Source organism: Nicotiana sylvestris, chromosome 3 (genome assembly GCF_000393655.2).
Source record: "Nicotiana sylvestris chromosome 3, ASM39365v2, whole genome shotgun sequence".
Classification (NCBI taxonomy): Eukaryota; Viridiplantae; Streptophyta; class Magnoliopsida; order Solanales; family Solanaceae; genus Nicotiana; species Nicotiana sylvestris.
This window is the reverse complement of record NC_091059.1, coordinates 139,077,408-139,149,496: the sequence shown is the minus strand read 5'-3', so window position 1 is coordinate 139,149,496 and position 72,089 is coordinate 139,077,408. Positions and strand designations below refer to the sequence as shown.

The following is a 72,089-nucleotide window of genomic DNA, read 5'->3' as shown; positions in this document are numbered from 1 at the left end:
AACTGGGCTAGCTAAACGTGCTTCGTAAGCTAAATGGATAGGAAGGTGTTCCATAGGATCCCAGAAGCTCGGAGGAAAAATACGCTCAAGCTTACACGAGGTGTGAGGAATATCTTTTTCTAACTGTGCCATGTGTTCCTCTGTTAATGCAGTAGCGGTGAGATCTTTAAAGAAAAGACTCAACTCCGTCAATGGTTGCCATACATTTCGTGGAAGTAGTTCTCGAAATGCAATGGATATTAGGAGTTGCATAAACACATGGCAATCATGACTCTTCATACCAAAGAGTTTAAGCTTGTTCATGTCTACACATCTACCCATGTTAGACACATAACCATTGGGAAATCTCAACTCTTGCAACCACTTACAAAGCACTTCTTTTGCATTCTTTTCTAACATATAACAAGCTTTAGGATACTTTTTGCTACTTTCATCTTGATGCAACTCTGGACGATGACAAAATATTTTCAAATCTGCTATAGATTTGGCATTGTCTTTTGTTTTCCCTTTGACATTCATCACCGTGTTAAAAATATTATCAAACACGTTTTTCTCGATGTACATCACATCAAGGTTATGCCTAATAAGATTTGTTTTCCAGTAAGTCAAGTCCCAAAATATACTTCTTTTCTTCCAACCACATAAACTATTCTTTGCGATTCTTGCATTTATCGCTTCAGAACCAAGTTCTGTGACTTTCTTGAGCCCCAAATCCTCAATCTCCCTAAATATTTGTAAACCCGATTGTTCAGTACATACAACCTTATGTACTGCTTGACCCTTCTTGAATCACCTTTTGTTCCTTCACCACGGATGACCTGATGGTAAGAATTTTCTGTGATTGTCAAACCACGAGGTCTTTCCACCATTGGATAGTGTAAAAGCATATGAGTCTGTCATGCAATAAGGACAAGCTAATTTTCCCGTTGTACTCCATCCCGACAACATTGAATGCGCTGGAAAATCACTTATTGTCCACATCAATGCAACTTGCATTTTAAAATTATTCTTACTTGAAATATCATATGTTTGTGCCCCCTCCTCCCAAAAAATTTTTAACTCTTCAATGAGGGGTTGTAAGAAGACATCAATTTTCTGTTTTGGATTTTTTGGACCAGGTATAATCACAGATAAGAATATGTATTCATCCTTCATGAACATCCAAGGTGGCAAATTATATGGCGTGACTATGACAGGCTAAGAAGAATATTGTTGGCCTGATTGACCAAATGGATTAAACCCATCAGTGGACAATCCCAATCTGACATTTCTCACTTCAGATGCAAAACTTGGATGTGTTTGGTCAAAATGCTTCCAAGCAGGAGAGTCTGAGGGATGACGCATGACACCATCTGTTTCAACCTTTGTAGACGCGGAGTTAAAGGAAAATAATACATCTTCTTATAAGAAATATTAGTTTTCTCCTTGGATTGTTGATATTTTGATCTCTTGAACCGAGGGTGGGCACAAAACTTGCAATTGACAAGTTCGCTATCTTCACGCCAATAAATCATACAACCATTTTTGCAACAGTCGATCTTCTCTACTGGTAAGCCCAACCCTCGCATTAGCTTTTTGGTACTATAAAAGCTATCTGGCATTATGTTATCACTTGGAATTAGTTCTGATATAAATTGACATAACTCATCATACAACTTTTCAGAAAAATGATGTTCTGCCTTTAGATTCAAAAGCCGAGCAACGACAGACAACTGCGAATGTCCGTGTGGGTTTCCCGGCCAAATTTCCTGTTCTGATGCTTTGAGCATATTATAAAGATTTTGCATGGTTGGATTTGGTTCCTCTTCTATATTACCATCAAAAAAAGGCCCACCAACATCAAAAACCATAGACTGAAATACATTATGAGATTGAGAGTTTATAGTTGATGATCATTAAGTACAGTTGGATGTGGCATATAACTTTCTCCATGGTGATACCAACGATAATAATTCGGTTTAAAGCCGTACGTTCCAAGATGTGTCATAATTGTAAACTCATCCAATATATTTTTATTTCGACACTTACGATGATTACAAGGACATCTTAGCTTTTCACCATCCATGCATTCTGGATGTCTTTTAGCAAATGCAACAAACTCCTCAACCCCTATAATAAATCTAGGATTTATGAATCCATCTTCCAATACTCTAGCATACATCCACTCACGATTAGAATTATTCATATTGTACACTTTAACACAAAGAATAAACATGTGTTAGAACTTACATGATGACAAACACGATTATTTGTTGTAATTAAAGTTGTCTATTATCTAGCTGTTTTTTAAAAAGTAAATTTAATCTATTAGAACATATTTGTACTAAAGCAGACATGTCAAGCTTGCATTCTACTATAGAATCCAACAGAAAATGGCACTAATTTAACAAGATTCAATGATAACTAGAAAAGTCACAACTTTCCTACCTAACTGTATCAACATCAATAAAAGTCCCAAGGAAAAAACATATGTAATGCCAAATATTGAAATAGAAATTACCATTCACTAGATAAATCAGAAAAATATCTAGAACTGCGTACTTCTTGGAACTGTTAATTTCTTTTTTAATCTTTCTGTTAGGGAGGTGCTTGACTCCTTGCCTATATGTTGAAGAAACTGATCCAAAAAAGAGAATGAAACAGAAAATATAAATGACTATAGTTTAAGACATTTAGACAAGATAAATAAGATAATTAATATTGTTTAAGAGCACTTAGTTTACTTTATGAGATTCCAGCAATAAAAGGATATAAATCAATTTAGAGTCAGGAAGCAACATATATAGCAGGTATATAACCAAAAACAACCAAAAGAAGGTATAATAACACAAGTTATAGCAAATTAAAAATCACCACCACTCCTAAAGAATTTTTGAAACACTCAAATGCACTCAATATGAGGCTTATCCTACGCACCCGGCCCCTTTCGACAACTAAGAGTAATTTTGAGTTCCTAACCATTGCGACAGTAACTCTACCATGAATGTTATATCCTATGAGGAGGTTGATGAATTGTCTATGAACTATAATGATGAATTAGCTCAAATAGGGGTGAGTCTTGTTTTAACAACAAGGACCATATTCATCTTAGTAACCAGAAAATTATTACCTAAAAAATATCAGAAATTTATTAAGCATATATAGAAAAACTTTTCAAAAGCTGAAAAACAAAAGCCTGCACATTCTTCATTTTTTACTTTTTTCCAAGACAACAAAGTTGATCTGCAATAAGCACAATTGTTTCCTTTAGCAAAAATAAAGCTTTTCCTTTGCTCAAAATTAAGACCAAATCATAAACAAGAAACTAAAATCTCACCTATCTCAGAAGTATTTCAAACCCACTTCAAGTGAATGACCCAATATCAAAGCTTAATAAAGACCCTTTAAAAATTGTACCTAAAATAGTTGCATGCAAAAGCTTTTTAGCTAAATCGGAGTTTTCTAAGCTTAGATAGAAGAACCCAACAGCAATACCCAAATGTTATTCACTTTGGAAAATAACATTCAAGAAAAACATAGACAAATCTGAACAAAAATTGAAAGATCCAAAAGCTATTGATTGTGGATGAAGAGACTGGAGCAAAACCAAACCTGCAAGTGTTGCTGTGGTACTGAGTCTAGAAGGGTACAAGAATCGCCATTTGTGTTTTGTGTTGAAAGAGAGAGAGAAGCAAGGAGGAGTGGAATGAGAAAATGGGTCTAAGTCTTAAGGGTTTTGTGGAATGAGAGGTTTGGCAGAGGAAAACTAAAAGGTGGGCCAAATATTTGGCGGGGGAAACTAAGAAGTGGGCCAAATATTTTGGAAAATAATTTGTAAGTTGTTCAAATATTTGTAAAATTGTGACTGAATGTTCCGTCAAAAATTATTGTCACGAAAAATAAATCTGTCACAAAATTATTTTTATTAGATAATTTCTCTTTTATAATATTGTGACGGAAAATATAATCTGTCACAAATTTTGTGACGGATTTTTGACAAAGTATTGCCATTTCTTCTCTTCTGCCATAATTTTGTGACAAAAATATGTTCGTCACAACGACTAAATTTCATATTTGTCACAAATTTATCACAAATCCATTACTCTTAGAATTTTTTTAGGAAAAAATAAAATCTTTTGATAATTTCGTCCATGTAAGGTTGATTTGTCATAAATGCGTCACAAATCCGTCACAATTTGTGACAGGATGTTTCGTCCCAAATATTCCGTCACAATTTTACAATTTTCCTGTAGTTAATCCACCTCGTAATCCAAGATCACAAAGTCAGTTGACAAGATAAATTTGTCCACCCGGACAAGCACATCATCAATAATACCCAATGGTCTCTTCATCGTTCTATCCACCATTTGTAATCTCATGGAAGTCGGCCTCGGTTGCCCAATACCCAAAGTCTTGAATACTGAGTAGGGCATCAAATTGATACTAGTCCCCAAATCACATAGAGCCTTAACAAAATCCGCACTCCCAATGGTGTAAGGAATGGTAAAAGCACCGGGATCTTCAAACTTCGGGGCCATTAAATGCACTATTGCACTAACTTGGTGAGTCATCTTTATAGTTTCACAATCCATAGATCGCTTCTCTATCACCAAGTCCTTCATGAATTTAGCATAGCCCAACATTTGTTCAAGAGCCTCCACTAAAGGCACATTAATGGATAAGCTCTTCATCATGTCAATGAATTTTTTAAACTGATTCTCATTTTCCTGTTTCGCGAGCCTTTGAGGATAAGGTGGAGGTGGCCTTGGAAAAGGAGCCTTGGCTTTAGGCACAACTGACTCCTGCATGTCTATTATGTGTTCCCTAGACGGGTTCACATCATTTTGAGTTTCCACCTCAGTATCTTGAATATCAATCCTCATTTCTTCATTCACATTCTCATCAATCACCTTTTCAACCACCAAAGGAACTTCATCTTCTTGCAACTCAACATCATCAATTAAGATTTGCTTTTGTTTGGAGGCATTCACATCACCGCCTCGTCCACTCTTTGTAGTTACCGCCATAACATGATTGTTCCCACCTTTCGGGTTCGCAACTGTATCACTTGGTAGAGCACCCTTTGGGCGAGTTTTCAAGGACTGTGAGATTTGGCCCAACTGAACCTCCAAATTCTGAATTGAGGTATTGTGGGAAGACAACTGAGCATCAGAATCCGCACTCTTTTTCATCATCTGTTCGAACATCATTTCAATTCTCCCCATATCATTTCTAGAAGAACTGGGACCTTGAGATGGAAATAGGGGTGGATTGTTCGATTGTTGGTACATTGGGGGCATTTGAAAGTCTTGCCCCCGATTTCCTAGGTTTTCATTATTCCATCCACCTTAATTGTTGTTGCCACCCCAATTGTTATTACCATTCCAATTTCCTTGATTGTTTTGATTGTTGTTCTGATTGCCCCAGTTGGAGTTTTGGTTGTTGTTCTCCCAATTACCATTGCCTTGTTGTTGTTGATTGCCCCAATTGCCTTGGGGTCTCCATTGTTTTTGGTTGGAAGAATTGTCTCTTTGGCCTTGATAATTATTCATGTATTGCACCTCTTCACTCTATCCATCAAAACCATCATCTTGAAATCCACCACAATCATTGTCAAATTGCTCCAAATTCCCTTGGTTCTGTTGACCTCTTTGTCTTCTTTTGTTGACAAGCATGTTAACACCCTCCATGGCATTCACTTGGCGAGGATTTTAAACTTGTTGTAACCGTGCATTTGCTAGTTGGTTCATAGTAGTTGTCAACTCGGCTATAGCATGCCCATGATCATGTAACTCCTTGTGCAAATGAGTGACCGTGGGGTCACCCTGGGGCACGTTGGCTCTACTTTGCCGCGCAGAAGAAGTGTCAGCCATCTCGTCAAGAATGTCACAAGCCTCATCATAAGACAGTTTCATAAAGTTGCCCCCAGCAAGTTGGTTCACTATGCATTGGTTTGTTGTATAATTGCCCCGGTAAAAGGTTTGTTAGATCATCGTCTCGGCCATATCATTGTTGGGGCATTCCTTCACCATTATTCTATAACTCTCCCACATCTCATGCAAAGGTTCCGTGGGTTCTTGCTTGAACGTCAAGATCTCATCTCTCAATGCAACCATATGCCTCGGTGAGAAAAATTTTGCAATGAACTTATCCGCCAACTCATCCAAAGTAGTGATGGAATGGTTGAGAAGTCGCTCAAGCCAATCAAGTTCTTTCCTTCTAAGTGAAAATGGGAAGAGTCTCAACCGCAATGCATCCTTGGACACATTAGTTTGCTTGCTCCCCCAACATGTATTCACAAGCCCCTTGAGATATTTGTAAGCATTTTGATTTGCAGCGCCCGTGAAATACTCATGTTGCTCCAGCAATGTCAGCATCACATTGGTTATTTGAAAATTGCCCGCCCGGATCCGGTGTGGGACAATTGCACTTGTATAGCCTTGGTTTGGAAGCACTCTAGGATCCACTCTTGGAGGTGGCGGAGGAGGGTCTGGAATAATATCATTGGCCCGGCGGCCTCTCCTTTGTTCGTAAGGCACAACAGGGACCTCATCTTCAAAATTGTCATCTACTTCCTCCCCCGGTGAAAGATCTCCAAGAGGTGCATTGTTTAAGTTCGCTGCCATTTTGTACCTGAAGTTGTGACACAAACAAATTAGTAACACATAAGGAAAGAAGAACAATACACAAAACTATCAAGTTCTTTGATCAAATTATGATGGTTTTCAAGCCCGCACGCACAACCATAAACATGTATAACTTAACACACCGAAGGAACTAATCATTGCCACAATCATGCTGATTTAAACCATTACTAACTTACCCCCCACTTCTTCCAATTTACTCTTTACTTGCCTTAGAAATAATAGTAGCTCAATTTAAAACATAGCGAAACCCAACAACTCTCATCTCGAGTGACCTAATTCACGAGACCACATTGTCTCAATGCCCATGAACCATCTCATACCCTCCTTATGTGCACAATAGAATCCCCAAATGGTACACCCATTCTAAAAGATCCTCTACGAATTCGAAGTTGTTTTCTTCTATCTCTCTAATATCGCACCGCAAACCCCCGGTGCTAACATAGAAACACTCCAAGTCCCTTTCATAATCCACTAGAAAAACTCGATCCTTAACCACACAATGGACCCAAAATCCTTAGACACTGCACTTAAATTCTCAAACCTACTAGAACCATTGTTGAGGGTCACCACTCTGACATGGTCCCGAATATAATCCAACTCCAACGCTCTGTTAGCTCATAAACACTCCCAAAGAAGCAACCGGATGAATTCTTTTCCTTGTACATCATTTCCACAAGAAGTTTAAACTCTGAGTCTTCACATAACCTGCACATGAATCTATAAGGCGAAATATAACAAACATTCATCAAGTTCTTTGCTCGAGTTACCCTTGGTGTTCCATTTTCTTAGTCATAAATAATCCATTAATGCACCGAAAACCAGAAATCGCACAAGTAGACAACCATGCAATCCATTCATAGATGGTGGGCTACTCCACTTAGCTTTAAGCTGCCATCATAGAATGTAGAACCCACAAAGATTCCTCCTTCTCAATTACCATGATCTCGCACCGTCAACCTTCCAAACTTCTTGTAATCTCTTGTTAAACTTTTCATGAGAATTCTGAATTATCAGCCACAATTGCATATTCGACCTTCTGTCGGGTAGTAAGTTGAACTCTTCATAGAAACTTCATCAAAATCACGCGATTCCTAACCTGCTCACAGGAGATAACCCACCTGTGGAATCCAATACCGACATCTCCTAACGACATTTCCCTGGTTACAACTACCACAAAAGCAGTAAACCCTCCGGAGCCCACACTAGTCCACTAACTGTAAAAGTCGATTCATTCCCTATAGACATCAACAGAAGTTCGACAATACCTTCCCAAATCGAAATCACGTTTCACACCTCTTCATTTCTAGAAAACTCCTCTCTGCCGTTATCAATCCTCCTCAGTACAGTAGTCACCATCCCAAAATAAAATCCATAGACCTAGTTACCGTCTACCATGATTCCCGAATCGCTCTAAACTTTCTTAAAGTATGTGGCTATCCTGCCACAAAATCTGTGCACTACTCTGCCACCCCCCTCCCCCTCCGCTAAACTCATCCCCTTTAAGCAACTTCTCAGCCTCTGTTGTTCATACTTGACCGGCTAGTAACTCAATAAGCACGAGACACCTCCCACTATGTCCTTCCTCACCCTTCGCTGCCCAACTACTACCTCCAATCAAAATCCATACATGTAGCACCTGAACTAATAAATTGCTACCTGTAAGCACGTGATTTTTGACCCTCCCCGAGATTTTTCACATTTTTTGCGTGAATATGTGAAATTGGGTCTAATATAGCCATTTTAACTATTTTTACTTTATTTCGTTGCAAAAAGAAAAAATCACAAAAAATACATATATAAATTTTAGTTTATGCATTTCTCATAAACGTGGAAAAAATACAAAAAAATTGTACTTTATTTTGGTACTTTATATAAATTCGAAAATTACAAAAAAAAATATAGTTCTATTAATGTTTGCAGTCATTATAATTTTGAAAAATACAAAAATGGTACTTTATTTTGGTACTTTATATAAATTCGAAAATTACAAAAAAAAATATAGTTCTATTAATGTTTGCAGTCATTATAATTTCGAAAAATACAAAAATATTACTTCATATTTTTGTCTTTATTAAAGAACGAAAATTACAAAAAAATATAGTTTTATTAATATTCTATAGTCATTTTAACTTTGAAAAAATACAAAAAAAAACATTACTTCATATTTTATCTTAATATTTAAAAAACGAAAATTACAAAAATAGTTTTATTAATATTTTGTAGCTATTTTAAATCTTGAAAAAATATTTAAAAAATATATAGTTTTGTTTGAATACTAGTCTTATTTTTGGTAGTTATTTTGCTTACATAGGACTAGTTAAGCAACGTTTTCCTATTTCTCGGGTCCGGGCAAAAGAATAATATTCGGGTTCAAACTACCCGGTTTTAGGCCTAATTTCGGACCTAGCCCATAATAAACCGTGTCCAGGACACATGGGGAACCCCACCGCGCGTGGGGAACATAAGCCTCGAACCCCACCACGCGTGGGGCTCATTTTTCTGGGCAAAGACTGTACAAATACACGGACAAACTTTGAAGTCAAGGGGATTTGGAAAATTTTGTTTTGGAAAAGCACTGTTCCTCCGTCTTCCTCCTTTGAAAAAACGAAAAAACCTACTGTAAAAGAAAAAAAAAACCCTTCAACCACCGGACCCCCCCCCACGCTTGAACCCCTCCGTCACGACCTCTCCGGTAAACCACCCTCCTTCCACGTCCAAGGACCACCCTCACCCAAACCACCAAACGACCACCCGTCCCCTCCCTTCACAAACGCCATAACCACCGAGCAACCAGCCCCCCCCACCGTCGTCAGTTCCAGACGACCACCAAACAACCACACCACCCAGAAGCCTCCATCGACACCGCCCAAACGACCCCTCGAGCCCCAGAAATGAACCAAAACCAGTGACTCCCCCGGTCGAAACCCCTACTCCCTCACGACCACAACGCCACACCAAGCGTCCGTCAACTACTAACTCCCTCCACCTCCGTCACTGTCCAAACACCACCACCAAACGACCACTCCTCCATTACTACCAACAAACAGTCCCCTCCCGTAAAACCACCATCAAACCCTATAAAAACTTAGCAGACCCGTCAGCCACCCCCTCGTCGGAACTCCAGCTCCACCAGTCCGTCGACCACCAAGCCTCCCCAACAGCCTCTGCTGCTCGTCGTTCAGCTCCATCGACCACTGTCCAAACGACCTTCCGCAGCCTGCTTCTTCCTCGTACTTGAACGACCCCTCCTGTTGCATTCTCTCGAGCCAACATGCTGCGTTGAGAAAATCCAGCAGCTAACATCTCTTGCGTTGATTGTTTTTGCCGAGCTTTCCGCCTCCATTGAGGTCGTCGTTGTTCATCGAGGTCCGGTACGTCGAGTTTGTCCCGAGGTTTTGTCGTTGTTCCTCGTGCAGTGAGGTTCGGCTTGAGTCCCGTCGGGAGCGTGTTTGTCGCCCTGAGTTTGCCGAGGTACAAAGGTTAGTAAACCTCAAGTATTAGATAAGAAAATGTTACGTCAAATGTTCGAAAATGCAATATAGAAATTGGTATGATAATTTTCTGCTTATGTTTTCATTGTATGCATTTTGCGTTATATGATTCTTATTTATTTGATGTCATTTAATTAAGTTTGACTGGTTGTTCTATGACACAAGTTGACGTTAATTTGTTCGGGGTCCTTTGCTTAGTTCATTCGGACAAAATTATTAGTACATGTTATTACTACTCCCGAAATACTCATTCGCTAAAACTCTTCTTATTAAACTTCTAACAAGTTATGAGATTTTAGTTGTAAAGAGACTGTAAGGTTTAGTATGGTTAAAGGCGTAAAAATGGCATCCCTTTAAAATATATAAAAAAAAATATAATAACAGATAAAAAAAAATGTGACGAGCCTCGCCAAATAAAAGGGACAAATTGCGGGGCCCTCACAAAATATATGTATTAAATACTTAGATTCCGGGATGGGTCGTTTAGCAAATCTCACGGCCCTACCCAAAATAATAATGCGCTAGTTGCTTTAGGCGCGCCTTTAATAATGTTATCTCCCTAAACTCGGGTGCACATTTATGTGACCCAAATCCAAATCTCAACGGAGTCGAAATATGTCTCTAGTCACGGGCACATTGATTGTGACGTGGCCCGAGATGCATGTCCATGACGTTGCAAATTCCTTTTAAAAAATAAGAATGAGATGAGCCTCGCCGAATAAAAACACAAATTGCGGGGCCCTCAGTAAATACTTGTTTTAAAATTACTTAGAATTCAGGAGGTCCGTTTAGCAAATTTCACGGCCTTCCCAAAATAACAACACGCTAGTCTCTTTAGGCGCGCGTTTAATAATCTACTTTCTTAAACTCGGGTGTGTATTTCATGCGACCCAAGTCCAAATCCTAAAACATCAAATAAAATATGTTTCGGATTGTGGGTGCATTTCATGTGACACAGTCCAAAGATATGTTTTAAGCGATGTTCACATTCCTAAAAAATAATGATAATAAAGCGGTAAAAGATAAAATTTGCACATGGTTCATAATTGTATTAAAAATCAGATAAATAAGCCGAATATAACAGTTGAGCGACCGTGCTAGAACCACGGAACTCGGGAATGCCTAACACCTTCTCCCGGGTTAACAGAATTCCTTATCCGGATTTCTGGTACGCAGACTATAATATAGAGTCATTATTTTCCTCGATTCGGGATTAAAATTGGTGACTTGGGACACCCTAAATCTCCCAAGTGGCGACTCTGAAATAATTAAACCAATCCCGTTTCGATTGTCCTTTAATTGGAAAAAACTCCCCTTGCGCCCCTCGGGTACGGAATAAGGAGGTGTGACAGCTCTGGAGACTCTGCTGGGGACTTTAGACCCAGAACCACTGGTTCAGGGTTAAGAATTCGAGCTTAGAATAATTGTTATTATTTGGCTTTATCTATTATCTGATTTTTACATGTTTGAGACTAATGTGTTAGATGCTGCTTTTACCGCTTTGATATTATGTGAACTGTATATAAACTGTGCCGAAACCCATATCCTTTATGAGTCTTCTAAATCATGAAGAAGGGTGTACTTCGTACGACTTCTTTTCTGTATAGTGTCAAATCCCAATTTAGAACGAGGTTCGGATAAGTTGCTAAGCCGGTGAAGCTTCTGTATTCCCGGTACGCTGCCCCCCCTCGGCTCGAGCTGTCCGCTCGGGTAAGCCAGGTCTAGAACAAACACCCAGGTTCTGAACCTAGTATAACAAAGCCACATGCCGGATCCCTAGTAGGAACGTTTATTTGCATCATGTGCATTTGACTTAGGGGACTCAACACAGGGGTTGGGTCCGTCTAGGACAAGCAACCTGAAAATAATAGACCATCTTATGGCATCCTATGTGCTACATGTTGTATTCAGTCAAGGGCGAATGGGTCATTTGGTCATTTCCAGCATGATGTTATTTTAATCAAAGCATGGGGAACATTTGTGGAATCCAAGAAGCCTTGGAATTCCCTATGTCCCCCACGCTTGCTTTTTGGGAAAGCACATGGGGAACATTTGTGGAATCCAAGAAGTCTTGGAATTCCCATATGTCCCCCACGCTTCATATGTTGGGAAAAGCGCATGGGGAGCATTTGCGGAATCCAAGAAGTCTTGGAAAATCCTTATGTTCCCCATGCCACATTTTGAAAATAACAATAAATATAAAAAATAAAAATACATATAAAAACAAGGCATGAAAATTCAAAAGATTTTGTATGTTGTCATCATTTTCCACAAATTAGAAAATCGTGAAAAGATGAGGAAATGACAGTGTAGAGATATAACTACTTATTTTTAGAAAGAAAAAAAAACAAATGTCCAAGTAGTGTCGAAACTCTGCCGAAATTTTGAGAATATAAAATAAAAAATATATGTCTTATTAGTTTGTTTTATTAAAAAAAAAAGCATTAATAGAAAAGAAAATTGTTTGTCTTGCCATAAAAATGAAAAAAAAGAGTCTTGTTTTCAAAATATGTTTATGAAAATGACAAAATTAAAATAATCCCAAAATATTTTTTCCATTATTGACTTCTTTAGAAAGTCTTTCTAATTGTTTAAAAAAAAAATATATATTATATATATATATATATATATATATATTAAAAAAAATCCGAAAACATTTTGATTCTTCTTTAAAATCCAAAAAAAATATATTTTTTAAGCGAGCTAAAAATTCCAAAAAAAAATTCTTTAAGAAAAACAAAGGAAAAAGAAGGAATGTTTTATGTTTTTTGTTAACTTGTTTGTTTGTTATGAATGAAAAATAATAGTCTATTTGATTGTTGTGGAAAAGAATATAATAAAAAATAGAAAATGGAAAAGGGTCTTCCCCAAAATAGTTTATTTGTCCGAACTACGCGGGTTTGATTCTCACCGGATGTGAGATACGTAGGCAACCCTCATCGGGTCCAACCCCACCTTTTGCTAAAAAAGCCAAAAAAAAAAAATAATAATAATAAAAAAAATATATACATGTCAAATTTTAGTTCTTGTCATAAATAGATCGGGTGACGCTGTTTTATCAAGACATAGCCGAACGTTCCCGAAAGGGACGCCGGAAGACTGACTTTGCGTAAACAGCCACCTTTTGGGTCGTGTCTGGGAGTTTGGTCCAGTTGACCCACACAGCCTTAAAAAGCTTCGTCCCCGAGACGTCGAAAGGTCGTGTTTGCAACACAAGGGTTTTGTCGTAATTTGAAAAAACAAAAACAAAGAGTAAACGGTCAGGTGAATGCCGTTTGGATGTTTAGTCAAAAAAAAAATGAAAGAATAAAATAAGCCGAGCCAGCTTCGGCCGCGTCTTAAACCGTTCTTGCCGAAATAGCCTTAGAGTATCTTTCAGTTGTCGAACGGTTATTTTCGTAAAAGAATGAACAAGTTTGTAAAGTGTCAAAATAATCTTCCCCGGCCTCAAAATTCATGTGAAATTTGGAAGGGGCCACATTTGCAAAAAATAACCATTTGGTTGCATTTGTCTAACAGAGAAAGGGAGCTGGAATTTTGTTTTTGAGTCTACCAATCTTTTGATCAGAACATGCGGTTTGTTTGATTTTCAAGTTTGCGGGTCATCTTTAAATCCTTGAAACCCAGTTTGTTTTAATATGAAAATTGAAAAATTGTTTGTTATTGTTTATCTCTTATTGGTCCGAACTACGCAAGGTCTGATTCATGCGGAGTCATGATACGTAGGCAATCTCCATAATATTCGACCACAACAAAAAGAAAAAAAAGAAACGAAAAAGAGAATGAAAAAGAATAAAAAAAAAAGAAAGGAAAAAAGGAAAAGAGAAAAACAAATGGCAAGCCAGGAATGAGGAATGAGTTTTTATTTTATTTTACTCTATTTTCAAAAAAAAAAAGAGAAAAATAAAAAAATAAAAAAAATAAAATAATAAGCTAGTTAGTTTATAACCCGAACTACGTCGATTTGATTCTCACCGGATGTGAGATACGTGGGCAACCCTCATCGAGTCCAACTCCCTTTTTCATTTTACCAATAATGATATACCATAAAGCATATATGTACACACATGTATATAAATACATATATTGTTTGTTTTGTTTTCCAAGATTTTTGTTTAGAGTCAAAATAAAGGTTTCTGTTTTCGCCTAAAAGGTCACCTTAATAAATGTGCAGGATGAGCACAGAGCAAAATGAACCATTCTCGGCCCTCAGCGAGGTCCCCCTACAACTCCACATGTGGTGGAATGATTTGGAAGCCAATAGCAAAGAGGTAGTAGGAAGAATATTGGGAGGTTTTGTAAATTTGTTGGGCGTTAGGCCAAGGACAGATATTCTTGAAGCTCTAATACCATTTTGGGACCCAACCCGCAATGTATTCCGTTTTGTTGACTTTGAACTTTCACCAACACTTGAGGAAGTCGCCGGATATGCGGGATTGAATGAGAGGTTAAGAGGGCAATATTTGCTTTCGCCAAGGCCAGTGTCTCCGCATGCGTTTCTGGATCTACTAAGCATCAGTCGGAAGATACAACATGACGATTTATCGAGAGGATGTTGTGATCTCCATTTCTTGTATCAGCGGTACGGAGCCCCGCAGGGTTTCGAGGAACCGAACCTTGGGCTAACTCACGGCGGGAACAGAAACAAATGGGAAGCAAGACGTACTTTGGCTTTCATCACAACGTTCTTGGGAGTCATGGTCTGTCCAAGGAAGGATAAAAAGATAGAGATAGGTCTGGTAGGTATGGCCGACGTTGCAATCAAAAGAACCAATAGTACTGTGGTTCCTTTGATTTTGTCCGAAATCTACCGGGCTCTGACTATATGCCGAGAAGGAGGCAAGTTCTTCCAAGGTTGCAACCTGTTACTTCAGCTATGGATGCAGGAACATCTCCATCACCGAGTAGGATACATGAACCACGGGTTGACCGAGAGGAATTGTATCAGCGGATTCAAGAAGCGCATGACAGGCGCCAGATTTCCTGAAGGTGTCGAAGCATGGTTTACACGGTTAAGGTCAACAACAGCTGACCAAATTGAATGGGCATTCGGTTGGTTGACTGATACTGAGGTGATCTACATGTCGGCTGAAGAATGTCATGTTCTCTTAATGGGGCTTCGCAGCATCCAGCCATATGCCCCTCATCGGGTATTACGACAACTGGGCAGGTTTCAAGTAGTCCCTACTGATGAAGATCTGAGCAAGCATGCCTTGGAATTAAGCCCGGGAGTCATATTCCCCGAGGGGAAGATTAGAAAACTGTGGCATGAATGTAGATTCTTGGAGCCCAAGACCATGGTGCGAGAACTAGCTAAAGGTGAGGTAGACCCAAAGTACGATGCTTGGTTCGAAAGAAGGTTTCAGATTCGGCAAAGACCTGCTAAAAGGGCACACGTCCAACACTTCACAGATGATTCACAAGAGCAATGGGGATGGTTAAAAAGGGAGGAAGGTTACCGGGTTGAAATCGGGAAGCTAAAGCAACAAGTCGAAAGGCTTGTATTTGAGAACAATGTGCAAGTCGCCTCGGAGCAGGCTGAAAGAAACAAGCTAGCCCAAGAAAACCAAATCTTGAAGGCCCGCCTTCACCAAGCCAGTAAGAGTAACGTTGACCGACAGAAGCGTCGCTCTGACGAAAGATTGATAGCAAGTTTGAGAAGTCAGGTCATCCAGAGCCAAGAAGAATTAGAACAATCAGAAGCTTGCATAGCAAGGATGAAGGTCAGATGGGCAAGGTACACAATGGCCCGGAAGCAGCGTTTGCAACAGGTCATAAGGGATTATGAAATGAGCGTCGGAATATTAAGGGAGACGAACTCCACTCTACATGATCGGATCGTCAAACAAGCACGAGATGCCCAAGCCGACAGAAGGCGATGTTACGATGCAATGACCAGAATGGAAAGACAAATGGAGATGTTCCAGGATCAGCTTGCCAACAATGCGCAAACACTGGGATTGAAGAACCGACAGATAAGGCATTTGTTCGCAGAAAGGGACAACATTCGAGGAAGGATCGACGAGATTGGGCATTACATCTACATGAGATGCCTGGCATGCGAGCAAATGCCTCGGAAGACCCTCCTTGTTTCCATCATGGGTTGCATCCACCGAATCATGAATGAGTTGAAAAGCCTGCAGAGGGACCTCACACCAAGGGCCGCGGAAAGGCCGAATGATGCCTCGCGGGCCCCTAAGTTGGAAAATTAATCTTTGGTTGAGTCTTGTTTATTTGGCTTTGTTGCTTTTCCATATGTTGTTTTCTTTTCTTTTAGTCAAAACGGGTTAAGAACTGTGGAGTCTGTACTATTGCTATTCCTTGCTTGAAGTAATTTGTAATAGCAAAATTTTGAGAATGAATTTAACGATTTCACAAGAATTTTGTGTTTCTTTACTTTAAGGCAGAACTACGCCTGGTCTGATTCACGCGGGGACGTGATACGTAGGCAATCCCCATAAGATTCGACCGCTTTTAATAAAGAAAGAAAAGAAAATACAAAATAAAATAAAACACAGGGTTTCCCAAAGTACTTTAAAAGGGGACGAATGAGCAAACCGGGATGACGCATGTTGTTTGAAGCAAAGCATGTAGAAACGATTAACTGCCTAGGTGCATTGCATCCTCTATGTGTTATGATCAAATCTGTTAGACTCTGACGCTAACAAAGTTTGTTGTTGTCTGAATCAAACAAAAAAGTTGTTAAAGAACTCTGGCAGCACACTCCTATCAAACCAGATCCAAAGGACCGATAGCAACCAGCATGACTACTTCAGAGAATAGTAATGAGGAAGAGAGGCCGATGAGCCAGTTGCTAAAAGAAGCGATGGAAAAGATTGAAAGGATGGGACTAGAGATGAATGCAATGCAGCTAGCCATAGCCAAAACACAAAAGAGCCCTGAAACACTGGGGCACATGCCGGAATACCCTCACTCTGGCCCTTCCACAAGCCGCCCAAATCCCCTTTATCATCAAGAAAGAAGCCCTCATGATTCCCAAGCTCCACCACCCCATCAACCTCTCCCAACACCCAATATTCCCATTTTTGTGGGACCAACATCAGCCCCTTTGCAAAGAACGACCAGTGAGCCATTGTTTCAGGCTCACGATACACAATACTACCCCCCCGAGCCTACGTTTCATGCCCCCGAACCACAGGCTTACAATCCACATTTGGAAGTGCCGGCAGAGATTGAGAAGCCGGCTAAGGCCCCTGAACAGGATGAAGTATTGAGAAAGTTCAAAAGCCTGGAGCAGTCCTTCAGGAACTTGCACGGGCTGGGCAATCAAGTCAGCGTAGCATACAAAGATCTGTGCCCTTTCCCAGACGTCCAACTCCCGGCTGGGTTCAAGATGCCTAAGTTTGATTTATATGAAGGGCACGGTGATCCCATGGCACATTTGCGGGGATTCTGTAGCAAAATGAGGGGGGCAGGCGGCAAGGATGAGCTGCTGATAGCTTATTTCGGCCAAAGTCTGAGCGGATCTGCACTAGAATGGTATACCAGGCAGGATTCCAGCAGGTGGTACACGTGGGATGATCTGGCGCAGGCTTTTGCAGGTCATTTCCAGTACAATCTCGAGATAGTCCCTGACCGTCTCACATTATTGAGAACTGGGAAGAAACCCGGGGAAAGTTTTCGCGAGTTCGGGTTCCGCTGGAGAGAGCAAGCAGCTAGAGTCGATCCTCCCATGAGAGAGGGAGAGATGGTGGACTATTTCTTGCAGACACTGGATCCAACCTATTTTGGTCACTTGGTGACAACAGTTGGAAAATCTTTCAACGAGGTGGTCAAGATAGGGGTCATGATAGAAGAGGGTCTGAGGTCTGACAAAATCTTGAACTATTCGGCACTCAAAGCCACAACCCAGGCTATTCAAAGCGGCACGGGAGGTGCGCTGAGAAGAAAGAAAGAAGAGGTTGCCACGATCGAGGCAGGCAGTTGGTCCAGGGCTGGCAGGCCGCACTACAACCAACCCAGACCTCACAGGTCAAACTACCCATACAACCCACCACAAAATTTCTATCCGCCTCGAGAACCACATTGTTCCGTACACCAGGCCCAAGCATACACTCAGCCTCCGGTTCGCCCACAATGGCGCGCGCCGGCTCCCCAGAACATATATGCACCACCACAAAACACCTATCCTCCACCGAGGGCGTATAGAAACCCTTCAGGGGCAGGCTTCCGGGGAAATCCAGATGCTAGGAATGACAGGTTGCGGAAGCAGAGAACTTTCACGGAGTTGGGAGAAACCTACACCGCTTTGTTCCACAAGCTGAGGCAATTGGGTTTGGTTAGTCCTGTCCAGACTCGAGAACCAAATCCCCCACCTCAGAACTTGGATCGATCAATCAGTTGTGAATACTGTTCAGGGATGCTCGGGCATGATACCGAGAAGTGCTGGAAATTAAGGCATGCCATACAGGATCTTATCGACACCAATAAGATCGAGGTCCAGACACCAGAAGCTCCTAACATCAACCAAAACCCACTGCCAGCGCACCACGAAACTCACATGATTGAGTTGGTGTGTGAGGGAGGAGAATTGAGAAAACCCTCACAAACAGTGATGATGATCCAAGCCGCCCCGAAAGAAGTCTCAACCAGTGGAGGAACGAGTGTACAGTCGCAGGGAGAAGGCGTCAAGCCGGTAGTGATATTGGGAAAGAGCCCGTCCGCCATAACAAGCAAACCCGAGCCAAGCAAGTTGGTAATACCAGGGATCCCGCCCACACCGGCGGTCGTGTTGAAAGGGGTATGTAGAGAACGGGTGACCATAAAGCCTGTGGTCCAGCTGCCGATGATTGACAGCAGGGCTGTGCCTTGGAAATATGAAAAGGCGGTGGTGATGTACAAAGGAAAACAGGTGGAAGAAGTCAGTTGTGAAGCGCAAGGGCTGACTCGATCAGGTCGATGTTTTGCTCCGGTGGAGCTAAGAAGAACCAACCCAGTTGCAACCAAGAAACCTGTGTCCGAAGAAGAGGCTGAAGAGTTCCTGAGGAAGATGAAAGTACAGGACTATTCTGTGGTCGAACAGCTGAGAAAAACACCGGCCCAGATCTCACTGTTGTCGTTACTGATCCATTCTGAGGAGCATCGTCGGGCCCTGCTGAAGATATTGAACGAAGCTCATGTACCCAGTGAGATTTCTGTAAACCACCTGGAAACCATTGCCAGCAAGATTTTCGAGGTAAACAGGGTAACATTCTCAGATGATGACCTGCCAGTGGAAGGTACGGAGCACAATAAAGCTCTATACCTAGCCGTCAAATGTGAAGACTCGGTGGTAACTCGAGTATTGGTGGATAACGGCTCAAGTGCCAATATTTGTCCATTATCCACTCTAGACCAGTTAAAGATCGACCGCGGAAGAATCCGCAAGAATAGCATCTGTGTCCGAGGGTTTGACGGAAACGGAACAGCCACTGTAGGGGATGTTGTACTTGAACTGACCATTGGTCCAGTCCTGTTTACCATGGAATTCCAGGTGTTAGATGCCACAGTTTCTTATAACCTGCTGTTAGGACGACCCTGGATTCATGCAGCCAAAGCGGTGCCTTCCACCCTACATCAGATGGTGAAGTTCGAGTGGGAAAGACAAGAGGTCGTGTTACACGGCGAGGATACAACGTGCACCATGGGCGGAACCATTGTACCTTTCATAGAGACCGCTGATGACAAAGGTCCTTGGGTCTACCAGATTTTCGATACAGGGTCGGCCAACAAAATTTCTGAAGGAGAAATCATCCCGCACCCTAGGGTAGCTGCCGCAACAGTCATGATGGTCTCAGAAATGCTGGGTAATGGATTCGTGCCGGGAAAAGGCCTGGGAGTCGAGCTTCAAGGGATTGTCCAACCTGTCTCCCTTCCTAAAAATCTGGAAACTTTCGGATTGGGGTTCAAACCAACCGCAACAGATAGAAAGCAAGCGCGAAAAATGAAGAAGAGGGTCTGGTTTCTGCCTAAACCAGTGCCACGCCTCTCAAGGTCTTTTGTCAAAGCAAGTGCCAAGGGGCCACCGGTCCCAAAGATTCTAGGACCTTTGATCGGTATAAATGAAGACCTGAATCAGAGTTTTGAGAAGCTATTCGCGGATGTCAGTATGGTGGAAGCTGGAGAAGGTTCCAGCAGAACAGAGATACAGTTTGTGGGACCTGAGGCCAAGACCAACAATTGGACAGTTACTCCTCTTCCTGTCCGAGGGAGTCTTGGTAGTAGGCTTTGATTTATGTTTTGTGTGTTTTGTTTTTGTTCGGATTATTCAAGGGTGTAATCCAAATTTTACTTTCGTTTTTGTAAAAGTGTGAACCCTTTTATCCCGCAAGTTTAATAAAGTTCTTTTCTTTTGTCCCATTTTAATTTTGTTTTGTTCTTTTTCTTTCTGAACAGTTCTCTTTTTACTGGTTCTAATGACATGGCATGCACAGCGGATCTTCGACCTAGTCTAATAAATCAATCTGAATCTGACTCAATGATGCAAGAGGTCGTTTGTGATGATGAATCTGAATGTGATGAAGGTGAAGCCTTCGAAGAGATAAACCGAGAATTATGCCAATTTGAAGAAAAACCCAAGCCTAACCTAAATGACACTGAGGCTGTAAACCTAGGAGACGCTGATAACGTCCAAGAAACCAAAATCAGCATCTACATTGAGCCGAATGTCAGGGAAGAATTGATCAGAAACCTCATGGAATTCAAAGATGTTTTTGCATGGTCCTATGACGATATGCCTGGATTAAGCACAAATTTAGTGGTTCACAAATTGCCCACTGACCCGGCATACCCTCCGGTCAAGCAAAAACTAAGGAAATTTAAAACAGAAATGAGTGTAAAAATCAAAGAAGAGGTGATTAAGCAGTTGCAGGCAAAGGTCATTCGGGTCACTCGATATCCCGAGTGGTTGGCCAATGTGGTACCAGTCCCAAAGAAGGATGGAAAAATCAGGGTGTGCGTCGACTACCGCAACCTCAACAAAGCAAGTCCCAAGGACAATTTTCCGTTACCCAACATTCATATCCTGATCGATAATTGCGCTGGGCGCGAGATCGGATCCTTTGTGGATTGCTATGCGGGTTATCATCAGATCCTAATGGACGAAGAGGATGCTGAGAAGACAGCGTTTATTACGCCATGGGGAACCTACTGCTATCGGGTAATGCCGTTCGGGTTAAAGAACGCCGGGGCAACGTACATGCGAGCAATGACTGTTGTGTTTCATGACATGATACACAAAGAAATCGAGGTGTACGTCGATGATGTGATCATCAAATCTTGGCGTCAGGAGGACCATGTAGCAGACCTAAGGAGATTTTTCCAAAGACTCCGGAGGTATGATATCAAGCTTAACCCGGCCAAATGCGCATTCGGGGTTCCATCAGGAAAGTTGCTAGGATTCATCGTCAGTCGACGGGGGATTGAGTTAGACCCATCCAAAATTGAATCCATCCGAGATTTGCCACCGCCAAGGAACAAAACAGAGGTAATGAGTTTGCTGGGTAGACTCAATTACATCAGCAGGTTCATCGCTCAACTCACAGCAACTTGTGAGCCCATATTTCGGCTGCTGAGAAAGGATGCTGCGGTAGGTTGGACGGCAGAGTGTCAGGAGGCTTTCGACCAAATCAAAGGGTATCTGTCTAATCCACCCGTATTGGTCCCGCCTAAGCCCGGGAAGCCCCTAATTCTTTACCTGACGGTCTTGGAAAATTCATTTGGTTGTGTATTGGGGCAACATGATGACACAGGAAGGAAGGAGCAAGCCATCTACTATCTTAGCAAGAAATTCACAGTACATGAGGTCAAGTACACTCAACTCGAGAAAACATGTTGCGCCCTAACTTGGGTAGCTCAGAAGTTGAAACACTACCTGTCTTCGTATACTACTTATCTCATATCCCGTTTGGACCCATTGAAGTATATCTTTCAGAAACCTATGCCCACGGGAAGGTTGGCAAAATGGCAAATTCTGCTCACAGAGTTTGATATCGTCTATGTAACGAGGACGGCCATGAAAGCCCAGGCGCTGGCAGACCATTTGGCAGAGAATCCCGTTGATGAAAAATACGAGCCCTTAAGAACGTATTTTCCTGACGAAGAGGTAATGCATACAAATGAGTTGGAATTGCCTGAGGAACCGGGTTGGAAGCTTTTCTTCGATGGAGCTGCAAACGCGAAAGGGGTTGGAATAGGAGCAGTACTCATTTCTGAAACAGGACGGCATTATCCTGTTACGGCTCAACTACGCTTCTATTGCACCAACAATATGGCCGAGTATGAGGCTTGCATTCTGGGTCTGCGCTTGGCTGCTGACATGGATGTCCAAGACGTCTTGGTCTTGGGAGACTCGGACCTCTTGGTACATCAAATTCAGGGTGAATGGGAAACACGAGATCTAAAGCTCATACCATACCGACAATGCTTGCATGATCTGAGCAAGCAATTTCGATCGGTGAAGTTCAAACACATCCCGAGAGTTCACAATGAGGTTGCGGATGCCTTGGCCACCTTAGCATCAATGCTGCACCACCCTGACAAAATGTATGTTGATCCTCTACACATCCAGGTCCGTGATCAGCACGCCTACTGCAATGCCATAGAAGAAGAAGCAGATGGCGAACCCTGGTTTCATGATATCAAGGAATACCTCAGAATGGGGATATATCCAGAACATGCCTCTAGAGACCAAAAAAGAGCCCTTCGGCGTTTGTCGAATGGTTTCTTCCTCAGTGGAGGAGTATTGTACAAAAGAACCCCGGATTTGGGATTGTTGAGATGCATAGATGCCAGTCAAGCAACGACGGTTATGGCAGAGGTACATGCTGGAGTTTGTGGGCCACACATGAGCGGATATGTATTGGCAAGAAAGATCCTTCGAACAGGGTGTTATTGGCTCACCATGGAACACGACTGTATCACTTTCGTGAGGAAATGCCATCAGTGCCAGATACATGGAGATTTGATTCATTCTCCGCCAACAGAGTTACATACGATGTCAGCACCCTGGCCGTTTGTGGCATGGGGCATGGATGTCATTGGGCCCATCGAGCCAGCAGCATCCAACGGTCATAGGTTCATTCTAGTGACCATTGATTACTTCACCAAATGGGTTGAGGCTAAAACCTTCAAATCAGTAACCAAGAAGGCAGTGGTGGACTTTGTTCACTCCCATATCATCTGCAGATTTGGGATCCCAAAAGTGATCATCACGGATAACGGTGCGAATCTTAATAGCAGCTTGATGAGAGAGGTATGCCAACAATTCAAGATTACACACCGCAATTCCACCCCATATCGTCCCAAGGCGAATGGAGCAGTCGAAGCAGCCAATAAGAATATCAAGAAGATACTGCGAAAAATGGTGGAAGGGTCCAGACAATGGCACGAGAGATTACCCTTTGCTTTGTTGGGTTACCGCACTACCGTCCGAACTTCCATAGGCACAACTCCTTATTTGTTGGTGTATGGAACTGAGGCCGTAATACCAGCGGAGGTCGAAATTCCGTCCCTCCGAATTGTCGCTGAAGCCGGGATTAATGATGATGAATGGGTCAAAGCTCGATTGGAACAGTTGAGCCTGATAGATGAGAAAAGATTGGCAGCAGTGTGTCATGGTCAGCTGTACCAGAAGAGAATGGCAAGAACATATAATAAGAAGGTGCGCCCCAGGAAGTTTGAAGTAGGGCAGCAGGTATTGAAGAAGATCCTCCCACATCAGGTCGAGGCAAAAGGCAAATTCGCCCCAAATTGGCAAGGGCCTTATATCGTGACCAGAGTATTGACCAACGGTGCTTTGTGTTTGACAGATGTCGAGGGGAGATGTGTCGACATGGCTATCAATTCTGATGCAGTCAAGAGATATTATGCGTAATTTCTTTAATTATGGCAATTTTTGGTTTATTTGTTTGTATTTGGCATTTATTGGATAATGAGATGACGGAGGCAATTCTTTCTTCTATCCAAACACTTTTAACCCTTGATTCCCCCTTTGAGCCTTAAGTAATTCTTTCATACCCCTCCTTTGGAATCACTAATGGAAAAGACATAAAAAAAAAGGGAGAAAAGAGAAAGAAAATGAAAAGAAGGAAAAGAAAAAAAAAGGAAGAAGATAAAATCATAAGAAATACAAAACTGTGGGAACTACGTTTGACCTGATTCCTCAAAGAGGATACGTAGGCGCCTCACGGCTCGGTCATAGTATGCATCATAGCGAATATAGGATGCATAATGTACATAGTGTGCATAATAGGCACAGTGTGCGTAACGCACATAGCGCAACATAAGTGTAAAAAATAAATTCCCCAAGCAAGAAAACTGGGGCAGAGGTTATGTTTTAAGTTCCAACAAAGGTTTGATTCCAAAAGTTGTAGCACATCACCCATCAAATTATTTTCATTTTTATAGCCTTTCTTTAACCCCACACCAAAACCAACATCAACGTCCAAAAGACCCCCGATCAATGTTCAAGAGATGTCGAGTCAGGCAAATGAGGCCGAGAATAATACACCGATCCCCAGCAAAGAAGAGGATCGTAAGACTGGGAATGAATTGATGGTCAAAGGAATCTCCAGAAGAGAGGGTCGTATCTACAACGCCCCGATTCCTCGAAAGAAATAAAATGAGAGAGTCTTATCGGTGAAAACCTTCACAGGCACCGAGAGGCGATGTAATATGAGGGCTATGAAATGAGAGAGTCTTATTGGTGAAAACCTTCACAGGCACCATAAGGCGCCGGGAGATGAGAGAAAGAGAGAGTCTCATTAGTGAAAACCCCTCGAAGGGCACTATGAGGCGACAAGACAGATCAACAAAAAGCGACCACATTTGCAACGAAATGGACAGTCATTTATCATCCCCAGCAAGTCAGACCATCGGGCAAATCGATTGATACAAATAGACTGGGTCGGGAATCTATGGTGCACGACATGATCACGAGGACCAGTCATGTCCTCCAGATAAGTTCTTCTGAGTTTCTTCTCCCACCAAATATTGGTTCAGAAAGATTCTCTCCTTTTCTATCTTTTATTTCCTCTTCCTAAAAATTTGTCTTGAAAAGGATTTTTCAAAGCTTACTACCAGAGACCGAAGGGGAGTTCATCCAATGCAGGATAACACAAACAGTCTTAAAAGCCGGCCCTAGGCAATGCAATAATCGTGCCTCGCAGTTTTGGAGGAAGTAAGCTCCAAAGGGAATGGTTTCAGGAGTAAAAGCAGATTCCCACAGCATGTGCTTAAAGAAAAGCAGGAAAAGGAACAAATTGAAAACCAGCCCCAGCAGGCTAGAGACCCCAGCAGGCAATTTTGTCCACTAACCAATTATGGGGACATAGAGCAAGAAAAGGGGAAGAGAGGAGAAATCATCCGCCGGAAAGGCACCCTCTACCACCACGATTAAAACTAATTAAATTCTTTTGTCTGCTGTAGGAAAACAAAGGATTGATGATGGCAGCGAGAGGCAACGCTAGGGAAGTCACCAAAAACCGGGGCAGAAAATTTTCTACCGATTGTCAAAATTTTCTCGAAAGGACGGGGAAACAATTTCAAATACATTTAAGTTCTAGGTCGCCCACTAGTATAATGCGGGAATACTTTTAAGTTCTAGGTCGCCCACCAGTATAATGCGGGAATACATTTAAGTTCTAGGTCGCCCACCAGTAAAATGCGGGAATACTTTTAAGTTCTAGGTCGCCCACCAGTATAATGCGGGAATACTTTTAAGTTCTAGGTCGCCCACCAGTAAAATGCGGGAATACATTTAAGTTCTAGGTCGCCCACCAGTAAAATGCGGGAATACTTTTAAGTTCTAGGTCGCCCACCAGTAAAATGCGGGAATACTTTTAAGTTCTAGGTCGCCCACCAGTAAAATGCGGGAATACATTTAAGTTCTAGGTCGCCCACCAGTAAAATGCGGGAATACATTTAAGTTCTAGGTCGCCCACCAGTAAAATGCGGGAATACTTTTAAGTTCTAGGTCGCCCACCAGTAAAATGCGGGAATACATTTAAGTTCTAGGTCGCCCACCAGTAAAATGCGGGAATACATTTAAGTTCTAGGTCGCCCACCAGTAAAATGCGGGAATACATTTAAGTTCTAGGTCGCCCACCAGTAAAATGCGGGAATACTTTTAAGTTCTAGGTCGCCCACCAGTAAAATGCGGGAATACTTTTAAGTTCTAGGTCGCCCACCAGTAAAATGCGGGAATACATTTAAGTTCTAGGTCGCCCACCAGTAAAATGCGGGAATACATTTAAGTTCTAGGTCGCCCACCAGTAAAATGCGGGAATACATTTAAGTTCTAGGTCGCCCACCAGTAAAATGCGGGAATACATTTAAGTTCTAGGTCGCCCACCAGTAAAATGCGGGAATACTTTTAAGTTCTAGGTCGCCCACCAGTAAAATGCGGGAATACGTTTAAGTTCTAGGTCGCCCACCAGTAAAATGCGAGAATACTTTTAAGTTCTAGGTCGCCCACCAGTAAAATACGGGAATACTTTTAAGTTCTAGGTCGCCCACCAGTAAAATGCGGGAATACATTTAAGTTCTAGGTCGCCCACCAGTAAAATGCGGGAATACATTTAAGTTCTAGGTCGCCCACCAGTAAAATGCGGGACTACATTTAAGTTCTAGGTCGCCCACCAGTAAAATGCGGGAATACATTTAAGTTCTAGGTCGCCCACCAGTATAATGCGGGAATACTTGTAAGTTCTAGGTCGCCCACCAGTATAATGCGGGAATACATTTTGTCTGTTCATTCCATATTCTAGGTCGCCCACAAGTATAAATGCAGGCATGTCATTACCAATAGGAGACGCACTTCCTCAGTTTAGTTTCACCATAGGAGACGCACTTCCTAAGTTTAATCTTACCAGTAGGAGACCCGCCTGTAGAACGAAGTTTGTTGTAGGACAAAGAAAAATAGAAATCAGGCGTCTACCTGGAGAACAAGGACAAAGAAAAGAAGAAATCAGGCGTCCACCTGGAGAACAAGGACAAAAGAAAAGAAGAAATCAGGCGTCCACCTGGAGAACAAGGACAAAGAAAAATAGAAATCAGGCGTCCACCTGGAGAACAAGGACAAAGAAAAGAAGTAATCAGGCGTCCACCTGGAGAATAAGGACAAAGGAAGGAAGAAATCAGGCGTCCACCTGGAGAACAAGGATAAAGAAAAGAAGAAATCAGGCGTCCACCTGGAGAACAAGGACAAAAGAAATAGAAATTAGGCACCCACTGGAGAATAAGGGAATACGATTGAAGTATTGAAGTCAAAAGCCCGCTCATATGAGGAAGGAGCACACTTAGAATCAATGAAGCAGAGGAATACAACAGGAATCTCCAGCAGGAAGCAATAAAATCCCCAGCATTCACAAAAGGCTGGTCAAAAAAGACAACAAGAAAACAAGAGGGGAAAAGAACCCAAGGTACGGAAGTGGAGAACAGATGTGGTCCGCTCAAAGAACTAGCACCTACAACTAGCAGTATCAAGGTTCAAATCTGAAGTCGGTATGAAACACCATTCAAGACTCAAGACCAAGTTTCAGAAGACTTACAGATAGGAATCCCTGTAACTAGTAGCTGATAGGCTTAGTTAGTCTTTTTTCAGTTTTCATTTTTGTTGTAATGACAGGACCGCGGACCGGAACCTCAACGGAACGGCACCTCGATCGGCTCTCCACCTCGGTACCCTCTACCATCTCTCTCATATCCGAACTACACGTGGCCTGATTCCTGTAAAACCATGGATATGTAGGCAGCTCAGATACCAGGGCTCGGTCACATTCCCTCCCTTTCCTTCAGTGTAGTCCGTCCAAGTAATGGTCGGGTCAAAAACACGTCTAGTCGTTCTTTGTCGGAAAACTCTTCGTGTTTCCAGTCAAAGAGGGGCAGCTGTAAGCACGTGATTTTTGACCCTCCCCGAGATTTTTCACATTTTTTGCGTGAATATGTGAAATTGGGTCTAATATAGCCATTTTAACTATTTTTACTTTATTTCATTGCAAAAAGAAAAAATCACAAAAAATACATATATAAATTTTAGTTTATGCATTTCTCATAAACGTGGAAAAAATACAAAAAATTGTACTTTATTTTGGTACTTTATATAAATTCGAAAATTACAAAAAAAATATAGTTCTATTAATGTTTGCAGTCATTATAATTTTGAAAAATACAAAAATGGTACTTTATTTTGGTACTTTATATAAATTCGAAAATTACAAAAAAAAATATAGTTCTATTAATGTTTGCAGTCATTATAATTTCGAAAAATACAAAAATATTACTTCATATTTTTGTCTTTATTAAAGAACGAAAATTACAAAAAAAATATAGTTTTATTAATATTCTATAGTCATTTTAACTTTGAAAAAATACAAAAAAAACATTACTTCATATTTTATCTTAATATTTAAAAAACGAAAATTACAAAAATAGTTTTATTAATATTTTGTAGCTATTTTAAATCTTGAAAAAATATTTAAAAAATATATAGTTTTGTTTGAATACTAGTCTTATTTTTGGTAGTTATTTTGCTTACATAGGACTAGTTAAGCAACGTTTTCCTATTTCTCGGGTCCGGGCAAAAGAATAATATTCGGGTTCAAACTACCCGGTTTTAGGCCTAATTTCGGACCTAGCCCATAATAAATCGTGTCCAGGACACATGGGGAACCCCACCGCGCGTGGGGAACATAAGCCTCGAACCCCACCACGCGTGGGGCTCATTTTTCTGGGCAAAGACTGTACAAATACACGGACAAACTTTGAAGTCAACGGGATTTGGAAAATTTTGTTTTGGAAAAGCACTGTTCCTCCATCTTCCTCCTTTGAAAAAACGAAAAAACCTACTGTAAAAGAAAAAAAAAACCTTCAACCACCGGACCCCCCCCACGCTTGAACCCCTCCGTCACGACCTCTCCGGTAAACCACCCTCCTTCCACGTCCAAGGACCACCCTCACCCAAACCACCAAACGACCACCCGTCCCCTCCCTTCACAAACGCCATAACCACCGAGCAACCAGCCCCCCCCACCGTCGTCAGTTCCAGACGACCACCAAACAACCACACCACCCAGAAGCCTCCATCGACACCGCCCAAACGACCCCTCGAGCCCCAGAAATGAACCAAAACCAGTGACTCCCCCGGTCGAAACCCCTACTCCCTCACGACCACAAAGCCACACCAAACGTCCGTCAACTACTAACTCCCTCCACCTCCGTCACTATCCAAACACCACCACCAAACGACCACTCCTCCATTACTACCAACAAACAGTCCCCTCCCGTAAAACCACCATCAAACCCTATAAAAACCTAGAAGACCCGTCAGCCACCCCCTCGTCGGAACTCCAGCTCCACCAGTCCGTCGACCAACAAGCCTCCCCAACAGCCTCTGCTGCTCGTCGTTCAGCTCCATCGACCACTGTCCAAACGACCTTCCGCAACCTGCTTCTTCCTCGTACTTGAACGACCCCTCCTGTTGCATTCTCTCGAGCCAACATGCTGCGTTGAGAAAATCCAGCAGCTAACATCTCTTGCGTTGATTGTTTTTGCCGAGCTTTCCGCCTCCATTGAGGTCGTCGTTGTTCGTCGAGGTCCGGTACGTCGAGTTTGTCCCGAGGTTTCGTCGTTGTTCCTCGTGCAGTGAGGTTCGGCTTGAGTCCCGTCGGGAGTGTGTTTGTCGCCCTGAGTTTGCCGAGGTACAAAGGTTAGTAAACCTCAAGTATTAGATAAGAAAATATTACGTCAAATGTTCGAAAATGCAATATAGAAATTGGTATGATAATTTTCTGCTTATGTTTTCATTGTATGCATTTTGCGTTATATGATTCTTGTTTATTTGATGTCATTTAATTAAGTTTGACTGGTTGTTCTATGACACAAGTTGACGTTAATTTGTTCGGGGTCCTTTGCTTAGTTCATTCGGACAAAATTATTAGTACATGTTATTACTACTCCCGAAATACTCATTCGCTAAAACTCTTCTTATTAAACTTCTAACAAGTTATGAGATTTTAGTTGTAAAGAGGCTGTAAGGTTTAGTATGGTTAAAGGCGTAAAAATGGCATCCCTTTAAAATATATAAAAAAAAATATAATAACAGATAAAAAAAAATGTGACGAGCCTCGCCAAATAAAAGGGACAAATTGCGGGGCCCTCACAAAATATATGTATTAAATACTTAGATTCCGGGATGGGTCGTTTAGCAAATCTCACGGCCCTACCCAAAATAATAATGCGCTAGTTGCTTTAGGCGCGCCTTTAATAATGTTATCTCCCTAAACTCGGGTGCACATTTATGTGACCCAAATCCAAATCTCAACGGAGTCGAAATATGTCTCTAGTCACGGGCACATTGATTGTGACGTGGCCCGAGATGCATGTCCATGACGTTGCAAATTCCTTTTAAAAAATAAGAATGAGATGAGCCTCGCCGAATAAAAACACAAATTGCGGGGCCCTCAGTAAATACTTGTTTTAAAATTACTTAGAATTCAGGAGGTCCGTTTAGCAAATTTCACGGCCTTCCCAAAATAACAACACGCTAGTCTCTTTAGGCGCGCGTTTAATAATCTACTTTCTTAAACTCGGGTGTGTATTTCATGCGACCCAAGTCCAAATCCTAAAACATCAAATAAAATATGTTTCGGATTGTGGGTGCATTTCATGTGACACAGTCCAAAGATATATTTTAAGCGATGTTCACATTCCTAAACAATAATGATAATAAAGCGGTAAAAGATAAAATTTGCACATGGTTCATAATTGTATTTAAAATCAGATAAATAAGCCGAATATAACAGTTGAGCGACCGTGCTAGAACCACGGAACTCGGGAATGCCTAACACCTTCTCCCGGGTTAACAGAATTCCTTATCCGGATTTCTGGTACGCAGACTATATATAGAGTCATTATTTTCCTCGATGCGGGATTAAAATTGGTGGCTTGGGACACCCTAAATCTCCCAAGTGGCGACTCTGAAACAATTAAACCAATCCCGTTTCGATTGTCCTTTAATTGGAAAAAACTCCCCTTGCGCCCCTCGGGTGCGGAATAAGGAGGTGTGACACTACCAACTCTAAGACTTCTCAAAGATCATCTTTTTCGAGCCATCAACATTTAGAAACACCGTTTAGACCCTGAAGCCGCCATCACCGCCATCTTTGATAACCGCTTCTGAGGCATCATTCCACAGCAACCTACCCCGAAGGCAAATTCAAAGGAGATCATAACACCCTGGAACCTTAATGCATTCAAACAGGGACGACGACACCACCTCTCAAATGAGAATTTCCACCAAATTCGAAAATATCAAGTCTAATTACTCCATCAACCTAAGCCTAAATATCTATAGTCTGATTGCCTTTCCTCCGTTGGGATTTAATGTCGAACCTCTAAACCATGAACTGAGAAATCCTCCTTTCGAGTCATTCACGGCCTCGACACATGAACGAGCATCAATCCAATTTACCAATACTGTACGATAACAATGCATGAACATCGTAATAATCTCTACATAGTCTCGAAACCATATGAAATACAGATACTGGGTTGAAACGACAAAACTCCCTTCCGCAAGGCGACGATAATAGCCCCAATCGAATATGCAGGGAGAAATATCCCGCACCACATCTGTAGCGCCATTGCAAATCCTCAATGCCCAATTGATAACAAGCACCGCACATCGTATAGGAATAAGTAGGAAGGAAATAAAGGCATAAGCTTCAATGGAATCAAATCGCACGACGAGGAATCAATAAGGGAAGTGCTCCTAATAGCCTCGTATCCTCTCGAAGATAATTACAGACGTCTTCGTACTGACACACAAGACTCTACTAGACTCGATCGTTACTCATGAGACCCAAGTGAACCTAAAGCTCTCATACCAAGCTGTCACGACCCAATACCCATTATAGGTTGCGATGGTGTCCAACGTCACTGTTAGGCAAGCCAACAGTGAACTAACAACTTAATAATTCATTTTATTATTTTCGAAATCATAATTGTAATTAAGTAAGGAGGTTTACACCTCCAAAATCACGGGTACATACATAACTAGTAGTCTAAAAAAGGAAATGAAAGGTGATAATAATATACAAATCTGTAGTCATCAACTAGAATATCCCAAAACTCGGTGTCACAAATGTTTGAGCATTTACTAAGGAGTACAATGGTAATACAACATCTGTCTAGAATGTAAATAAGACAGGAAAAAGTAAGTAATATGATGTAGACTTTGTGGGCTGTGATACGTAGCCTGGAATTTGCAGCTCACCATAAAGTCCTCGCAGCAGCTGCGCCAAGGTGACCACCAAATAAACCTGTCAGATCCTGCACATTTAGTGCAGAAATGCGCATGAGTACGTAAATCAACATGTACTCAGTAAGTATCTAGCCTAACCCTGGAGAAGTAGTGACGAGGGGTTGACATCGACACTTACTAGAGGTCTAATAAAGCAATATAATAAATCATAAGCAGACTTGAAGCACACAACAATAATGGGGTAAATCTGTAAGTTACATAATCTTCCAAAAAAATTCTTTTAAAGGTATGAATTTCTCAGTCTTGTACTCTACCTCAACAGCTCAAATGTATCAAGTACCAGTATCAAACGGATAAGAAATATCATATAAAATGCCAGGCATCAGTGGAAGATAATCTCGTGAATATTCGGACTGCCAGCAAAATAACGCACGATTATGTCGAGGTCATTCGGACCGATCTAGAATAATGTGTACACTGTCGAGGGTCGAGCGGCACAAAGCATAGATGTATCTATTATACTGCCGAGATGTTCGGCCCGCTCCACAAAAAAGGAAGAAAATTATCGAATTACGTACGAGACACGTTCTTACAATATAGTACATGAGCATAAAGTGAATGTAATATTTACCATTTCTCACATAACTTACTAACAACTCAAGGTGACAAGGCTATGCCTAATAAATATACATGTATCTCTATATGAATTTCAATTTATAAATTTGATTGATTAAGCCAGCAGAATGAGTTCAAATAATTCAAATATTACATGATAAAGTCCTAAGTCTACCCGGACAAAAACATGCTTTAGCTACATACGGATTCTTGTCACCTCGTGCATACGTAGAATCCACAACTAGTAGCACATAATAATTACATCACCTAAGGGGTAATTTTCCCCTCACAAGGTTAAACAGGAAATTTACATCGCTCTGAAGTTCCACAACCGGCTCAAATGCCTCTATAACACCTCAAATCGATGCCCATCAATACGAAACTGATCAAACAACATGAAAACTAATAAAAATATACCCCAATACTCATAATTTATTAATTTAAAACAAATTTCCACTCCATCCAAAAATTCAACAAAGCCAACCCCCGACCCACGCCTCGAAATTCAAAAAATTTATAAAATCCGAGAACTCATTCAACAACAAGTCCAACCATACCAAAATCACCCAATTTCGACATCAAGTCGCCACTCAAATCCCCAAATCTTACTCTCCAATCCCTAGCTCAAAATTCTCCAAATTCCACCTTAAAACACACATAATCTAGGTGAAAAATTCAATGGGTATTCAATATTAATAGATACAAATGACCAAAAGTGGCTTACCTCAAGAAATCCCGTGAAACCCCTCACAAAAATCGCCTCCAACCGAGCTTGCAAAGTCCAAAAATGAAGAAATCTTGGAACCTTTCGAATAAATTCACTGCCCAGGCATTTCGCACATACGGTTCACTTAAACGCTTCTACTGCCTCGCAGGTGCAGCCAAATCTCCTCTTCTACGGTCTAGCCTGAAGGCCCCTGCATTCGCTTCTGTGGACCAGAATCCACTTCTGTGGAGTCGCACCTACAACTTGAGATTCGCTTCTACGGAAACAACAACCTCACGGCCCCTCGCACCTGCACATCTCTTTCCCGCATCTGCGATCTCGCAGGTGCAGCCAAAACCTCGCATGTGAATCCCCTCTACCCAACACAACTCTGCACCTGCGATGCCAAACACGTCCCTACGGTCACGCACCTACGACCAAATCATTCACAAGTGCGATCACACCAGACCTGGTGCACTTCAGCAGTTCCCCAAGTCCAAACTCATCTTGATTTCCAATCCAAATCACCCTCGAGGCCCTCAGGACCCCATCCAAACATACCAATACATCCCAAAACATGATACAAACTTATTCAAAGCCTCGAATCATGTCAAACAACATCAAAATTATGAATCGACAGCCAAAACCTTTCTTTCAACTTTCCAACCATCAAACTTCGCCGAACGCATCTGAATTACGCTTTAACATCTCGGAATAATGCCAAACTTCACGTGCAAGTCACAAATTACGATACGAACATATTCCAAGGCTCGGAACCCCAAACAGATATCGATAGCACCCAATTCCACTTTAAATCAAACTTAAGAAATTCTTAAGCCTTCAAAATGCCAACTTTCCACGTTAAGCGCCGAAATGCTCCTAGGTCACCCGATACTCAACCCAAACACACGCTCAAGTCCGAAATCATCATACAAACCTATTGGAACCTTCAAATCCTGATTCTGTGGTTGTTTACTCAAAAGTCAAACCCTGGTCAACTCTTCCAACTTAAAGCTTCCGAATTTAGAATTTTCTTTCCAAATAAACTCCGAACTTCTTGAAATTCAATTCCAACCACAAATACAAGTCATAATACCTGAAGTGAAGCTACTCAAGGCCTCAAATCTCTATACGACGCGCTAGAACTCAAAATAACCGGTTGGGTCGTTACAACCGCGACTGCTCAATTCCTGTTGCTTGTCAAATGCTTAGCACTCTAAATTTCCCCACTAAAGCCCTGCATGGCGCGTCTCCTCATGCAACACGCTTGTGCAAATTTTACAGAGTTAATGTCCTATTTCGGCTTGGAGAAGGTGACTTCGTCTGGGCCCGACCTTACTTGGTATAAATATATGGAAAAATATTATTTCTGGACTTTTGACATACTTTTGACCTAAGGAAGCTAAAGAGGAGTTGGAAGAACACAAGCACAAGGATTTCATCATTCTTTCCTCACTCAAGAACTTAGTTTGGATCAAATATATGTTTTCCTATGCTTTAATTATATTTTTGATGAATTTCTCCATGTCTATGGAAGTTCCTTTTAGGGTTGATATATTTGATGTATTGATATTTGTTTGTGGATTATAACTCTAATTTTATATATTGAAGCATGTTTGGATGATTTAATCGTTGCATTTATATTCACTTGTTCATGTAATCGAGAGAGGCAGAACTTGTGATATCTTTGCATTATATTGTTGGTTGAGTTCATTAGTTCTTCTTAGTAATCGAAAGAGGCTAGTTGAATCATTGATTAAACCTAGTTAGGAGGATAATCAAGAGAGGTTCTCCTAAAGACCAATCCACTATGCATTCTTGCATATCTTCACAGAGCTTAAATTGGTTCATCTTGTTAGGTTGAAACTTAATCGAGAGAGGAATTTCTACTAAACATTTGAACTAATGATCAAGTGAATTCGAGAGACTCACTTGAACATTAGAAGTGAATTAACTAGAGTTAGATCCCAAATAATTATCTTGCACCTATTCTATCAAAACCATATCTTCTCCTATTGATATCTTTATTTGCTTAGTCCTTGCTTCGATTGTCATCATTCAATTAGCTCTAGATTCTTAGTTAATTTTAGTATAAATCACATAAAGCTCAACTGTTGATCATCTTGGATAGCAATCAATCTAGAAACTACAATAATATTGTTTAACTGCAATGTGGATACGATATTTTACTACACTATATTTGATTGTGAGTATAATTTTAAGTGGTTTTTTGCACTCGTCAAGGTGGTGGACGACGATATAGGTTACAACATCATCTTTGGGAGACCATGGTTGCACGAGATGGAGGCAGTGACATCAACATATCATCAATTGCTGAAATTTCCAACTTCCAAGGGGATTAAGCAAATAAGAGGCATCCAACCGGAAGCGAGAAAAATGAATGCAATCTCAGTTTCCAGTAGCAAAGGGAAGGAGCATGTGGCAAGTAATTACAAGAATCGGTGCCTGCTCCCGAGCAGAGTGAAGTCAACTAGGGGAAGAGTCATCAGAAACTTATTAGGTACCAAGATATTTTCAGGTACCAGCTGAAACAGACGCAACAAAGTCCACAGGGGAAGAATTTGAACAAGTCGCATTGTTTGAAAAGTTCCCGGAGAGGAAGTTTCACTTGGGGACATGACTGCACCCCCAACTCAGGTCTGGATTTATTGAATTCCTTAAATTTAATGTCAATTGTTTTGCGTGGTCGCATGCGGATATGACAGGTATCCCGCCAGAAGTAGCCATACACAAAAGCTTGGATCCTAGTATACCTCTGGTAAGGCAGAAAAAACATCCTATTGCCGAGGTTAGACACAAATTTGTCAAAGAAAAAGTAACTCACTTGCTTGATATCGGTTCAATCCGAGAGGTAAAGTATCCTGATTAGCTAGCTAACGTAGTAATAGTTCCAAAGAAAAATAATAAGTTTCGTATGTGCGTAGACTATAAGGACTTAAATAAGGCATGCCTAAAAAACTCGTTCCCATTTCCAAACATTGATCAAATGATTGATGCAACTGCTGGGTATGAGTTAATGAGTTTTCTCGATGCTTACTCCAGGTACAACCAGATCAAAATGAACCCGGAGGATTAGGAAAAAACTTCGTTTATCACAAATCTTGGCACATATTGTTACAATGTGATGCCCTTCGGGCTAAAGAACGCTGGAGCCACTTATCAACGGCTCGTGAACAAGATGTTTGAAAAGCAAATAGGGAACACCAAAGAAATTTACATCGATGATATGCTTGTTAAGTCTTTTAACGCAGGTGATCATTTTAAATACTTGAAATAAACTTTTGACATCCTAAGGAAGCATAATATGAAACTTAACCTCAAGAAGTGAGCATTCAAGGTCAGTTCCGGTAAGTTCCTGGTGTCATAGAGGGGGATCGAGGTTAACCTTGATAAAATCAAAGCCGTCGAATACATCCTAGATTAGCTATCATGCGGAAAAGAAGTTCAAATGCTAACAGGAAGATTGGCCGCTTTGAGCAGATTCATTTCCCGATCTTCTAAAAAATGCCATCATTTCTTTGCACTTCTCAAAAAGAAGAATAACTTTGAGTGTACATCGAAATGCCAGTAGTCTTTGAAGGATCTGAAAAGGTATTTGTCAAGTCCTCAATTACTATCAAAACCGGAGGAAGGCAAACAACTACTGATCTACTTAGCGGTCTCGGAGGTTGTGGTAAGTGTTGTTTTAGTCCGTGAGGACAAAGGTACGCAATCTCCTAGTTACTATGTTAGTAAAATTTTAATGGGAGCAGAAACTCTCTACCCACATCTGGAAAAAATTAGCCTTAGCTCTCTAGTCGCCGCTCGAAAGCTAAGGCCTTATTTCCAATGTCACTTGATAGCTGTGGTGACCACTTTTTTGTTGTGGAATATTCTTCATAAGCCCGAACATTCATGTATGCTATCCAAATGGGCCATCGAAATGATCGAATTTGACATAGAATATAAACCTAGGACTGTAATTAAGTCACAAGTTTTGGCCAACCTTGTGGCTGATTTCAGTCAATGACTTTTACCTTCGGCTACCAAAGAAGCAGAAATAGTGTTGGAATCGGCATCAGGATTTTGGACCTTGTTCATGGATGGAGCTTCCAATGTGGAAGGGTCTGGGCTCAGCATAGTATTAATCACGCATTCGGCATAGTATTTGAGGGCCAATTCTTTCCACGTGGGATTCTGGCTTTAGTAACGTCCAAGATCTTCTGAACCCACTAGTCCAAGCCTTCAACCCTAGGTGGTACCTACCGAGTTGCTGAAACGAGCGAAAGAAGAGGGGTCAATAAAAATATGAGATGATCTTTAATGAAAGAAAAGACAAATGGAGAACTTACGAGTGCGGTTCCAGTATTACGGAAATGATGAAGTCGTGGCCAGAGTAATATAACTGGTGGCAACTGCAATGAACTGTTCCATCCACCGATGGTCATTGTCATCATTTATGCTGGATAGCAGAGCATGGTGGCCACACTTGCTGAAATTTATCATTCCCTCGCGAGAAATCTTGGGGGAGTAAAGATTCATTAATCGAGCTAGGGTTAGCTCATTTCCCTTCTCCTAGCATAAGCACTGAAGACAAGCGACTGTCCTCCACACAGAAAGAATTGCTTATGCCAGGCATACCTGGTAGCGGATGCAAAACTCCACGATGATGGAGTCAAGTTCTCCACTCAAAGAGAACGACCCCAAAGTTAAGGGGTACATAAAAAAATACGTAAAACACTTCTTAGGTAAGGTTACCTGCTCTGCCAGGGAGCGATAATGTCTAGATCTTGGTAATGATAGTCTTCCTTCACAATAGGAATACTGGAAGGATGGATGGAAGAAGGGTATACGTTAACGGACCATGTACGAGGGTGAGCGGAAAGATACTTCTCTTCGAAGTCCTTAGTCATGACAAGACTCTTTGGGATGATGGTTCTCACTATATGAGGAGCAGCGTCATCAGCTTTACCTTTGTTCTTTAAGGAACTAGGATTTCTGTAAGAAGAGGCCATTTTTTATCAGAAAAAAGGAGGAAGGTTTTCTCTCAGGAAGAAGGTTAAAGAAATTTTGAAGACAAAGTACGAGTTGAGTAAAGAGAGTTGGAGAAAGTTTGAAGAATTATGAAGTGTAAATGAAGAAGTTTGATGCGTAAAAATAAAGGAATAGGTGGCTAAAATCATGGCCATAATTACCTCGATAACCGGCAAAAATGATGTTGAATCGTGGGATGATGCATGTTCGGGGCATTAAATATGGAGAGACGTGAGTCTAATCAACTGACAGAAACTTTTCAAAGAGTGTCAGAGAATTTTTTGCCAAGAAAGGTATCTCTACCAACTTCCCAGTGATACAAAGTTATGCCACCGGAAAGGAGGGGGACTATCTGATGGGGTAAAATATGTTCATATTTTATGATCGCATGAGAAAGCGACACGTCGAGCCGAAGACAGAAGATAGTCAAACCCGAAAGCAATGATCTCGCTTGTTATCGGAGAAAATGATACTTATAAAGACAAAATAAATGCCGCTATCTGGTAGCATTCAATGAAAATATTCTACAACATTAAGTGCATGATCCATTATAGAGAATATGGCATTCATCGCCTACCGTTACACATTCTTCAATTGCCCTCATAATTGACATTAAAGAGGGACTTGATCCTAGGACCTTATTCCCTAAATGTAATTATTAGTAGTGAGCTCTATCGTCATTGTAAGGATGAATTTTCTGAAAAGCAAAAGCTCAATAACATTTTATTTTTTTGCTTATTTATATTATTCTTACTATCTCCTGAAGCTCTGCGCCCGGGACTAAGATATCTGCCGATTCATTTCAATTTCAAGGCTAAGTCTTATATTTTTGTCTAATTCATCTATTATTTTTGGATCAAATTAATTCACTTATCTATAAACCACGAACAAATTCAATTGTACCGTTTTACGGATAAACAAATATAAATAATTGAAATAGAACAATAGAAGAAGACATATGATTAAGTTGGAAATAAATCACATGCATTTAACACATTTTCTACTAATTTTTCGTATTAGAGCTGTGCATTCTCTCCGTGATAATTTGGTTAAATGTATTCTTAGAAGAAGAAAAATGTGTTAAATGTACATTTTTAGTAAAGTAGGGAGACTTATACATACATTTTCTAGGTTTCGATTTGTAAAGCATATTCTCCTTGTGGTTTTAAATATTATATAAATTCTTCTCTTTTTGATATACTAATACAAGTATATATAAAGTTGCCACATAATATAATTAATTCATAGAAGAAAAAACGCTTAATTTTTTTTCCTGGTATTGTGATATCGTAGTTTTCAAATAATTTTGAATCGTAAATCTTATCCTAAAATCCGTTCAAAATTGTCATATAACACACATTCAACGATAAAAAAAAAATTAAGAAAAAATGAAAGTAGTCTTATTATATAAATGAAAAAAATAAAGTTAATACATGAGGGGGCAAATATGTTCATTGCTCATTACAACAGTGATGTTATATATATAATACTTAAAACATATAAGGAGGTAGATGGTAATTTGCAAACTCAAACCTCAGGAAAGGGTGTGTACGTAATTCTGTCAATAAAGTATTTGGTCGCTTTAATTTCTGTACTAAAAAATTATGCACTTGTTATGCTGTATAAGTATCCAGCGTACGTGGAATAACAATAATACACATATCAAATATATGTAATAAAATGACATAAAACAATTACTACTTGTTTGGTTTATCATTTCTTACTTATTATCTCTGGTTTTTTTCTAACAATGTTTGTAGTTTTGAGTTTAAATGTCAATAAAGTTTATAATAAAAGTTTCATGTTTAAAGGAGGAATAGAAGATTGATTTATTTAACTAATTATTATCACATATTTTAGTATACCTCGTTTTAATTTTCATCTTAAACAATTCTCTATTGACATGATAAAAGATGAAAATGCCAAATGTATATTATTTTAATTATATTACTCTATTGTTGTTATATTCTTATAGATGACGTGATCAGAGCTATTTTCAACAATAGCTCATTAGTTATTATTCTGTATAGTAAATTGCTACGTAATAATTTCATATGATTTCGCAGATCAAACACCCTTAATTGTTTTAACAAAGTTTATTGCTTCTTACATTGTGTATCACAAAGGTGCCAAGCGAGAACTGTTGGTTTCGTCACTAAGTTCTAATCGATAATATCAAAGATAGCATTAACATAAGGCATCAAAATTTGGTATACCAAACAAAAAAGAAAGTGAACAAATTTTGAGAGGACGACTTCGAATTTTATTCATTTTTCTTAAAATAATAATACGACGTTTGTCATTATCGATTGAATTTGTAATGGTTTCGGATTAGCTCTTCTGCTGACCTTGAATTACAGTGACCCTCATATTAATTAACTTTGTTCTTCAATCTCCCAAACAACTTGTTACAAGAGGATTTTCTCACAATTGATTGAGATATGTTTTTCTTATATTTTATTTACATAAAATTGGCTTTTTGTGGCAAGCAAAAGTTACATATTGTTGATGCAACATTTACGTACGGAACATTTCTTTAAATGCCGCCTATTGCAGTGGCGAAGCCACATGCTCCTGACCTCCCTTCGTTGAAAAATTGAATTGTGTATATGGATAAAATATAACGTTTTAGGGATATATAATACATATTGAACACCCTTTGTAGGAATGTTTTTTCACTTCTTTCAAATTTAAATACCCTTGGAAAAATTTCTAGTTTCGGCACTGCCTATAGGGATCCAGAGACCTATTTAATAGATAATCTTTAAATGCTTCACAAAATAGCCGTCTCTGTCACTCCTAATTGTTTTTATCACAAATTCTGAGGTCAGTAATCGCACAGTTTTCATCTAGAACTAACGTTTTATTCTCAAATAATTGCATGGTTTTTATCTAAAATGACGTTTTACGGTTATTTGAAATTTGAAAACTCTGTCAAAGTACAAGGTGAGTTCTCAAAGTAGTAGTATTGAAAATTTTCTAGTGCAGGCTAAATTTTGCCTTATAAATTGTGTCGCATTGATGGAGGTAATAGTCCTGGACCCTACTCGACATAAAAGAACTCCCCCATTCGGACTTTGGACCACGGCAAAAATAAATATGGTGATGACTTTTTGTGGGTGTTATCTTAACTAGTCCATTCTTATTACGCTTCACAACAACAATTTGTCAGAGTTGGCGGCTACAATTTCAATGTTTTTCTTTTTAGAATATATGGCATTACGATCAACAAATAATAGACTGTAGTATTACTCAAATTATCACTCTATTATCCGAAATTACCTATTAAAGTTATTTTTCTTTCGTTTGTAACAGTAAAGTCACTCAACTATGCATATAACACTCAGAAGGTCACTCGACTAAATTTCTCAAAATTTTAATTGCCAAATACTTATTTTATTCTCTAAATTATCAACTTTTGTCTTCTTTATTTTTTAAAACTTTTTAATATTATATTTTTTTCTCTTTTTAATTTATATTATGGACTTACCTATAAAATAAATAAATTTTATTTATGAATTAAAAAAGTAAAAATAGTATTTAAGCATATATAATATTGGTAATAGTGTTTAAGCATATATAATATTGAGCATAGTAAGAAAAATAATTTTTTTCAATTTGTTTGTAATAATAATTTTGATATTAAAAACAAAAACTCAATTATTTATACTAAGAATGAAAGAAAATAAAAGTTTTATAATATATATTTCATGCACGTAATATAGAAATAATTATTTAAAATAAAGCTATTCTTATGCTCCCATATACATTATATATTCTTGAAAGTACGCTCAATTATATTATTATTTCGATATTTTATATGCTAGAAAACTAATTTTTTATTTTTATTTTATAGATAAAATTTATTTGTTCTATAAGTAAGTCCATACTATATATAAAAAGGAGAAAAAATTATAAAAGAAGAAAACAAAAGTTGATAATTAGAAGGTAAAACGGATATTTGACAATTAAAAGTTTGAGAAATATGGTTGAATAATCTTCTGAGAATTATAGTTATAGTTAAGTGACTTTTCTGTTACAAACAAAAGAAATATGATTTTACTTATAATTTCAGATAATAGAATGACAATTTAAATAGTGGACTCAAATTACATCGAAAAGTCCCCGTGGACATTCTAGCACGCACTAATTGACTAGATAGGAGCTGAATTCCGTAGCCAATTCAAATTGTATTGTTTTTTCCGTACTGTTTTACTGTACCAAAATTGTAGAGAAGATTCAATTTTACGGGGTCTTAAATGTACTTAAATTTGAAACACCAGAGTGTGAGATACCCCTAAGATGATAACGGTTCTAATTTTTGGCATGAATTTTCTCTTTAATAAAAAGGGCTAAAACCCGCCGGCCCCCCTAACTAACCTAAATTAAGAGAAATTTTCATAATGCATTATCTTTTAGGGGTAATTATCTATTTATAGATATCATTCGCTATATTACGGATTGTAGATACGTTTTCTGTTGTTATAAGATGTATTCGATGTATTTAAGCTACTATATTCATGAATACAATAGCATTTTTAGGCGTGAAACATGGGATTACAGCTAGATAGATTTTTGTATTCGATTGTATTCATGGCGTGAAACATGGGATTACAGCTGGACGAATTATTGTATTCGACTGTATTCACGACGTGAAACAGGGGATTACACTATTTTTAAACGGAAAGTGAATCAATTAACATAATCGACTCCTTATATAACTCAATAAACTCAATTACAACACACAAATTTTGTATTTTCAGTTATAAAAAAAATTCTCAACCTAAAAATACCCCAAAAATATAGCAATCTTTAGAGAAATGATATAATACATCTGAACATATAAATTATATTAATTAAAAAAACATATGAATACATTCATGGCATATAGCGAGACAGTGAATACAATAAAATACATTGATACATTGAGATTGAGTTACAATGAAAAAATAGACAATCAATACAACGAAATGCATGAAAATACAGCGTGATACATTGAAATATATTAACAGAAAACCAAGTTGTTCAGCCCTAAATTGAATTTCTGGACATGCTCGATAACCTCCTCAGCTTTATCATCGACAAATTGAATCCTCGTATATTCCGACAGCTTTCCTTGAAGATCAAGTTCAACCTTAACCCTAGTTGTGTTAGGTCTAGACCTTTCTTGAGTGGCCTTATCAATAGCAATGGGCTTACCTGCTGCTGAGGCAATAGACAACGATGATTTCTTCGTGAACAACATAGGTGGCAGATTCGAAAGCGAGATCCAAACAAAGGCTCTTGAAGTCTCTTCTTTAGGGTTAAATCCAATAGTCCATGGAAATAACCTAAACTGATTTTCTTTCCCATTCAAGGATATGTAGTTAACAGATTCAGCTCCTGCAAGAACATAGTCATCATATCTGTCAAATCTAATCAAAATATGTCTTCTTGCAAGCCATCCAATAAGGCATCGTCCTTGAGTTCCAAACTACAAAGGCAGTTGTTTGTGCAGCTGTAGCATATCAGATTGTCGCCCTAGTGAGAGAGGAGAGAGCGTGGGGGTTTTGATTAATGGTAGGTAATATGGGTGAGAGAAATTTTGAGATTGAGCATCGTGTTTTCAGGGAATAGAGAAGAGAATGACATGTATCAAAGTAGAGAGAGAAAGAAAATAGTGTAACTGAATAGCGTATTTAGTGGCTTAGGGGTAGGAGGTAACCAAAATTAGATATTTTGCTATAAACATTAAAAGATATCTATTGAATATAATTTTTTAAAATAGTATTTATTTAAAATAAATAAGGTGTTAACCTTTGCTACGTAAAAATTCCCTAAATGAATAGGGCTAGTGAATTCCGAATACCCGAAACGTAAGTTTGATAACAATCTTTTTGCTGAAAATTACAGATATATCAAACAAAATATTCCAATAGGTGCATCAATTTCGAGCTCCACACCCACTGATTTATTACTAAAGATGTTCTAATAAATCCAAATGCCCGTCCGTTTACTTAAAATAAACAAACAAAATTATTGAAGCACAACAAAAATGTTAGAGAGGGGTAAAGAAAAGAAAAGGTTTGTACAAGATATTTGTTTCTTAATTACTACTCTATAATCTCTCAAAACTCACAGAAATATATAGTACTGTAATAGATATGAATTGAATCCAATAATCGATATAACGACTTAACATGAAAAACTCAGCAGATAACACAGGAATTAGGATCCTCTTCGACACTTCGCTGATGATAATAAGAAGGAACAGGAGGCTGATAATGTTGATAAGGTTGCTGATAATGGTAATACATAGGAGCTGGGAAAGCCTTCATTACTGGATGGGAATCATCTTTCCCGTCTTTCTTCTTGTCATCTCCTCCCTTTTTGTCATCTCCTCCTTTTTTTCCGTCGTCTTTTTTGCCTTCTTCTTTCTTGCCTCCCTCATCTTTTTTGCCATCGTCCTTCTTCTTCTCTGGCTCTTTTGCTGGTCCAACAGAGAGGATATCAGTGTGACAGAGTTTCCTTAATTTGGAAACTAGTGAAACTGGATCTACGTTTCCTGTTATTGTTAACTTCTTCTCCTTTGAGTCTATTGCAATTGATTCAACTCCTGTAATAGAAATTCAGAGAAATAACAAATCAAAATTGAGAAACTTTACTATTTCGGGATCTGGGCTTCTAGAACGTTCACGATTGCTGTAGAAATATTAGTAAAAAGTAGCGTATAATTTTACCTTCAAGACCAGACACTTTTTTCATGGCCTTTTGCTTGACTTTCTCATCGAAATACTCCAACTTCAGTACGACTTTCTGTGAAAGAAGAAGAATAAAACTTTAGAGATTAAAGCTCCAATAAAACTCAATCAACTTATCAAAAACATATTTCTACAGATAAATCAGTATCCACGCACTGAGAATTGCCCAGTTATAGATATCAACAAGCCAATAGTTAGCAGGTAGTATATACTTTGTATAAAGTGCGCAAATAGAGTTTTGAGTCTAAATTATACTAATATTTCTGGAGAATAAGAATCTGTAATTGAGGGGGAAAAAAAACAGAGAAAATATGCAGAAATCGGAGAGAGAAAAGCTAACCTTCATCTTTTTTAGCGGAGAAATTCGATTCTGCTTTTGGGGTGTGGGAGAAAGTTGCAGATCAAGATCTTCTTTCTTAGATTATTCCTTCTATAAATAGACGAGGAATTAAACAAAGGGAATATTCAAAGGGGGTGGGAGAGAGGTCCAAGAAAAAGAAGAGAAATCAGAAACGAAACGCGTTGAAGCTGCACAAGTGTGGAATGAGCTTTTTTAGTGCCTTGTATTTATATGGGATGATTTTTGACACTGTTGAGTAGGGAGTAGAGTTAGGGACTAAGAGGGATGGAAGGAGGAAGCAACCAAGTCAAGAAAATGTGCAAGGATCCCAAGTCCACGGTCAATAGTTTTTAAGTAATCAAATGTGGCTGCGACTCGAATCATAGTAAATATTTTTCTCCTTTTCTTTTTTACTTTTACGGAAACAAATTGTGTTCACATTGCACTGTTGCAGAGGCGCGCTGTTCAACATGACTAGAAAAAAAAATAATTTAAATAATTATACATATGGTTTAAACTAAAAATAATTGATAGATATATTAATATATATATAATTAGTGCATAACTTAGGTATATCGACTAAAAAAGTTAAACGTCAGTTTAAGTGACTATTTGTGTAAAAATTCCTTGAATAAACGGACCACATCGTTCAATTTCTCCTCACTTTTAAATTCCAATGTAGAGGAATACTTCTTTTTTTGTTTTTTTTTTTCCAAATCACTCGAAATAAATTTCTTCCTTCTTTAATTTAATGTTCATATTTTTATTGTTATTCTACCTAAATATATGCATAAATGTAGGGTAAGGTTGCGTACGATAGACTCTTGTGGTCCGGCCCTTCTCCGGATCTCACGCATAGCGGGAGCTTAGTGCACCGGATTGCCCTTTTTTTTACCTGAATAATATGTTTTTCGATTCAAAATATTCACTTTTCTTTTATGGTCTAGGCTAAAAAAATAATTCGCTTTCTAAATAATAGAAATTTTTAAATATATAATACTCACAAAAAACCAAATAGTATGGAAAGGAAAGACTACCATTTTTCCTCGTCAACGCATTAATTTTAGGTATAAACTCATTTGTTCTTGAACTATTCAAGGCCCTGAACTCCAGAAGTCAGTTTCGTCCTTTGGATTAAGAGTTACTCATTTCATTTCTCCCCTAATTGAATGTTTTATTTGACCTTGCACGTAGATCAGAGACGGATGAGAAATGTTACTATTTTAATACTTATAACATGGGTGGGTGTAACATTTTAGTTTTACATTAAACTGGAGCAAAAGTTGTACGGAGATAGTAGAAGTGGTTCACATTTATTCAGCTTTTTATTTTCCTTCTATATTCATATCGATCCAATATTTTTAAAATGTTGCAAGGTTGAAAATTTTTATGCGTAAGAATACTTAAAAGAATTGACAGTCCACTGTTTGGCATGAATGGTTGATATTCATTTTGCGATGGAGGAAGTAATTTGTCAATTTATTACACGACACAATTTTTTAGCTAGCGTGGAACGACCCAGCCGGTCGTTTCGAGAGTAATAGTCCCGATCTCTTATTAACTACTTTTCCCATATCTATTTTCTGCTATTGTGACTTGCCGGGAGGTTTCGTTTTGCTTTTTAGCGTGTTTTGGGACACTTAGTCCCTAAATAGTACCTTAAGTTTTAGAATTTGGACAATAGTCAGAACAGTATGAAGACGGCTCTAGAACGGAATTTCGTCAATCCGTTGCTCCGTTGGGTGATTTTGGGATTAGTAGCGTGTCCGGATTGTATTTTGGAGGTCCGTAGCTCAATTAGGTTTGAAATGGTGAAAGTCGAATTTTTGGAGTTTTGAACCCGTAGTGAAACTTTTGATATCGCAGTCGGATTTCGATTCCGAAAGTTGGAATAAGTCCGTAATGTTGATTTTGACTTGTGTGCAAAATTTGGGGTCAATTGGATGTGGTTTGGTTGGTTTCGGCATCGGTTATCGAATTTGGAAGTTTCAAGTTCTTTAAGTTTGAATCGGAGGATTTGTGATTTTAGCGTTATTTGATGTGATTTGAGGGCTCGACTAAGTTCATATGGTATTTTAAAATTGGTTGGTATTTTTGGTTAAGGTCCCGGGGTCCTCGGGTGAGTTTCGGGGTGAGTTTTGAGCGAGTACGGATTTTGGCACTCTAATGTTGTTCCGGGGGTATTTGGAATGCTGAGGCAAAAGGGAAGTGCGGACCTCAGAGGAATTGTGCGGACCGCACAGTTTTGTGTGTGGGCCGCACAATTTTGTGTGCGGCCGCACTCAGGAACTCTCAGATTCGCTGGTCCAACTTCGGAAGCTTATATCTTTTGATTTACAAGAAATTTTGAGATGATTGAAAAACGAAAGTTGTAGTCTTTCATGTCTAGTATCTAGAAAGGTAAAGAAGTCATAATTGGGATACCTATAGAAAAAGTTATGGCCAAAATACTAAAGCCTAGCAGTGCAGTCACCAAGAGAGTGCGACCGCACAATTTTTGTGCGACCGTAGGAGCTGGTGTAACACCACGTAAATTTGAATCAGTTGTGGATGCATTGAATGAGTATTAATGTTATGGTTATCAATTGGTTATGATAATAAGTGTACGAGGCATATCATAAGTGATTTGGGGTCCAAGGAGAGGCCTAAGTCTAAGTCAAGTTTGAAAATTTCATGATAGACTAAAATTCCAATGAGCACGCACAAGACCAAATGTTTGCACGAGCATATCTACATTTATATAAGGTTTTATACGATGCACAACATATCAAATAAAAGATCTTTGAGTCTAGTTTCTAGTGCTTCAAACCGTTCGTCATTTGGACACTCCTGTCAGAAGTTATGACCAAATTACCAAAAGATCGCAGAATTTTACACTACCGCGCCGCCCCATGTGTCGCCCCCATGCGGTGTGGCTGTGTAGATTAACAGAGCACCTCCAAATTTCGTTTCTAGACACATTTTTCATTACCGCGCCACCCCATGTGTCGTCCCATCCACCGCGGCTGTGCAAATCTTCATTTTTTTTCAACCCGACCCTATTTTGATATAAAACCTTAGGGGGTTATTTTTCCCACTTCATTTGGACGAATTTTATCATTTTCCTCCACTCTCTCAAAACCTCCAACCCTTCTCATCTTCAAGGTAAGCAATCCCCATTATCTTGGTGTGAATTCCATCATTTATACACGAATATTGATGAAATCTACACATAAAATACTTAGATCTTCAAGGGATTTCTTCAAGAACTCAAAGGAGAGTTTTGCAAGATTTCTTCCAAAAAGGTAATCCTACACCCTTAGACTTACATGTATGGATTTATTAAGGGAATATGAGTATGAATAAGTATTGGAACTCTTGGTATGGTGATTGGAAACCATAAGTTCTCAATTTGATTACACAACTATTATAGAGATTGAAAGATGTTTATTTAATGAGACTTTGTTGGTTGGGTATGGATGGATGGTCATATATGTGATTTTGGAAGTTATAAATTGGTTAATCATGATGGTGGGATAAATTATTGATGAATGGTGGTAGTTAGATGAACTAATTATATGGTGATGAGATGTAGAGATTTATGCCTACAAGGTGTTTGATAATATGCCTAAATGGCTTAAGTTATGGAATTTGTTACTAATATTGGGTTCCATTGGATGTTGCTATTGTAGGTTGAAGGTTCTTAGTATTGTGGATCATTGTAGTATCATTAAGGGGCAAAATTGAGGTATGTAAGGCTAACTCTTTACGTTTGGGAATGTCTATGATTCTCCCTACGTTCCATTCATTATGACCAATACCAGTTTCCTCAGAAAGTAACTATGCCTTAGTTCCCTGAATAGTAGTAGAACTTCTATTCTCTAGATGGCATAGTTTCATAATCATTTGATATTCTATGAGTTTCAGTTATGACAAATCAACTTATTATGAATACTCATCTCAGTCTAATCATATTCACTATTCCAGTCATGTAACTAGGTATGGCTCATTGTTTCAGTATCATGTATTGCAGTATGATTCTAAATTCCTGAATGTTGAACACCTGTATTTGGGCCTAAGGCCGTAGTTTTTGCCTTATGCATGTTTGGGCCTGATGTCGTAGTTTATTCTTTTTGCTTTTTTGGGTCTGAGCCGTAGTTATGTATACGTATACTTGGGCCTGAGGTCGTAGCTTGTGCACATATATAGATTGGGCCCGAGGTAGTAGTTTATTAGTTAAAAAGGTTGTTCATCATTCAGAAGAGGGAGTATTCATATCCTTGCTTCCTTGTTCAGTTATCAGTTTATCTGCTAGCAGTTAAGTTTCAGTTTCAGTATCAGTCCAGTTATTAGTTATCATTTCAGTTTCAGTAGTTATCATTTCAGTTATCAATTATCAATTCTCAGTTATCAGCTTAGTTTCAATTTCAGCATTTTTAATTCTTTCTTTCAGTTGCTTTACATACCAGCGCAATTCAAATGTACTAACGTCCCTTTTTGCCCGGGGCCTGCATCTCGCGATACAGGAAACAATTTTCAGGTTGACGATTCTACTTGCTAGGACATCTCGTATCATCTACTGGTGAACCCCAGTCTTTCGGGGCCTTATCTCTCTTTTGTTTTAGTCATTATAGTATTTCAGTTAATAAGGTATACCGGGGACCCTGTACTGGTAAACAGTTAGCATTTTCAGTATTCTTTAGAGGCTCCATAGACTATAACTCAGTCATCAGATATTAGCAGGCTTTCATGTGTTAGCCTTGTCGGCTACTTGTTTATATTTGCAGACCTTTTAGTATTTTCCGCATCTATAATATTTCAGTTAGACTCTTTAGTAGATTATCATGTTTTATATTTACCTCTAGCTCATAGTTATACCACATGTTGATCTAGCCATATTGTTGGTTCATTCGGTCACATGCAGTCAGACACCGAGTGTCGTGTTATGCCCAGACCATAGTTCGGGCATGATGAAGCTTGGTATCAGAGCCCTAGATTCAAGAGTCCTAGGGAGTCTATGAAGCCGTATCCAGTGGGGTCTCTTTTATGTGTGTGTGCGCGCCACACATGTACACAGTTGACCACCAAGACATCTAGGATTGTTCCATTTATTTCATACTCTAGATCGTGTAGTTAGAGCTATGCTTTCAGGAATCTTTCTAAACCATGCGAATTGCGTATTTAAAAAAATGCCTGCAAAAAGAAAGTACACCAGGAGGGCCTCAACTACTAGCCAGGGGGCCACGACTATTGCTGCTCAGGAGGAGGACACTCCGGCCAGGGGGCTGCATTGGGCTCAGTGCCCAATGCTTCAGACATAAATGTCAGGGGAGCTATCTAGTTGCTCACCCAGATTGTTGCTACACAGGCTCAAAGGCAGGGAACAAGTGATGTTCATGAGATGGGTAGTTCCAGGTTTAGGGAATTCCTTAACATGAAACCTCCCGTCTTCACAGGGTCCAAAAAGGATGAGGATCTGCAAAACTTCATTGATGAGGTTTAGAAGATACTTTGAGTGATGCATGCTACAAATACTAAGGCAGCAGAGCTTGCTACATACCAGCTTAAGGATGTTGCCAACACTTGGTATGAAATATGGGAAGAGTCCCGAGGGGAGGATGCGGCTCCTGCGACTTGGAAGGAGTTTGCAAATACGTTCCTTAAGCATTTTCTACCCATTGAGGTCTTGTAAGCTAAGGCTTTGGAGTTTGAGAGACTCAGACAAAATGATATGAGTGTGAATGAGTACTACCTCAAGTTCATCTCTCTGGCCAAGTATGCTCCGGAAATGGTACGTGATATGTGGGCCAAAGTTAGGCGGTTTTTGTTGGGACTTTCAGATGATTTGTTTGCTGATGCTAATATAGATGCTCGGAATAATGACATGACCATCACTAAGATAGTTGCCTTTGTTCAAGGGAATGAAGATAGGTTGAAAGAAGAAGAGCGGCTACAGAAATAGAAGGATAGGGAATTCAGCAAGAGAACTAAGTCTGTAGGAAATTTCAGCCACGGGGGATCTCAAGCATGAGGCGATCACTAGTTCTTCAGGAAATCAAAATCAGGACCTGCTCCATATTCAGCTAGTGCACCAGTTCTGAGGTCAAAGTTTAGCAAGAAAAACCAAAATTTCAAAGCAGCAGGCTCACAGTCACAGACTAGTGTGGGCTACAGAGGCCTTGAGTACCCTACTTGCAATACGTGTGGTAAGAAGCATCCAGGGATGTGTCATTTGGGCACAAATAGTTGCTTTGGGTGCAGTCAGTAGGGCCACTTCTTGAGGGATTGTCCATCAGTAAAGTAGAATAATGGAGGCAATGTTGCTCAATCCACTAATTCAGCAGCCCCTCATAACTCTCAGGCCCAACAAAGGCGCGGTGCAGCAAAGTCTAGTAATGCAGGCGGTGGTCAAAACTGCTTGTATGCACTAGCAAGCCGTCAGGATACAGAGGCTCGTGGAGATGTTGTCACAGGTATGCTAACAATATTCACTTTTGATGTCTATGCTCTTATAGATCCGGGATCCACCCTATCTTATGTAACCTCATATGTTGCTAAGAAATTTGGGATAGAACCCGAAAAGTTGTGTGAACCCTTTGAAGTGTGCACTCTAGTTGGAGAATCAGTTATAGCAAGGTATATATATAGGGGATGTCCAGTCAAAGTGTATCATCGTCTTACTGCAACAGACTTAGTAGAATTAGAGACGGTAGACTTCGATGTGATCATGAGCATGGATTGGTTAGAGTCCTGTTATGCCACAGTGGGTTGTAGAACCAAAATAGTAAGTTTTGAATTTCACGGTGAACCAGTCTTAGAATGGAAGGGTGATGCAGTAACACCTAGGGGTAGGTTTATTTCCTATCTTAAAGCCAGAAAAATGATCTCCAAGGGATATATCTATCACCTGGTTCAAGTTAAGGATGCATATGCTCAGATCCCCACTCTTCAGTCGATACCAATTGTAAATGAGTTTCCAGAAGTGTTTCCCGAAGATCTCCCTAGAATCCCTCCCGATAGAGAGATTGACTTTGGAATTGATCTACTTCCAAGCACTAAATCGATATCTATTCCACCTTATAGAATGGCTCCAACAGAGCTGAAAGAGTTAAAGGTCCAGTTGAAAGATCTTCTGGATAAAGGATTTATAAGGCCAAGTATCTCACCTTGGGGCGCACTGATCTTGTTTGTCCGAAAGAAGGATGGGTCTTTGCGTATGTGCATTGACTACCGTCAGTTGAATAAAGTCACCATCAAGAACAAGTACCATCTTCCCAAAATAGATGATCAACTTTAGGGTGCCCAATGTTATTCCAAGATTGATCTCAGATCAGGATACCATCAGTTGAAGGTTAAGGAAGTTGATATTCCAAAAATAACTTTCAGGACTCGATATGGGCATTTCGGATTTTTGATAATGTCATTGGGTTTAGCGAATGCACCATCAGCTTTCATGGACCTTATGAATATGGTCTTCAAACCTTATCTTGATTTGTTCGTTATCGCGTTTATTGATGACATCTTGATTTATTCCCGTCGCAAGACAGACCGTGCAGAACATCTCAGAATTGTATTGCAGACACTGCAGGATCACAAGTTATGTGCAAAATTTTCTAAGTGCGAATTCTGGTTGAAATCAGTAGCGATTTTGGGCCATGTCATCTCAGGGGAAGGCGTGCAGGTGGACTTTCAGAAAATAGAGGCAGTGAAGAATTGGCCTAGACCCACCTCAGTATCTGATATAAGAAGTTTCTTGGGTCTAGCAGGCTATTATATGCGTTTCATAGAGGGATTTTCTTCTATCTCGTCCCCTTTGACTAGATTAACTCAGAAGAAAGTCAAGTTTCAATGGTCGGATGCGTGCGAGAAAAGTTTTGAGGAGTTAAAGAAGAGGTTGACTTCAACTCCATTCCTGTCACTACCGGAAGGAACCGAAGGGTTCATTGTTTATTGTGATGCTTCAGGGGTTGGTCTTGGGTGTGTATTAATGCAGCACGGTAAAGTCATAACTGTGAGCACCTAATTTTTGCCCTACATGAAAATAACTCTTAAAAATAAATCAATAATAATTTTTAAGGGATTTTAGAAGTTTTTCTTTATTTAGTTGCATTTCATGCATTTTTAATATTTTAAAATCATAGAAAAATCATAAAAAATTGTCATGTTTTAATTATCATGCCATCTTAGGTTTAGTTTGCATTTAGGAATTTAATTTCATAATTTAAACAAAAATCATAAAAAAATTACTACAATAGTCATGTCCACATCTTAGCTTTTAGTTTTAAATTAATTAGTGTTAAATTAATAAAAATAAGATTAACTTTACAAAATAATTTAAGGTAGAGCCTAATTTAGGATTTTATTTAGCTTGTTTAATTAATTCAATTAGATTTTTGAAATCAAAAGAAAAAAACAAAGAAACAAGAAGTAGATTTGGTCATTCAATTTCGTCTGGGCAAGATTAATTTGAAGCCCAAAAATTCCAAATAACCCAATTACCAACATTTCAGCCCAATTATTTTAGCCCAATACCCATTCTCTACCATTAAAATAACCCTAGCTCTATTTAACCTAGCCAAGACCTAAGGACAACAGATTAGATTCCTACCCTTAAAAACAAGCGCCGTTCTCCTCTTCTTCTTGCTCACTTCTAACAGAGACAGAGAAATGGTGGAGACCCTTCCCCCATTTTAAAAACACTAAGTCACCTCTTCTTCTCTCTTCTTCATCCTCTCTAAAAACCCTTTCCTCCACCCAAAGACCATTATAAACCCCCATTAGAACTAGCTCTCTCACACCACAAAACCAATCCAAAACAAGCTCGGATTAACCCCAAAAATGACCTCAGAACAGCTCCAATAATGAGCTAAAAACTGTCCCAAAACCAGTGTTAAACCACCACCAAATCAGCTCCAAAACCCCCCATTAAAACCAGCTCAAATGAAGTTCCAAACATAGCTAGAACATACCTGAAACCAAGCTCAAAATTAACCTCAAATCAGCCCCAAAATGGTTGTGTTATTGCTGGAAAATCAGCAACGGAACAACCTTGAAACCAAGCTAGCTTAAGATTCTACTCTCTTGCTCTATTTTTTTTTTGGAAATTCAAGTGCGAACAAGTTTGAGAAGTGCAATTTGCTGCTGTTGATCGCTGAAATTTTTGCTGAGCCTCGATCGAGTTTGTCTCGACTTTTAGTCAGTTTATTCGAGTTTTCTTGTTCAACCAGGTTAGTACGAAGATTCTATGTATTATGCTTTTAGTAAATGATTAAACAATTGAGTTCATGCTTAAACTTGAAGATCCTCTCGATTCCTGATTTTTTTTATTATCATGTGTAGTGGATGTTTGCATAATAGTTAATTTTAGTTAGATAGTATTTTAAGTCTAGTATTTGATAATTTTGCTGTGACAGTGATGAGTTATGTGTTACTTCAGTTGGAACTGGGCTTGTGAGAATATTTGTTTTCCAGTTTTGTTTAAACTCGCAAGAATTAGTTCTAGAGATTTGAACTTCTGCTGTATTTTTGTTCTTTTTCTTTTGTTTGTTTGGGCCTGATAAGTATTCGGCTCAGCTGAAGTAGTAGGTGGCAGAAGAGTTCATGTGAACTCCGAAATGAGCTTTCTAGCCATTTTCAAAAGCATCTCAAGACTAGGTAATAAGCCCGTGAAGTTTAGTTTGAAATTTGTTTGGGCCAATTTGACTCAGCAGATTCATTTTGAATGAGGGCTTAACGCTCAATTTTATTTTCTAAAGTCAAGGTTTCTTTTAATCACAGTATTCCTTTCATTCTTAATCAATTATCTCTACCTTTTGTTAGATTAACCAACCATTCGGAAGATTAGGAGTTAACCCAACAATGAATTATCCTTCGCAAACAGAGCTTTGATTCATCTATTAAACAATTAGGATTACTTCTTTAAGCTCATGATAGTTCCTATAATCATACCTTGTACTAAGCTTGAAACAAATACAATTTAGGAAACTAGCTAACCTAATATTCATGAACACCGTAGTTTGCTTTAGGGGTGATTAATTTTAAATCATCACGGCTATGGGTACGTTTCCTGTGGCATAGTCGTGATACATAATTCCCAAATTCGGGTATGCATTTCATGTGATCCAATCATAACAACTTCGAATAATATTAACAAAAATAAATATATCGCGAATCGCGGGTGCATTTCATGTAACGCGGTTTGCGGTGTGTTCCAAAACGACAAATGTACAACAATCGTAACTTGTTCAAGAAATAATTCCATAAATCCTAAAAGCGGTAAAAATAATTAAAAAGCGGTTATAAAGTTAAAAATGCAGAATAGGTTTAAAACATGCAATTAATCAAATAATAGGCCAATTTTAATAGTTTAAGCGACCGTGCTCGAACCATGGAACCCGGGAATGCCTAACACCTTCTCCCGGGTTAACAGAATTCCGTATCTAGAGTTTCTGGTTCGCACACTTTTAAATAAAGTCATAAATTTCTTCGACTTGGGATTTTAAAATGAACTGGTGACTTGGGACACCCAAATAAATTATCTCAAGTGGCGACTCTAAAATAAATAAGTAATCCCATTTCGAATAATATCACTTTAATTAGAAAAACTCCCTTATGTCTGCCTTCGGGTGGTAAAAAGGAGGTGTGACAATAGCCTACGCGTCGAGACAACTCAAGGCTCACAAGAAGATTATCCAACTCATGATCTTGAATTAGCAGCTGTGGTGTTTGCGCTTAAGATCTGGCGCCATTATTTATATGGGGTACATGTTAACATTTTTACAGATCACAAGAGTCTCCAGTACATCTTCAAGCAAAGAGAATTAAATCTACATCAGAGAAGGTCGCTCGAATTATTTAAAGATTATGATGTTGATATCCTCTATCATTCGAGGAAGCAAATGTTGTAGCCAATGCTCTCAGTCGGCGTTCTATGGGAAGCTTAGCTCATGTTAAGGCAGACAAGCAAACTATGATGAAGGAAGTCCACCGCTTAGCAAGTCTAGGAGTTCGACTTTTGGACTCCAAAGATGGTGGTGTTGTTCTCCAGAATAGGGCTGAATCCTCCTTAGCAGCCGAAGTAAAGGAAAAATAGTTCAATGGTCCCTACTTATTGCAGCTGAAGGAGAGAATTCACAAACACAAGACTATGGCTTTTAAAAAAGGGGGAGGTGATGGTACTCTGAGGTACAGAGGCAGACTATGCGTTCCAGACGTAGATGGGCTCAGAGAGCAGATTATGTCAGAAGCCCACAATTCCAGGTATTCTATTCACCCAGGTTCCACAAAGATGTATCATGATCTTAAGGAGGTTTATTGGTGGAACGATATGAAAAAGAATATAGTAGATTTCGTAGCTAAGTGTCCAAATTGTCAACAGGTGAAAGTCGAACACCAGAAACCTGGCGGTTTAACTTAGAATATAGAAATTCCCATCTGGAAATGGGAGATGATAAACATGGACTTCATAACAGGTATACCTCGCTCGTTCCAGAAGCATGATTCGATTTGGGTAATTGTAGACAGACTTACCAAGTCAGCTCACTTCTTGCCAGTGAATACTACAGATTATGCCGAGGATTATGCCAAGTTGTATATCAAAGAAATTGTCCGATTGCATGGGACTCCTTTGTCCATTATCTCATATCGTTGTGCTCAGTTCATAGCAAACTTTTGGAAATCCTTTCAGAAGGGATTGGGCACAAGGGTGAACCTCAGCACCGCTTTTCATCCTCAGATAGATGGCCAGGCGGAAAGCACTATTCAGACTCTTGAGGATATGTTGAGGGCTTGTGTTATTGATTTTAAAGGTAATTGGGACGATCATCTACCTCTCATTGAGTTTGCTTATAATAACAACTATCACTCTAGTATTAAGATGGCACCGTACGAAGCTCTGTATGGGCGAAGGTGTAGATCACCAATTGGTTGGTTCGAAGTCGGAGAAGCGGAGTTTTTAGGACCTAATTTGGTCTATCAGGCTATGGAGAAAGTCAACTTGATACAAAGGCATTTGAAGACGTCTCAAAGTCGCCAAAAGTCCTATTCGGACGTGCGGCGTAGAGACTTAGAGTTCCAAGTTGATGATTGGGTGTTTCTGAAAGTATCGCCCATGAAAGGTGTTATGAGATTTGGGAAGAAAGGGAAGCTTAGTCCCGGCTATATTGGTCCATATAGAATATGGCGAAGGATCAGACAAGTGGTTTATGAGTTAGAATTGCCACAAGAACTAGCTGCTGTACACCCAGTGTTTTATGTGTCCATGTTGAAGAAATTCATGGGAGTCCCGTCACTTGTGGTTCCTACAGAGATTATAGGGGTTAAAGACAACCCGTCTTACGAAGAAATTTCAGTGGCTATTCTTGATCGTCAAATCCGCAAGCTTAGAACTAAGGAAATTGCTTCAGTAAAAGTGCTTTAGAGAAATCAAAAGGTTGAAGAGGCTACATGGGAAGCCGAGGAGGACATGAAGTCCATATATCCCCATCTCTTTGAAGAGCAAAAGAAAAATGTAGAAGGTAATTAACCTTTCCATTCAGGTCTTATATTATAATCTCCATGTCCTTCACTATTTACGCAGCTTAGTATTTAGTGATCACGTGCTCGTTCAGTATGATATACGTGTATTCATGATATTTCAGTTGCATATCTCTATCACACCCGTTCAATGTCCATATATAGTCGTAGTTGCAGCCAGGACAATCATTCGAGGACGTATGATCCCAAGTGGGAGATAATGTAATACCCCGTAAATTTGAATCAGTTGTGGATGTATTAAATAAGTATTAATACGATTGTTATCAATTGGTTATGATAATAAGTGTACGAGGCATATCATAAGTGATTTGGGGTCCAAGGAGAGGCCTAAGTCTAAGTCAAGTTTGAAAATTTTATGATAGACTAAAATTCCAAATGAGCACGCACAGGACAAAACTTTTCACGAGCATATCTACATTTATATAAGGTGTTATATGATGCACAACATATGAAATGAAATATATTTGAGTCTAGTTTCCAACGCTTCAAATCGTTCGTCATTTGGACACTCCTATCAGAAGTTATGACCAAATTACCAAAAGCTCACAGAATTTTACACTATCACGCCGCCACATGCGTCGCCCCATGCGGCGTGGCTGTGTAGATTAACAAAGCACCTCCAAATTTCGTTTCTAGACACATTTTTCATTACCGCGCTGCCCCATGCGCCGCGGCTGTGCAAATCTTCATTTTTTTTCAACCCAACCTTATTTTGATATAAAACCTTGGGGGGGGGGGGGGTTATTTTTTCCACTTCATTTGGACGAATTTTAGCGTTTTCCTCCACTCTCTCAAGACCTCCAACACCTCCCATCTTCAAGGTAAGCAATCCCCATTATCTTGGTGTGAATTCCATTATTTATACACGAGTATTGATGAAATCTACACATAAAATACTTAGATCTTCAAGGGATTTCTTCAAGAACTCAAAGGAGGGTTTTGCAAGATTTCTTCCAAAAAGGTAATCCTACACCCTTAGACTTAGATGTATGGATTTATTAAGGGAATATGAGTATGAATAAGTATTGGAACTCTTGGTATGGTGATTGAAAACCATAAGTTCCCAATTTGATTACACAACTATTATAGAGATTGAAAGATGTTTATTTAGTGGAACTTTGTTGGTTGGGTATGGATGGATGGTCATATATGTGATTTTGGAAGTTATAAATTGGTTAATCATGATGGTGGGAAAAGTTTTTGATGAATGGTGATAGTTAGATGAACTAATTATATGGTGATGAGATGTAGAGATTTATGCCTACAAGGTGTTTGATAATTTACCTAAATGGCTTAAGTTATGGAATTTGTTACTAATATTGGGTTCCATTGGATGTTGCTATTGTAGATTGAAAGTTCTTAGTATTGTGGATCATTGTAGTATCACTAAGGGGCAAAATTAAGGTATGTAAGGCTAACTCTTTACGTTTGGGAATGTGTATGATTCTCCCTATGTTCCATTCATATGACCAATACCAGTTTCCTCAGAAAGTAACTATGCCTTAGTTCCCTGAATAGTAGTAGAACTTCTATTCTCTAGATGACATAGTTTCATAATTATTCGATATTCTATGAGTTTCAGTTATGACAAATCAACTTATTATGAATGTTCATCTCGGTCTAATCATATTCACTATTCCATTCATGTAACTAGGTATGGCTCATTGTTTCAGTATCATGTATTGCAGTATAATTCTCAATTCCTGATTCTAAATTCCTGAATGTTGAACACCTGTATTTGGGCCTGAGGCCGTAGTTTATGCTTTATGCATGTTTGGGCCTGAGGTTGTAGTTTATGCTTTGTACATTTTTGGGCTTGAGACCGTAGCTTGTGCACACATATATATTAGGCCCGAGGTCGTAGTTTATCAGTTAAATGAGTTGTTCATCGTTCAGAAGAGGGAGTATTCATATCCTTACTTTTATGTTCAGTTATCAGTTTATCAGCTAGCAGTTCAGTTTCAGTATCAGTTCAGTTATCAGTTATCATTTCAGTTTCAATAGTTATCATTTAAGTTATCAATTATCAATTCTCAGTTATCAGTTTGGTTTCAGTTTCAGCATTTTTAATTCTTTCTTTCAGTTGCTTTACATACCAGCACAATTCAAATGTAATGACGTCCCTTTTTGCCTGGGGCCTGCATCTCGCGATGCAGGTAATGATTTTCAGGTTGACGATTCTGCTTGCTAGGACATCTCGTATCAGCCATTGGTGACCCAGTCTTTCGGGGACCTTATCTCTCTTTTGTTTTAGTCATTATAGTATTTCAGTTAATAAGGTATACCGGGGACCTTATCCCGGTAAACAATTAACATTTTCAGTATTCTTTAGAGGCTTCGTAGACTATAACCCAGTCAGTCAGATATTAGCAGGCTTTCATGTGTTAGCCTTGTCGGCTACTTGTTTATACTTGCAGGCCTTTCAGTATTTTCCGCATCTATGATATTTCAGTCAAACTCTTTAGTAGATTATCATGTTTTATATTTACCTCTAGTTCATAGTTATAGAACATGTTGATCCAGCCATACAGTTGGTTCGCTCGGTCACATGCAGTCAGGCACCGAGTGTTGTGTGACGCCCAGACCATGGTTCGGGGAGTGATAGCTGGGATGTGTGGCCGCACTTGGAATAGTGAGGACCGCACATAGTGAGTTCAGAGAATGTACTATATAACTGAGGCTTAAGTTATTACTTCATTTTTTGGACCTTGGGAGCTCGGTTTGAAATGATTTTTCGTGGGTTTTTCAAGAAATTTATCGGGGTAAGTAATTCTAACTAGGATTTGGTTAATATACATGAATATATCACTGATTCCATCATTTAATTAGTACTTTCAGATGAAAATTTAGAAAAAATTATAGAAACTTCATAAACCACAAATTGAGGTTTGAAGGTCAAGTTGTGATCGGAATTGGCTAATTTTGGTATGGTTGGACTCGTGAGAGAATTGGTGTTCATATTTTGTGAATTTTACTCGATTTCGAGACGTGGGCCCCGGGAGGCTTTTTGAGCGATTTTTACAATTTCTTGCTTTGGCTTTGATTTCATTAGCTAGATTAGTTCCCTGTAGTTATATTTATGCTATGTAATTGATTTTGGCTAGATTTGGGTCATTCAGAGTCGGATATTTGTGGAAAGAGCATTGTGACTGATTGATTGAGCTTAGTTCGAGGTAAGTGGCTTGCCTAACCTTGTGTGAGAGAACTCCGCTTAAGATTTGGTACTATTTTTTGATATGTTAGCGCCGTGTACGTGAGGTGACGAGTACGTACATGGGCTAATTGTTGTAAAAAAAACAATTTTCACTGAATAATAATCTGTTCTTCTTCTTATTTGAGTTATATCAGCATGTGTAGTATCCTGTTAGCTTAGAATAGCATGTCTACTTGCCTTAATTGCTTATCTGAACTCTGTACAACATGTTTAGTGAAATTCTTGTTTCTCCTTGACTTGTGTTTAGTCTAAACTGTAGGTTCTCTTACTGTAACTGTTATTTCTGTTGTTTGAGCTGCATATTTACTTTGGGACTACGGAACGGTATTCCGGTAGATCCCCCCTGTTCTGCATATTTACTTTGGAACTACGGAGCGATATTTCAGTAGATCCTCCTCATGTTCTGCATATTTACTTTGGGACTACAGAACGGTATTCTGGTAGATCCCCTTGCACATTTATGTTTGGGACTACGAGACGGTATCTCGGGAGATCCCCTATTATTATCACTGTATTATGAGCTATTTTCTTTCATTTATTCTATCTTCGTTAGATTTTCGTATCTATTTTTACTACGATATTTCATTCTATCTTATTTTATTATATTTATACCAGTAGGGCCCGGATCTTATCTCGTCACTACTCGACCGGGGTTAGGCTTGGCATTTACTGGGTACTGTTGTGGTGTACTCATGTCCTTTCCTGCATATATTTTTCGTGTGCAGATCCAGGTTCATTTTACCAGCCTCATCACTAGTTGCAGTCGCTGCTGCTTATTGGAGACTTCAAGGTACATCTGCCCGCACTCACAGATCCTCGGAGTCCCCCTCTATTCCATTATGTTCATCTTTCCTTCTTTCTGTAGAGATGATGTATAGAATAGTTAAGACTTCCTAGTAGATTGTGACTTACAGTATTTCGGGTTTTGAAAAATTATTTGGTACATTTCAGAAGTGATAATTGTATATGCCGAGTGACATTCAGTTACTTATCAGATATTTGTTATTGTTAGTAGTTAATGTTCATGCTTTTATTTCATTTACGCAAAGTGTTAGGCTTACCTAGTCGTAGGGATTAGGTGCCATCACGACAACTCACGGAGGGAGAAAATTGGATCGTGACATAGCGTTTCGCCGTAAATTCCCAAATTTGTTTTAAAAAAATAATCTGGGTGAAGTTTGGTTTGAAGATGAAAATTTATTTGGACATAATTTTTCAAAATATATTTCACTTTAAAAAAAAATGAAATGTGATTTATATCCATAAGTTCTAAAAACTATCAAAAATACCCAATAATACCAAACAAAAACACTTGGTAATGTTGTATATGCACAACCTTAACCGATGCCATTCATTATCATTATCACAAACCATAATTCTGAACATAGATAAGTTTGGCACAAAATTATTATTTTTATAATGAAATACATAATTCACTATCCTAAAATCATAACCTGATATTTTAATATCAACTGCTAATAATACAATTACTAGCCACTATAATTCTTCAAATTGCAATATATCCATTGGTCCAAAAGAAAATGATACTAGTAATTAGCTGGTGGTTAGTTGGGTCATAATCGATGGTGGGATTTTTATAAAATATAAAAGTTTGGTGTAATTTTTAAATTGTTAAAAAATCGGAAGGTGATATTTTGGGCCAAAAATAATCTAGAGCAAGTTTTGGGATTCCAAAATATGGATAAAATCAATAAACAAATATATTTTGCCAAAAAAAAAAAAGAGGAAAAAACTTGACAAATTCTATGGCCAAACGGGGCTAATAGTTTTCGGTCCACTCTACCCTTATTTTCATTTCCTTTTTACTTTTTCGAGTGAAATATTAAATATATTACTCCCTATGTTTTAAATTAGATGACATATTTCGATTATCGAGAGTTAATTTGACTAAACTTTGGAGCTAAATTGGATTAGTTCAACTCAACATTTTAAAATTAAAACTTTGATATTTAAAAATTATACAAAAAGTACTATAACATGCAACTTTTTTCATGTGAATAAGATTAAAAAAAAATACTTTTTGGAATATTGGTCAGATTTCATATGATTTGACTTTCGATAAGCGAAATATGCCATCTAAATTAAAATACAGAAAGTAATATTTTAGTATTAATTACTCTGAATAACTATTTTCAAAATATGCATGTGTTATCTGGTAAGTGATTAAGATAGAAAGAATTACAAGAAAATACACATGACTTTTCACCATAACAAAAAAATGGCCCATGTTTTTAAGTTTTACCCGACCTAGCCCACATTGTACATATTTTAAAAGCACTAGCAAATTCAAAATTTGTGCTCTTACAATCATTGCTTCTAAAAGCTATGGAGTTAAATCTGTGTTCTCACAACCATTGAACAAGTTTAAATAACACTCACTCAAAATTTCTCACAAAATCAAATTTGGAATTTAAACCCACATATTTAAGCTTGTAAAAAATCTAATTTTCACCACTCAAATGAATTTGATTCGTTGAACTAATAATTGAGTCACTAAATTTTTTATATTTATTAATTTTTAAAAAATGGCTACTTCAAACAAGATTTCTGTTGAATGGAACAATCGTCGATCCACAATTCGACTATATGAAATATTAGTGTATTTCACAATAATTAAGAGATGGGAGTGTTGAAGTTTGGCAAAATGCCAAAGTCCCACATTGGTTGTGGGTTAGCCATTTGGTTGGGAAATTTTCCCTATAAAAGAAGGCCTAATGTTTAGGATTTAAACACACCTCTCATTTGCCTTCTCATCTGTTTAAGGCATTTGTATCTTCTCTCTTTAGTATTATTTCACTTGTATTTTTGGAGTGAAATAAAATATTGGTTGTGTCCGAGGAGTAGGCAAAATTAGCCGAACCTCGTAAATTCTGGTGTTCCCTTTATTGTTGCTTTATTGTCTTATTTATTATTTGGTGGCTGTCATAATTTTTGGTATAGTAGTTGTGACTTATTCACACTATATACATTTGGCTTCCGCAACAATTGGTATCAGAGCCAAGGTACTGTCTAAGTATGCTCTGTGGTTGCAGCATAGTCTGATCTTCCACATCAGAAAAGATTTATCTTGGTAACTGAGTCAAGGTTCTGTCTGAGTATGCTCTGTGGTTGCAGCTTAGTCTGATCTTCCACACCAGAAAGGAAATAATCTTGATTTGTGTCGTCAGCTATTAAATAATATTTGTGTCAAAGATGGGAGACAATAAACAAGAAGAATCTACATCAAGTGTCAACAATACGTCATCATTGGCATCTTCGCTTATGACAAGAATTGTGTCAAATGCGAAATTTGCGGTCGAAATATTTGACGGGTCCGGACATTTTGGGATGTGGCAAGGCGAGGTTCTAGATGTCCTTTTTCAACAAGGGCTAGATCTGGCCATTGAAGAAAAGAAACCAGATGTTATTGGAGAAGAAGATTGGAGAATTATCAACCGTGTTGCTTGCGGTACTATTCGATCCTACCTTGCTAGAGAGCAGAAATATCCATACACAAAGGAAACTTCTGCAAGTAAATTATGGAAAGCACTGGAGGATAAATTTTTGAAGAAAAACAGTCAAAATAAATTGTACATGAAGAAGAGACTGTTTCACTTCACCTATGTTCCTGGTACCACGATGAATGAACATATCACCAGTTTCAATAAGTTGGTCACAGATTTGCAAAATATGGATACAACTTATGATGATGGTGACTTGGCCTTAATGTTGTTGGCGTCACTTCCTGATGAGTACGAGCACCTTGAAACTACTCTACTCCATGGAAATGACGAAATTTCTCTCAGAGAAATTTGTTCGGCTTTGTACAGCTATGAACAAAGAAAGCGAGAAAAACAGAAGGGCGGAGAAGGAGAAGCACTGTTTGTGAGGGGTCGTCCTCAAAATCAAACGAGGACAAAGAAGGGAAGATCCAAGTCAAGATCCAGACCCAGCAAAGATGAATGTGCCTTTTGTCGAGAAAAAGGGCACTGGAAGAAAGACTGTCCGAAGTTGAAGAATAAGGCCAAACATAACAATGGAAAGGCTATTATGGATTCAAATGTAGCTGATTGTGATGATTCAGACTTCTCATTAGTTACAACAGAGTCATCAACATCATCAGACATATGGTTGATGGACTCGGCTTGTAGCTATCATATGTGTCCCAACAGGGACTGGTTCATGGAATTTCAAGAAGGAGAATATGGAGTCATCCACACAGCGGATAACAACCCTCTTACCTCATATGGCATTGGTTTAATACGATTAAGGAACCATGATGGAATGATCAGAACATTGACAGATGTTCGATATGTACCGGATTTGAAGAAGAATCTCATCTCTGTGGGAGCCCTAGAATCAAAAGGGTTCAAAATCATTGCAGAAAATGGAGTGATGAGAGTATGCTCCGGTGCACTAGTGGTAATGAAGGCTAATCGGAAGAATAATAATATGTACCGCTATCGTGGCAGTACAGTTATTGGGACAGCGACAGTGACATCCAGTGATGACAAAGAAGCAGAAGCAACCAAGCTATGGCACATGCGCTTGGGACATGCTGGAGGAAAATCCTTGAAAACTCTATCAGATCAAGGATTGTTAAAAGGAGTAAAGGCTTGCAACTTGGAGTTTTGTGAGCATTGTGTCAAAGGGAAACAGACAAGGGTTAAATTTGGTACAGCGATCCATAATACTAAAGGCATTTTGGATTATGTACACTCTGATGTTTGGGGTCCTTCCAAAACACCTTCATTGGGTGGGAAGCACTATTTTGTAACCTTTGTTGATGATTTTTCCCGAAGAGTATGGGTGTATACAATGAAGAGCAAAGATGAAGTGTTGGGAATTTTTCTCAAATGGAAGACGATGGTGGAGAATCAAACAGGCAAGAGGATCAAGTGTATTCGCACAGACAATGGAGGTGAATACAAAAATGATCATTTCAATAAGGTCTGTGAAAATGATGGCATCGTCCGACACTTCACTGTTAGACATACACCACAACAGAATGGAGTGGCAGAACGTATGAACCGGACCTTGCTGGAGAAGGTACGGTGTATGTTGTCCAATGCTGGCTTGGGCAAAGAATTTTGGGCTGAGGCAATTACATATGCATGCCACCTCATTAATCGTCTACCATCTGCTGCTATTGATGGCAAGACACCATTTGAAAAATGGTATGGAAAGTCTGCTGTAGATTATGATTCTTTGCACGTGTTTGGGTCAACTGCATATTATCATGTGACAGAGTCAAAATTGGATCCAAGGGCAAAAAAGGCTATTTTTATGGGAATTACTTCTGGAGTCAAAGGATATCGCTTATGGTGTCCTATGACAAAGAAAGTAATATTCAGCAGGGATGTTACCTTTGATGAATCTGCTATGGTAAATAAGGTAAGAGAAGATACCAAACAAAATAAAGGTGCTTCTAAGCAGGTGGAGTTTGAGGGAAAATTTATTTTTCCTACACAAGAAGCAGAGGAGGAAACAAATGAAGATTACCCTCTGGAAGGAGAGCCAGTAGAGGAGATTCCAACTCAGGAACCTCAACAACAACTTGAATCAATAGCAACCAGCAGGCCAAAAAGAACAATAACGAAACCTGTTCGTCTCATAGAGACGGTTGCTTGTGCAACCTCAATTGTAGCTGATGATGTTCCTACTACTTATAAAGACGCTGTCCAAAGTTCAGAAGAAGATAAGTGGAGGATTGCCATGAATGATGAAATACAGTCCCTTCATCAGAATCATACATGGAGATTGGCCAATCTCCCGAAGGGAAAGAAAGCAATTGGGTGCAAATGGGTATTTGCAAAGAAGGAAGGATTTCCTAACCAAGTAGATGTTCGCTACAAAGCAAGATTGGTGGCCAAAGGATATGCTCAAAAGGAGGGAATTGATTACAATGAAGTGTTTTCTCCAGTTGTAAAACATTCCTCCATTAGAATTATGTTGGCTTTGGTAGCACAATTGGATTTGGAACTAGTTCAGATGGATGTAAAAACTGCATTTTTACATGGAAACTTGGAGGAGGAAATCTACATGACTCAGCCAGAAGGATTCAAAGTTGCTGGAAAAGAAAATATGGTGTGCAAACTTGAAAAATCGTTGTACGGATTGAAACAATCTTCTAGATAATGGTACAAGCGATTTGACGAGTTTATGTTGCGGCAAGGGTACAAAGAAGCAAATACGATCATTGTGTGTATTTGCACAAGCTTAAAGATGGTTCCTTTGTATATCTTCTCCTATATGTTGATGATATGTTGATAGCTTCCAAGAATTCGGAAGAAATTGATAAGTTGAAGATTCAACTGAAGAAGGAGTTCGAGATGAAGGATTTGGGTGAGGCAAAGAAAATTCTTGGCATGGAGATAATTAGAGATAGACGTTCAAAGAAACTCTGTTTATCTCAAAAGGAATATTTGAAGAGAGTACTTCAACGTTTTGGCATAGATGACAAGACTAAGCCAGTTAGTACTCCACTTGCTTCCCATTTTAAGCTAAGTACTATTATGTCGCCAATGGATGAAGCTGAACGAGAGTATATGTCAAAGGTACCATACGCAAATGTTGTTGGTAGCTTGATGTATGCAATGGTTTGCACAAGGCCTGACATTTCACAAGCTGTTGGAGTTATTAGCAGATATATGCACAATCCAGGGAAGGAGCATTGACAAGCTGTGAAGTGGATTCTACGGTATATTCATAATACTGTAGATGTCGGGTTAGTTTTTGAGCAGGAATACAATCAGTCTGTAGTTGGATATTGTGACTCAGATTTTGCGGGTGATCTGGACAAACGAAGATCAACTACTGGTTATGTGTTTACTTTTGCAAAAGCACCAGTTAGTTGGAAGTCTACTTTGCAGTCAACAGTTGCTTTGTCTACAACAGAGGCAGAGTACATGGCTATTACAGAGGCTGTGAAGGAGGCAATTTGGCTTCAAGGATTGCTAAAGGAGCTTGGTGTTGAACAAAAAGGTATCACAATTTTTTGTGATAGTCAAAGTGCTATTCAATTAGCGAAGAACCAAGTTTATCATGCAAGGACGAAGCATATTGATGTTCGGTATCATTTCGTACGAGAAATCATAGAAGAAGGAGGAGTCACAGTGAAGAAAATTCATACTACGGAGAATCCTGCTGATATGCTAACTAAGGTGGTGACTGCGATCAAGTTTCAACATTGTTTGGATTTGATCAACATTGTTGAACACTGAAGATTGAAGATGAAGACACAACCAAAATTTGTTATTGAGAGAGAATTAAAAATGTGGAATTTTGCCAAGGTGGAGATTTGTTGAAGTTTGGCAAAATGCCAAAGTCCCACATTGGTTGGGAGTTAAGTTTGGGGGGATTTTTCCCCTATAAAAGAAGGCCTAATGTTTAGGATTTAAACACACCTCTCATTTGCCTTCTCATCTGTTTAAGGCATTTGTATCTTCTCTTTTTAGTATTATTTCACTTGTATTTTTGGAGTGAAATAAAATATTGGTTGTGTTCGAGAAGTAGGCAAAATTAGCCGAACCTCGTAAATTCTGGTGTTCCCTTTATTGTTGCTTTATTGTCTTATTTATTATTTGATGGCTGTCATAATTTTTGGTATAGTAGTTGTGACTTATTCACACTATATACATTTGGCTTCCGCAACAGGGAGCTCGACGTTTATCCAACTCCATCAATGAAATCTTACTATACAATGTTTAAATGAACGCTAAAACAAAATGATGATATACCAAATAAGTGAAATTTACCAGCAACCACGTCTGGGCCATCCTGGTCATTCTTCTGTCTCATAGCATAAACTCGTGCAGTAGCTCTTGACCCACCAGCCTAATTAGCTCCACTCGAATATCTCTCTACTCCGAGATTGTATTGATGAACGGTTTAATGTGTTGGAAACTAGACTCATATATATTTAATTTGGTTGGTATATCACCCCGTAATTACTTGTAAATTAGGAGAAAAGTTGTAGAAGAATGGAAATTGCAACACCTAAATTACGTACCTTTTGGCCTCAAGCAGTGTCCTCTTCGGACCTGGCTTCAGCTTTCTTTAGCCAAGTGGTGTAAATTGACGGACACCTTTTAGCACACCAGGAGAAATGAATAGACACAAAACTAGTTGAACCACTGACGTCTTCATGGAAATTGACATCTCCTGATTTTGCCACGTTCACCTTGGTATTGGGAGTATTTGCATAAGACAAAGGCTTAATTTTAGAGATTTTTACACGGTAAAACTCTTAAAAACTAGTATTTATATTAATGTTATGAATAATCGTTTCATTTTTATTTTATCGTAAAATAGTCATTAAATTATATTTTTTGTAATAAAAATATAACTCAACTGCACCTAAATTTTAGGAAAGTCACTAAATTATTTGGTAACTAACGAATCAATTAATTTTATCTATATCTATTTTTATATCTATACTATATTAAAGCACGAAGCCCCTATCGAAATGCCGTTCGCCTTTTCCCCCCATTAATAATAGATTACACAGTAGACAAAATTGTAATTTAATTATTTTTCTAATATTTTATGACTTTAAAATCAATTAAAATATTGGTATATAAGATTTACATCCTTTCCTAGAATTTAGGATTTTAAAGTTTATTGCATTTCTCGTAAGCTTTCAAAGTTTATTAGGAGTTTATACATGAATTCCATAATTATTAGAATGAAAATATTCTTAATACTTAGAGGTCCCAATTTATTGCACTTTGAAATATAAAATCCTTATTGGTGTAGACATCCAATTCCCAACGTCAAGATTTCAAGTGTTTGTTTTATGTAATGGATTGGTTACAAGAGAGGATATTTCGATCCTTCATATTAGTTGGAGAAAAATAACAAAAGGAGGTGTACAGAGGCGGAGCCAGAATTTTAAGTTTATGGGTTCAGAATTTTAATCGTTTTAAGTTACTGGGTTCTAAATTAATAATTTATACATATTCAATAAAAAATATAAGACAAATACAGGGTTCGAACTAAAGCTATTGGGTTCGGCCGAACCCGCTCTCGATACTCTAGCTCCGCCCCTGGAGGTGTATAACGATACTTTTTGAAGCTTTCATATATATATATATATATATATATATATATATATATATATATATATATATAGGTCCAAGAAATATGAATTGAGATTAGATTAGACATTTAACACCAAATATCAAGGAAGTCTTGCTAAAATTCGTCAACCGTTAATCAAAACTGCAGGCTAGAAGCTACAGCAAAATGGTCCTGGTTAATTGGCTCTTTTGATGTTCCTCTTACGTTTTTATCTTCTTACTTCAAAATTCATGAGTTTTAAGTAGAACCAACTAATTTCTTGGTACTTGGTAAAGATGATTGTTTTTGTTTTTGGTTAGATAATTTTATTTAAATTTATTGTCTATTGAATTAACTTGACATCTTAAAAGTTGATGAAACGATGTAATCACAATATATAACACAGAAGGATAAAAAAGAGTGCAAGATCAAGTTCCCAATTCTGTTTGCTAAGCCGGAAAAATCTTGGTGACAAGAGTATTACTTCTTCAGTATGTGGCGTTTATATTGGTGCATCAAGTGTCAGATATGCATATGTTTGTCAAGGTATAATTCTAAAAGAAATTATTCATCCTAAATTTGAGATATGAATTTACTTATGTATTAATTCTTTTTTCAAGAGCCAATGAATGGAAGGTGCAATTATTACTTCACATTAGACTATTTTTTATGTAAGCAATTGTCGAGTTCCTTGAGTTTAAATGCCTCTTTTTCAATGAAACGAGTAAGGTGTTAACTTCGGTAGGAAATTATTGGCAAGAGATTAAAAATTATGTCAAAGTGTGTTATGCTGCCAATAGGTGATTTTTCCTCGTGATTTTGCAAACATGGACTTATTTTGTTCAAGGCCAGACACGTTCTTTTTCTCCTTTACGGTTCAAAATTTTCAATTGTCTTTTGCATAAGCTTTATTATTTTGGTAATATAGATTATAATATCAAGGAACTCAAATAAAATATTAATCGATTTTTTATTCTTTGAAAATTTCATATTCAATATTTTTTTAAGAAAAAAAAATTAGGACTCAAGTACAAGAAACTCCCGATCCCTATTTTCTTGATTCTTTATTTTTAATTTTCTTCTAATATTTATTTTATAATTAAGATATATTTTAAAAATATTTATGTATGTGATTTTGAAAAAAAGGTATGAGGTACACGCGCAATGCGCATACCCTAAGACTAGTCTATATGAAAAGGGTCAAATATATCTCTTTACTTTCAAATATTGTTTAAACTTATCCTTCGGTATATTATCTGGTTGTCTAGGTCCTTACCGTCATACTTTCGTTCAAAAATACCCATAATTTTAACGGAATGCCATGTGGCACTTCATCGGGATTAAAGAGACTCACCCTAAATTTTAATTAACCTGGATCCATAACCCATAACCCGACCCAGCTATTCCCACTTAAAAGAGCCCACCAACGAACTAAGCCCCTTCTACTACCCCCCTCCCCCCCCCCCCCCGAATTTTACATCGTTAAACT

At 38.7% G+C, this 72,089-nt stretch overlaps 3 protein-coding genes across 10 annotated transcripts in view; 1 reads left to right on the top strand and 2 right to left on the bottom strand.

Annotated features, from left to right (window-relative positions):
* Nucleotides 1-3,754, bottom strand: part of LOC104221243 (uncharacterized) — a 7,558-nt gene extending 3,804 nt beyond the window's left edge. For 4 of the 8 annotated variants that reach the window (XR_011406183.1, XM_070171049.1, XM_070171050.1 and 1 more), the window contains exons 1-2: nucleotides 3,592-3,751; nucleotides 1-2,617 (exon numbers count right to left, since the gene is read on the bottom strand). The exon at nucleotides 1-2,617 is cut by the window's left edge and continues 29 nt beyond it. Coding sequence is in view for 6 of the 8 variants with exons in the window: in XM_070171049.1 (XP_070027150.1) it covers nucleotides 1-564 (564 nt within the window). In the remaining 2 variants the exon portion in view is untranslated. Of the gene's footprint in view, nucleotides 2,618-3,316; nucleotides 3,397-3,591 lie in introns of all 8 variants that reach the window. The other 4 variants (XM_070171048.1, XM_070171047.1, XM_009772261.2 and 1 more) reach the window with 4 other exon arrangements.
* A 40,994-nt stretch (nucleotides 3,755-44,748) lies between these two features.
* LOC104222448 (heavy metal-associated isoprenylated plant protein 39-like) lies at nucleotides 44,749-46,134 on the bottom strand. Its single transcript, XM_009773681.2, has 3 exons — nucleotides 45,814-46,134; nucleotides 45,453-45,528; nucleotides 44,749-45,328 (listed from the first exon to the last, which is right to left on the bottom strand). Exons 1-3 carry the CDS (start codon nucleotides 45,817-45,819, stop codon nucleotides 44,922-44,924), a joined length of 489 nt encoding a protein of 162 aa, XP_009771983.1. The 5' UTR covers nucleotides 45,820-46,134; the 3' UTR covers nucleotides 44,749-44,921.
* Nucleotides 46,135-52,100: 5,966 nt separating this feature from the next.
* On the top strand, nucleotides 52,101-53,089 carry LOC138888085 (uncharacterized). The gene is made up of 2 exons (XM_070169893.1): nucleotides 52,101-52,106; nucleotides 52,154-53,089. The coding sequence occupies exons 1-2, from the start codon at nucleotides 52,101-52,103 to the stop codon at nucleotides 53,087-53,089; spliced, it is 942 nt and encodes a 313-aa protein (XP_070025994.1).
* The last annotated feature ends 19,000 nt before the right edge of the window (nucleotides 53,090-72,089 follow it).

What these genes read in the sequence shown, in the direction of transcription:
- LOC104222448 (XM_009773681.2), bottom strand. An exon ending in AAAAGTGTCTGGTCTTGAAG is followed by an intron (nt 45,329 to 45,452) that starts GTAAAATTATAC and finishes TTTCTATTACAG; the next exon opens with GAGTTGAATCAATTGCAATA.